Source organism: Sturnira hondurensis, unplaced genomic scaffold (assembly GCF_014824575.4).
Source record: "Sturnira hondurensis isolate 20B ecotype Veracruz unplaced genomic scaffold, ASM1482457v3 Scaffold0007865, whole genome shotgun sequence".
In the NCBI taxonomy this organism is placed as follows: domain Eukaryota; kingdom Metazoa; phylum Chordata; class Mammalia; order Chiroptera; family Phyllostomidae; genus Sturnira; species Sturnira hondurensis.
The window spans coordinates 7,804,492-7,876,580 of record NW_028080496.1 but is presented as its reverse complement, the minus strand read 5'-3'; positions in this window follow the sequence as shown (position 1 = coordinate 7,876,580).

The window sequence follows — 72,089 nt, the reverse complement described above, 5'->3', positions numbered from 1 at the left end:
GTTTACCCAGATGGGTATCATAAGAGTACAAACCACATAGAGTCATTTTGAGGATTAAATTACATAATACAAATGAAAAGCTTAAAAGGCTTCTTGGGAAATAAGCAAGGCCCTGGCAAAAATTAGCTCTTATTACAAACAGGACTATAGGGAGCATCCTCATACATATCTCATGAGATCTCTGGATTATGGTGCATGCAGTGCCCAGCGCAAATGCTGCCCAGGTGCATGTCCACCAGCCCCTCCCACATCCTCACCACACATCGTTGTGTCCAGACAGCAGCCATGTGCATAGATCCAATGGCAAAAAGTCAGTGTACGGAATGTACATTTAGTAAAACCTCCTACAAGTTAATAAAAATATTCTTATTAAAAGAAGGAAAATCGGTCTGAAAAGAAAATTCACTAAAAAAAAACACTTGATGATGAAGAGTTAAAGGGGATACTTGACTAGTCTGTGTTAGAAATCTTGTTAGTAAGTAACCCAATGTGCCTTTAACACACATCCCCCCAAACCACAACTGGCCTTTGTCCACTACCACATTTTTTCCCTGTTAATCAGGCAACGATCGAATCTTTTCTTCTCCAAGTGATGTATAACAGCAGCATCTTTCCCCTGGTTTCAGAGTGTTAAACAAAACATTTTTTTTCCTAGGAAGATTTCTTTTTCCTGAGCCAAAATTAGCTAGAGCAACTTGTAACACATGCTGTGTTATCCATGGATGCATGTATGCATTAAAAAAAAAGTCTCTGTGGTTGTTTCTACAAATGTATGAATGTAACAGGTGTCCAGGCACACATGTGTTTTTCAGAGCTACTGGTGATAAAAGCAGTTGATGTAAGTGATCTCCATTAGTGTAGCCACATGGCTAACACAGCTATTCATTTCAATTCACGTGTATTGAAATCGAACAGGAAGTTGGCAACTTGGACTAACCAGGGGTTGGTCTGCTTACAGGCTTCTGAAATATACGAGGGAAAAAAACCTTTCCTGTCCAATCTTTGACATGCTATGTTCCAAAAGATTTTTTATTTTAACCCCAGTCTTAATTGCCCTTCAGTATCAAAATTAATTGTGTTTTCCGCTAAAAGGCCAGTGCAGCTTAAGGTTGCTCTAGGGTCTCAGCGGCCGATGCATCTTCTGTAAGTGGCTTGATTGCCGTCTGCGGAGAGGAGTGCTGGGAAAGATGTGCTTGACCGAGGCTATACATTACAGTCCAATTAGTGTGAGGATCACTACATGAGTCTTTAGCTTTATCTAGTGACTGTCGGAATCTCTAATGCAGACCACAGACACAGTGGGGAGGAACGCAGAACCCACCCTCTCTGCCAGCAGAAGGGGAATGGCTTTGGCTGTGCGCCCAAGGACTGCCGAGGCGGCTTCTCTCAATTTTCCCGTCCCCTGCGTGTCTCCATGACCCCTGCCATCCAAATGAAGAATTAAAGAGAAAACTCAGGATCTTCAAGGTGCATGTCGGTATAGGCAGCACTTAGTATAGGTCTACAGTCAAGGATCTGGGCCAGAATTTCAGGCTGTCTGAGTTGGGTTATTAAAATTTCTTAAGCCTTCGATTCATCAATTCATAATGAAATGGTAGTTTCATTGCCATCCTGGAATTATTAGAATTATTAAACAGCATCTTGACTTAAAGAATCGTAACTGACAAGTAACAAGCAGTTTGTATTATTTTAGGTTAGAGAATAACAGTTCTAAATGGGTTCTTTTTTTTTTTAATTTTTAAAATTTATTTAATTATTTTTCAAGTACAGTTTTCTATTACTCCCATCCCATCGCACCCCCCGTGTTCCCCCCTCCCTCCCATTTCCACCCTTCTCAGTTGTTGTCCATGTCTCCTTTATATACGTTTCTCTAAATCCCTCCCCTCTAAATGGGTTCTGAAGTCAGGACATTCAAGTTCATGCATCGCGATTATTCATTGTGCGGTCTTCTAAAGTCAGCTACCCTGTCACTTTCTTTATGGCCTTTGTTCCTCTCCGGTCATTGAGCATTTTCTAGGTCCCCTTGAGCTCAACTCTCACTTCGTGGTAAAGATTTGAGTATAGGAATTCTCTGACCCACATCATGGAAGGACTGGCCCCACGCCTTGTGAGGCCCGCTTGTTCGCATGGCCTTCTGAAGGCAATGATTGCTTCTATTGTCCTTTCCCAAAGGGTGACCTTCCCCCTGACCCAAACCTGGCAGTGAAGCCTCCGCTCTCCTTCCTGATCTCTCCTTGGCGATCTCTCTCGACATCCTTCCATCTCCCACTGGACATGCTACTGGTGCTACTGAGACCAAGGAGAACATGGGCTACCTGATACCCACGGACTCAGTAATTTCCTTCCTTGATTTCTCCTTCTCTGAGAACAGAGCCTTCCCTCCTCTGACATCATGCTAAGCAGAGGATGTATTAATTATGTCAATCAAGGAATAAGGTTTCACAAAATGTCAAAGAAAATTCAACATAGTGAAGGTCAGGGGCATCCTGGGTATTGGCTCTCAGTAAAGCCCTTGGAAGGATTTCAGAGGCCTCCGTGGAGTCTTCACAAGATTGCCCCCCACCTTAAACACCAGCCCTATGGTACATAAAGGCTGTTCCCCATGTACTTGTGCTGCCTTTTATTTTCAGTTCTTCAGAAGTGTAACAAAATGGAGAATGATGGCGTAACAAATTTAATTTGTGTTCTCTAATACATCATGAACTTGATAATGTGCTTGTGATGTTAAAATGAAAAAAAATAACTTTATCATACTTCCTACAGCAAAAAAGTTGTCAATATAAATAATTTAGGGTCCATATGGATTGCAGGTGATGTATATCAATTGCTTGGCATATAGAAGGTGCTCAGTAATGTTAAATATCATTATTACAGGGTTCAGTTAGCTTTGTTTTACTCTCCTAGGAAACTTATACATATTTTTATATTGTTTATATGGAAAAACACTTTCCCAGTTCCAAGTGTTCAATTTATAAATGTGTTTCTGTGGATACACATTTGGATGTTGTACATTACCTGCACTAAATAGATACAGAAATTCAACCTGCCAGTGGTGGGAGAAAAAGCAATGCCAGGATCTTATCACTCACATCATCCTTTTATTTGTGCCTGTTCCCAAGGCAGTCCAACTTTAGAAGTTGGTAAAAAGGTTGCCAAGTTTAAGTTGACCAAAAGAGACAAGATTTTCCAAGCCGCTTTATCTAAAAAGGGCCTGGGGGGGTTATGAAGGCAAATGAAAAAGATCAATAGAAAATAACTGAGTAAAAAATGGTCCAATTAATTTTATACTTATAAATAGAAATGCTTAACCAGAGAAATGCCTAAAGACAAAAGCACAATAGCATTTATTGCCATTTTTTAAAATAGCAAAACGAAGCTAAGTGCACAGCTCTAGGGGACTAGACTAGTAAGCCTGCGACTGTGCATGTGTGCAATCGAATACTCAACAGCTGATCAAAGCAATGATAAAAAATTGTTATTTTTTTCCCTGGCTGGTGTGGCTCAGTGGATTGAGCCCTGGACTGCAAACCAAAGGGTCACTGGTTCGATTCCCAGTGAGGGCACATGCCTGGGTTGCAGGCCAGTTCCCAAGTGGGGGGGCGTGTGAGGGGCAACCACACATTGCTGTTTCTCTCCCTCTCTTCCTCCTTCCTTCTTTGCTCTCTATAAGTGAATAGACAAAATCGTTAAAATGTTTATTATTTCCTGCTTCTTGCCATCATGACATCTTCATGCTATGTTGCAAGCCGAGTGATCTGTGTATGTGTTTGTATTCAAAAAGCCATACACAAAATGCTCACAGCCTAGATATTCCAGATAGTTAGTTACTTGGTGACTCTCAAATGAAGATATTTTTGTTTTCAACTGATAGTTTGCTTTCTACATTGATCTTGCGCTGTATAATTATAAAAATGATTTATAATTACAAAGGGAGATAACTGGTTATGCTTTATTTCTCATTGGTGTATTTTTCCTCCTACGGTACGTAGAAACATTCGTGCAGCAAAGATTTGCTAGGAGAGAGCCAAGCCATGGCTGCCTAAGTGCCAGGCCCAGCCCCTAACAGAGTCTCCTCCCCCACTTCACTGTCAGCAAAGCGAACTCTCCACAGATGGTAATGGGTTTAATAAAAGCATTTTTCCCCCATTGCAACAGCCACCACATAAAAAAAATGTTGGGTTTCAGATGGATTTTTAATTTTCTTTCAGAGCTTTTCCAGACTTTCTTGTGAATTTCTTGCACCTAAAGGGTCTGGACCAGTTTCAAGTTTCCCTGCTCCCTGGGGGCCTGCAGGCCAAGTTCAGCATCCAGGACTGGCTTCCCAGGGAACTCGGGTTCTCGCCCGAAGACCACCTGACACCGCCCTGAGCTGCTCAGAAACGCTGGGAATGCAAATGGGAGTCTGACCCGGACAGGTGCTCGCTTCTTGGGGATCTGTGCCTTCTCTCTAGTCTCCAGAATAGTCCGTGAAAAGTCCCATTGCTCTCGGCCCCAGCCGGGATATGCCATCTGCCCTCAGCCCAGACTTGGTGGCCCCAGCTAAATTTAGATGCATTAATACCATGTGCTGGGAATGGATGGTGCAAAAGGGCTCAGCCTCATCTCTCCCCCAGCCCTGCCTTGTTACCTCTGACAACCACTCCAGGCTGCGAAGAGACCTGTGTCACTTCCACTCAGCTCCAGCCCAGCAACTAAGTACTTTCTTACAGGGAACATCAATCTTGGATGCCAAAGCCTGACGATTTGCATTGCAAATCGCCGACCAGGGTGACATTTCACCACTGGGAGCAGAACCTGAGCCATCCTCCCTGGTTAGAGCTACAGGGGGAGAAATCCACTTTGTAGTCAAATTGAGTGCAGAAGAAGGCAAGAGGGGGGTGGGTAGAAAGCGTTCGACTTGCCTTTCGCGCGGCACACAGGATGTTGATTTTTAAAACACCAGCTCACCATTCTTTTCAAACTATGAGCCAACCATTCCTTCCAGGACTGGAATGGGCCCTACCCATCCAGCTTCCAGCCCGCACCCAACACCTGGGCTGGGCATCATCTTTTCCTGACCCTCGACTTCTGTAATTTCTCACCCCATATCTTAGGTGCCGGTTCAGATCTCTTGCTACTTTGATTCTTTAGCTTTAAAATCTTAAACGAGAACTTGTCTACAAATAGTCTGTGAAAGCCAATCAGGTACTATGACACATTTCCAAAAAAAAAAAAAAGATATTTTTATCCACAAGGACTGCGTATGTGTTTGACAACAAGCATTCAGTGTTGCCTGGGGTAGCTTGAAAGTTCAGTGGATGAATAAACACCGGTTGGTTCCTGCCGAGTGCAGTGCCCTAGGCTTTATCTGCACGCCCAGAGAGTGTGGCCCAGCTACAGAGTGAAGAAGGGACCTACTGAGTTAGGGTGACTGGGTGATGAAACAGATGCTTTAAAAGGGGGAGAAGGTTGCTGGAGTCCAGGCCAGGTTAGGAAGGCTCTCGCACACCATGTGAAGAAGTCTGACGTTTTCTCTATGTAATGCTCTATAAAACAATGAGACAGGATGAGCAGGAAAGTTCATGGCTCACAAGGGAATGAATTATAGGCTCACAAACCAGTGCTCATCAGTATTTCCCCCCAACCACAGGGCTGATCCAAAGAAACTCAGCCTGTCAATGGCTCTCGGGTTTAGGGTGCCCGTGGCACCCTAGGCAAGCTGCATCTATCATCCCCACACCTCTGAACTTTCCCCAAATTAATGGCACAGTTTAACCTTGATGTTTCTCCGGAGCATATCATGACCCCTCGGGACTGCAGAGTTAAGCAGGAAGTACCCCACAGGCAGGCCTGTCTGGCACAATTTCCAGACTTTGCGAGAGAATCTTGAACGCTTTGACTTCTCAGGGAAACACAGTATTTCTCCCGCAGCTCAAAGTTAGTACTTTATCTTCAAGGAACTATAAACAAACACAGTTTTGGCAATCACCACTGGGAAAAATAATGCTGATGGAGTTATCGAAAATTCCCCTTTTACTCAGCCTCTTTCCCCGCAGGATTTCACAGCTGGTTCATGTTCCCTTGCATTCTTCAGCCGTGCTACATTCTGCTCAGCCTTAAATGGGCGAAGCAGAGACTGTGCTTTCTTTGGAACACGCCTTTCTGTCTCTAGAAACTCTGTTTTAAGCATTAAAACTTTCAGTTCCCAATCTACCAGTCCCTCTGCATTTAAAGCTGCAACAACGTCCCCAGGGCCACTGACTACACGGGGTTGCACTTTCTGCAATTAATGAAACACATTAATATCATTACACTTTGCTCCGCTTCTTTCCCCAAATTTTTAAATAAGGTTTCCAGGCAGCTCTGCTTTGTGCTGCGAAGCCAGAAGAATGATGTTGAATAAAAGGGGACATAAGTGAGCAATATTTTATACTAAGGGGGAAAGCCATTTTATAGCATTTTTTAGTTCTGTGTGCCCTTTCTTGATGAATTGTGTTGACCCAAGACTGAATTGGCTTAGTACACTTTTCTTAAAGACACAACATGCTAATTTGCTTTTATATTAAACATTTAATTTAATTTAATCTAATTTACTTGCTTGATTCTGGGCCTATTCTGGAAAATATTTTCCTTATATCTCAGGAAATATAAACTCCAATTTTGGTAGCATCAGAAAGCAGTGAAAAAGACTAGTAAGATCAATGACAATATTCTAATACTAGTACACACGCATATGTGATTCAAATTTTATAAACACATAAAAATTGGGGAATACATTAAGCCATTAATTCTACAGTGTTATCAATACATAAACAGATTAATGGTCTGATTTAATTCAGTTTTGACTTTCTTATGTGTTCAAATTTTTGTAATGGAAGCTTCTCTTACTTTTGAAGTCTGAAAAAGTAATATATATGGGTAAAAAATTTTAAATATATATACCTTGAAGTTATATAAACATCGCCTTGATCCAAAAACTGAATTCAGGCAACTATAGACACAGATAACCATAAAATGCATCTTTCAAGTATTCTGAATATTGGAGAGATTATTTTACACACCCATGGACTTTTTATTGTGAACCTACTGTGTGCTGAGTGCCACACTAGAAGAATGGGCATAATTTGAAATATCTACTTCATGCACGGGCACACACGCAAGGAAGGTATAATTTGAATGTCCTCTCAGCAGACTTACCTGTCTAATTATGCTTTCCTTAAGCCAATATTAAAATTAGTTAGCAGTCCCTAAGCACAAACCCACTAATGGTGGGGAAAGTGGCTTCGGAGTAGAAGTTAGCTCAGGGCATTAGCAGTTCAAGCTCCTCCGACTCTTTTCAACATCAAAAGGACTGAAGCCAGCCCTCTCTTGCAGAAAGTGTTGAGATGATTTACTACCCCGCTAATTCCTCATGTGTTGTGCTGTAAGCATCAGACCCTGGGCTGTGAGAAATGATGTCTTTCAGATGGGAAGTCAAGATGGTCATTAATGCTCTGTTCCACCAGGGCAGGACACTGGGTAATTCTAATGATCCTGGCGGCATTCCAAGCTACGAAGCCATGTGCTACCTCTCTTGAACACTGCCCTGAAATTTCAGCTGAGAAGCTGCTTTTCAGGCACCATCTAGATGGAGGACGTCAGACAGCTGCTAGCCAGTTGCCTTGTCCAACTACAGACATGACTGATTTCAATGATAATGCTGTCAGAACCATTACTTTGGATTTAGATTTCATTAGTTGGATTTACAGTTCAGATCAGGCTAGTTTCAAGGGGGATCAGAACTATCAAATGGCTAATAGTGCTGACTGCAATTGTGGTACTGTGGTGGCAGGTGAACGAGTTTGGAAATGGCTTTGTCGGTAGTTATCTTGATTTTGATTTAATTTGGCTTATGTGTAGCTAATATTGTTTTCCTTTGGCCCAGCACTTTAAAGTTTAAGAGAGCTATGCTCTGATGGTTGGAGTAGGTTCTGCCTTCCTTGGACAGCTACACAAATTGAGGCTCAAAGGGTTCGACATCACGTGGTGAGTGAGCGAGTCTAATTTCTCCCCCATTACTTTAACTACCATTAAAATGTGATTTCCAGAAGCCTTGGAACAAGTCTGTCCCACTCACCAAGCACCTAGAACCCCCTTAGGATGTAACAGGCCCTAAAAATATTTGACTTAATGAGCACAAAGAAGTTGAGTTTTAAACTCCTGTCTTCCACTAAACTAGGATTTTTCAACTTGGAACATATTCTAGAAACCCATTTTCTGGGCTCTTCATTCCTAACATTCTAATTTTTTTAATGATTTTATAAACAAAACAACATAAGCATATTCTACACTGTCTAGAAATTAAATTCTGCCATTCAATCTCAGTGCTGTAATTTGCTTTTTTTTTTTGTTTTGGATGTATTAAACCAAAATGAAGGCCAAATTACATCTGAGTTTATTATTTAAACAAAAGTGTGTCAAGGATGAATGCCATATTCCCCTTGGAGACAGACACACTGATTGGATCGTGGTTTCATGTTTAACAGCATGCACCAGTGTACTAGCGGCAGGAGTGAAGCTAAAAGAGACAATGAAGAAATTTCTGTCCCCAGTTTCAGCAAGGATTGAATGAGATGCCCATTTAATGCAGTTATGAGTAATGCAGTAAGACCAACACTATGTTCTCGTGAACGAGAAAGCCTTACAGACATAACAACTGATTCATTAAAGTCGGTGTTTGCAGACAGCTTACAGGCAGAGTTTGGGTGAGACCTGAATTTCAGTAACCCCAGCGTGGTAAACAGAGTCTTCAAGGAGTAATTCTCTGTATACTACATACATTGATATAGGACATAAAAATCAATGATGACAACGTGGAAGTTGAAAGACAGAGATAAATTTAGTGCAGAAACTCATCTGAGATGACATGTTTCTACTAGGAACCTCAGCCTTACAGTTTCAGCAAAATGAAATCACCCACCACATTCAAAGTAATGGTTTACTGAATGCATTTCATTTATGAATTTGCTTAGAATCTTGAGTTGTAAAGGAATTATAAGCATGGAATCGTGTACTTAGTTTTTTATTTTTATATATTTAAGTAATACATAAAAAATAATGACTACAGTCACTGCTATGTCCTGTGGATTCTTTTCCTCAATGAGTTCTACACATATATTTATAGAGAGATAATCAAAGAATTGAGCACTCTCTATATATTATACTCATATATTTTATATATAATGTATCTGTTATTTAATTTATATATTATATATTGAATATATATAATGCTCATTTCTTTAATGAATTATAGCCATATAGCTGCAAATTTTCCTGAAAGGATTTACTGCATCATTGTTTGCAAACTATAAATGCACTTGTTGTATATGTGCACATAAAAATCAGTCTCAATCAAAGGAAATAATACATTTGTAAAAGAATAAAAACAAAAACTAGGGTGTCAAATTAAATTTAAAATGTTGAAAAAAGAATCACTATATTTCTTCTTTAAGTTTCTTTTTTCTTTACGTGACAGTATTTCAAATATAAATAAAAGTATGAGAAGAATTACTTTAATGTTGTATTATTATATTCATGCCTACTATTTTTAAATAGATGGTTTCATGTGTCACTTCTGAAAGGGATAATTTTTTCAATTTTTTCCAATTTTTTTATTTAATTATTTTTCAAGTACAATTTTCCATCTATTACTCCCATCCCATCCCACCCCCATGCTCCTCCCCTCTCTCATTTCCACCCTTCTCAGTTGTTGTCCATGTATCCTTTATATATGTTCCTCTAAATCCCTCCTCTATTTCCCTTGAAATTTCCTTCCCTCTCCCCTCTAGTCACTGTCAGCCTGTTCTCTATTTCAGTGTCTTTAGTTATATTTTGCTTGCTTCGTTGTTTTGTTTTTTAGCTTCCTGTCAAAGGTGAGATCATATGGTATTTGTCCTTCAACACCTGGCTTATTTCACTCAGCATAATGCTTTCCAGTTCTATCCATGCTGTTGCAAAAGGTAGGAGCTCCTTCTTTCTTTCTGCAGCATAGAATTCCATTGTGTATATGTACCATAGTTTTTTTGATCCACTCATTTGCTCACAGGCACCTAGGTTGCTTCCAACTCTTGGCTATTGTAAATTGTGCTGCTATGAACATTGGGGTGCATATGTTCTTTGGGATTGGTATTTTAGGGTTCTTAGGATAGAATCCTAGCAGTGGAATTGCTGGGTCAAAAGGCAAGTCCAATTTTAGTTTTCTGAGAAAATTCCATACTGTTTTCCATAATAGTTGTACCAGTCTACAATCCCACCAACAGTGGACCAGAGTCCCCTTTTCCCCACACCCTCTCCAACATTTGTTGTTTATTGCTTTGTTTATAATAGCCATTCTCACCAGTGTAAAGTGGTATCTCATTGTGATTTTAATTTGCATCTCTCTGATAGCAAGCGATATTGAGCATCTCTTCATGTGTCTCTGGATCCTCTGTATGTCCTCCTTGGAGAAGTGTCTGTTCAAGTCCTTTCCCCATTTTTTAATTGGGTTAGTTGTCTTCTTAGAGTGAAGTCGTGTGAGTTCTTTGTATATTTTGGAGATTAAACCTTTGTCTGAGGTATCATTGGCAAATATGTTTTCCCATACAGTTGGTTGTCTTTTTATTTTAATGCTGTTTTCTTTAGCTGCGCAGAAGCTTTTTATTTTGATGAGATCCCATTTGTTTATTCTTTCCTTTATAGTCCTTGCTCTAGGGGACATATCAGTAAAAATGTTGCTGCGTGAAATATCTGAGATTTTCCTGCCAATGTTCTCCTCTAGGACTTTAATGGTGTCATGGCTTATATTTAAGTCTTTTATCCACCTTGAATTTATTTTGGTGTATGATGTAAGTTGGTGCTCGAGTTTCATTTTTTTGCATGTAGCTGTCCAGTTCTCCCAACACCATTTGTTGAAGAGGCTATCTTTACCCCATTTTATGATACTGCCCCCTTTGTCGAATATTAATTGACTGTAGAGAGTTGGGTTTATTTCTGGGTTCTCTATTCTGTTCCATTGGTCTATGTGCCTGTTTTTATGCCAGTACCAGGCTGTTTTGATTACAGTGGCCTTGTAATACAGTTTGATATCAGGTATTGTGATCCCTCCTACTTTGTTCTTCTTTCTTAACATTGCAGCTGCTATTCGGGGTCTTTTATGGTTCCATATAAATTTTTGAAGTGTTTGTTCTATGTCTGTGAAATATGCCATTGGTACTTTAATAGGTATTGCATTGAATCTGTAAATTGCTTTGGGTAGTATGGACATTTTGATGATGTTAATTCTTCCAATCCATGAACACGGTATACGTCTCCATTTGTTTGTGTCTTCCTTGATTTCTGTCTTCAGTGTTGTGTAATTTTCTGCATACAGGTCTTTAACCTCCTTGGTTAGATTTATTCCCAGATATTTTATTTTTCTTTTTGCTATATCGAATGGGATTTTTTTCTTGATTTCTGCTTCTGCTGATTCATTGTTAGTATACAAAAATGCCTTTGATTTCTGGATATTGACTTTGTATCCCGCTGTTTTGCCAAATTCATTTATTAGTTCGAGCAGTTTTTTGGTAGAGTCTATAGGATTTTCCATGTACACTATCATGTCATCTGCAAACAATGACAGTTTTCTTTCCTCCTTTCCAATTTGAATGTCTTTTATTTCCTTTTCTTACCTGATCACTGAGGCTAAAACTTCCAATACTATATTAAATAGAAGTGGTGAAAGTGGACAACCTTGTCTTGTTCCTGATCTTAGTGGAAAAGATTTTAGTTTTTGCCCATTGAGTATGATATTGGCTGTAGGTCTTTCATATATGGCCTTTACTATATTGAGGAATGCTCCCTCTATTCCCACTTTGCTGAGTACCTTTATCATAAATAGGCGTTTTACCTTATCAAAAGCTTTTTCCACATCTATTGATATGACCATGTGGTTTTTGTCCTTGCTTCTGTTTATGTGGCGTATTACATTTACTGATTTGCGGATCTTGAACCATCCTTGCATCCCTGGGATGAATCCCACTGGGTCGTGGTGTATGATCTTTTTGATGTATTGTTGGATGCAATTTACCAATATTTTGTTGAGGATTTTAGCACCTGTGTTCATCAGTGGTATTGGCCTGAAGTTTTCTTTCTTTGTTGTGTCTCTATCTGGTTTTGGAATTAGGATGATGCTGGCTTCATAAAAAGAGTTTGGGAGTCTCCCATCATTTTGGATTTTTTGGAAAAGTCTATGAAGAATAGGGGTTAGCTCTTCCTTAAATGCTTGGTAGAATTCTCCTGTGAAACCAGCTGGTCCAGGGCTTTTGTGTGATGGGAGTTTTTTTATTACTGCTTCACCTTCATCTGCTGTTATTGGTCTGTTCAGGCTTTCTACTTCTTCTTTATTGAGTTTTGGAAGATTATATTTTTCTAGAAATTTGTCCATTTCACCTAGGTTTTCAAATTTCTTGGCATACAGTTCTGCATAGTAATTTCTTACAATGCTTTCTATTTCTGTGGTATCAGTTGTAATATCTCCTCTTTCATTTCTGATTGTGTTTATTTGAGTCCTCTCTCTTCTTTTCTTGATGAGCCTACTTAAAGGCTTGTCTATTTTGTTTATCTTTTCAAAAAACCAACTCCTGGATTCATTGATGCTTAGAATTGTGCTTTTAGTCTCTATGTCATTTAATTCTGCTCTGATCTTGGTTATTTCCTTCCTTCTACTTGCTCTGGGCTGTCTTTGTTGTTGTTCCTCGAATTCTTGCAGGCATCAGGTTAGACTGTTTGTTAGAAATGTTTCTATTTTCTTTAGGTAAGCCTGTATTGCTATGAACTTCTGAAAGGGATTATTTTTATTGGGATATAATTGACATACAACATCCTATTAGTTTCAGGTGTACAGCACAATGATTCAGTATTTACACACATTAGCTAAGATACCCGCAATAAGCCTACTTATCATCTGTTGCCATACAAAGTTATTACAATGCCACTGACTATGTTCCCCATGCTGTACTTCACATCCTCTGGCTTATGTATAACTGAAAGTTGGTGAAGGATATTTTGAGACATTAAATCTATATTAAAACTTCATAGCACTTTTGGAACATTATTCACTTGAAATATTTCCAGAAGGACACAACAATGTTTTGAAGAACACTTGAAAACTTTGGTGAAAAATAGTAGGTCGTTATTACACATAGTTCAATCAAAAGTATAAACAAAAAGATTTTTTTAGTTTTTAATTCCACCACTAAGGTAAAGATACTGTTCAACGTTTAGAGAACATCCTTTTGCCTTATGTACATTTTTACATCTTATATACATGTAAATGTTATACATTTATAATATAGACCTTTATCTTGAAGGCTTGTTTAACCAGAGACCATACATGCACTAACAGTGACTCTAGCAAATGAATCAACCAAATGAAGCCAATAATATCTGTTTGACCACTGAAAAAAAAAATGGGTAGAACACATAGATTATGCAATTGATTATTGTAATTAGATTTAACAGTAAAGAAACAATTTTATGGGATAAAGGAATTAGCAATACATTTAAACAAATGAATTATAACATCAGTTTTTCCCACTGGATCTAACATATGTTGAGCAATTACTGTGTTCTACTTTTAAAACCCTGAATCTATAATAAAGTAAAAGGTAGAAAGGTGTTCTTATGTTATTCATTTGAGAAGCTGCAGTGAACTATATTATTTGATAGTATCTCCATACTAATTGAGAAGTCTTTTAGGGGTATTCGTAATAAAGCTGGCCAATTTTTAATTCAGACTGACACTCAGAAGATACAGGCATAATTGCTATTGGTTCAGAATCTGGAGATAATCTGATATCAATCCTTGGCATTGGTTCAAGCATAGTAATACCTCATTAATTTAGACTTCTTCATTTGAATTTCATGGCAATTTAAACAAGGTACACTGTTCTTCACTACCAAGGGAAAAAAGTTTCCAGCTGGGAGAAAAATATTCCCAATAAGATTAAGATCACAGGACTACAATACAAAGTATCCCATTAAACAAAATATTATAAAAGCATTCTTTTGTACACTTTCCTGTCTGAATTATTTACAGTAACTAGATTTTTACCAAATTTTTAAATGTTCTTCAAAACATTGTTTTGTGCTTATTGAAAGAGTTTAACTGAATGTTTCAAAAATGCTATTAATTGAAAATATATATTTAATTTCCCAGAATGTCCTCTCATGTACAGACAAGAAGGACAGTAAGTGGTCTGCACTGATAACAAGGTCATGCTCAGTGAGAGTGTTCATGGCCATTATCATTCGATACGCATCTTACGCACATGAATTATTAAGACTTACTTAGCCTGCATACCCTATTGTAGCATATGGTAGTATGCTTATCATATCTTAGTACCAAAAATGTACTAAGATTTTGGAGAAATTAAAATGTTTGCATATTAAACATATCCCAGTTTTCCCTGGATAAGTAAGGTGGTACAATCTAAGATTCTGTAATTTCTAACACTGGTATCCTCCCCAAGCTAAGCTACCAAGGATCTGTCTCTTGATTTGGGCCAATGCTAAGAATATCTAAGCACTTTGCGAGGTTTATTTGAACACTGAAACTCCTGTAAAAAAAAATGTACATCTTGAAAGGGATAGCAAACAAATAAGCTCAGGCTTTGTAAAAGTTGCAGTGGTTATGTTTTCATTCTCTGCCCTAAAAATGTCTTTGAATATCATTTCTGGGAAAAAAATGGTTCTGTCAGAGTAAGACATGGACTGACAAAATTCCCATCTGGGGGGGCAAACAATTCCATAATGACCCTCCTACAAAACCAGGGACTTTAATTAAAGCTTCAAAAATGGTCCTTTCTTTCTCTTTTGACTTCTACCAACAGCTTTAGGATTAGAAAAGAAGAGGTTATTTAGCAGAAATCCAAACATCGAAATCCTTCAGTTGACTTCATTTATATTTTTGCTTGAAGTTTGATCATGTTTTCTTAAGATTGCCCTGATCTTTGTAGGAGAGCCAGTAGTTGGAAAAAATGAACTTAGAAATAAAGGTTAATTCCAAAATGATCTCTAGAATACATAGTACAATCTCCTGAACAACATGCAAACGAAATGTTCTAAATGGTGTTTTAGTGCCATGGTCAGATGTAACAGACAGATGACAAGAGAGGATGCTATAAGCTGAGGGTATCCAGGAAGAACACACGTTTGCCATTTCAGAGAGCATCTCCATAAATCACACTGAGAAGCAAGTGCATGTGGTCCTAGGGTTATTTCCTGTCCTGCTAACTGTCTGAAATAGTGAGGTAGGTTGAGTAAGTGCCCAAAGACCAAGAGTTCTTATCTGTTGCATAGAATATTAGCAACTCCATTTGGTGTAAGTACCATACAAAGATTCATTAATTACTGTTTGCAAAGCACAGCAAGGATGAAAAGCTCTAATCATTAGCGATAACTGATTTCACATTCTCCAGCAAGGCCTGCAGTGATTTCCAGAAAGAATGATAGAAATGAGCTTCCACATTGCATCAACGCATCCCTTAAAAGATGACTCTTCAATGGATTAAATAGAATACGAAACGGGGAACTGAGAGATAAGAGAGTTTACAATGGTATTAATAAGATACACGGGGCATTTAAATGATTGACAAATAAGAGGAAAGCACACACACAGTTTACATATGTCCCTGGGCAAGTAATGTTAATTTGATCAAATAATTTAAGAAATAAGATTGCTATGCCACTTGACCCTAAGGACTTTGGATGATCGGTCAGTGTCGCCACATTAATACTGACTTAATATTTTAAAAGCTGTCTACAGAGGAAATACCGGCACTTACCTACTTAACAGACTAGTGTTTCCTTTACAAAGTAACTAGTATTGGCTTCATTTTGTTTGACATTATAAGTGTTCAGTTGGAAGGTAAGATAGGCCCTAAGTTTCACCAGAGTAGTGACTTTTTGTAAACTGTCCTGTCATTATCCATTTTGATAAGCATTTAAAACAAATAAGCAAACCTATTAACGGGATAGAGATTTATGGAATTCACCCGCTTGCTACAGAAGGAAAAGAAAAGAAACTGGAGTAGAAGAAGTTTATGTCTGAGACTCACCAGTCTACAGCTTAGGAAGCACTAAAGGAAAATATATATATATATATACACACACACACACACATATACATGTAAAAATATATATATATATATCTCACCACATGGAGTGACAAAACGGTAGCTGTCATAATGTGCCAGTTAACATGTCCAATACGAGCTGATCATTGAGTGTCCCCCAGGACCAGAAGACAGAAACATGACAAAGAACAAAGAACTTGGATCAATAATGCTTGGGGAAATAAGACAGAGAAGGTTATTTACTTGCATTGATCCGCTGCTGCCGTCGCGTAAACTTGGCCTGTTTTTCTTTTGTTAACCTTTAAGCCTGAGTATACTCAGAGGCAACGAGGGAGCCAACTAACAGGTGTAGATTAAGGATCGAAGGAGGTCACCGTACCTCTGTCACCACCAGGCACCCATGTAACAACATCCCTGAAGAAATTTAAACATCAATAGCCATAATAAGGGTAAATTTATCAAGCCCAGCCAGCTCTAGCTGGGAGCCCGCCTGTGTCCAGCCGCTTTGCCCTTGCTACAGCTCAATTGATTTGGACATTCTTTTACTAGAGTTGATTATCAATTGTGACATCGCAAATTTGTTAGCTCCCAAGTGCTGAGCACGTGGTGGCTAGTGGCCTCTCTGAAGTGAAAACACCTGGACTTAACTTGCCCCTCACGAGTGAAAGGAGAGGAGGGGACCATCCTGCTGTCAGAAGCACGGGCCCCAGGAGCTGCCCTTCGCCTGCAGTCCGGCTGCTCCGGGGGAAGGACAGATAAGGAAGCAGCAGGAAGGCTGGCCCTCTGAGTCAAAAAGACTGGTGGGGTGGAGAGGAGTAAGCTTCTAACTGAAGGACCTGTTTGGAAGCCAGATCGCTAAGCTCTCACTCATGCTATTTCCCTCTAAATGGAAAACCCTTACACATCCATCCCCATTTACCAGAACCAGACCTCCTCAAGGCACAGTTTGGAACCCACTTTCTCTGAAATCTACAAGGTAGGGGTGGGTCTTCTCTATCTCGATACCCTGGATAACACTTATTCTTTTAATTTCTCTTTTCTTCCCTATTAGATAACAAACCACCAGAAGTCGAAGGTTGGTTTACACAGTTCCCTGTCACCTAGATCACCTACCACAATAGCACAAACAGCAGGTGTATTTAATAAAGCTTGCTGGAGAAGGAGGGAGTAAATGACTGAAGAGAGTCACTCATTCAAGTGGAGATAAGAATTCCCGATTGTGTGATTACATAAGCAATACCAGGACATTTCAAAGGCAACTAACCAGCCCACGTACTATGGTCAGACTTCCCTTTGGGAGCGATTTTCCCACACCTAGTATGTCTCACTTCCTTCCCTCAGCTGTACCCCTAGGCCTCTCTTCTGGGTCATGGGGTGCCCGTGACTGCCAGTGATTGTCATAATTAGTTTACAGTTTACAGTTTACAGTTTAGTGTAACTCAGGAGTATGTCTCTCAAAGGTATGTGTATTTGTTAACAATGTGTTAAGAATGTTTGCCTTGGCATTCATGAGGGTATTGGTTTACACGTTTTGGTTTGGGGATCAGGGCAATACTGTCTTAAATGACTTTTATAAATAACACTATTAGTAATGAAGTAACTGACAATCCTTGTATGAAGGCTTATATCCATAGTTTCTTTGGGTTTATAAAGAAATTTCATATATAATAGCCTTGTCTTAGCCTGTTTGGACTGCTATAACAAAAATACTATAGACGGGGGCCCTTATAAACAACAGAACTTTTTTTCTCACAGTTCTGGAGTCTGGGAAGTCCAAGATGAAGGCTTTCCCTGTGTTATCACATGATGGAAAGGGCTAGAAAGCTCTGTAGTCTCTCTCATAACGGCACTGATCTCATACAGGAGGACTCTACCCTCGTGGCCTAATCACTTCCTAAGGGCCCATCTCCTAACCCATCACTTTAGGGGTTAGGATTTCAACACGGGAATTTGGCAGGAGACACATTCAGTCTCCAGCATCTAGCTAGTAGGTACCAGGTGAAATAAGCAAAGCAGAGGTCAGTGCCTTTGCACCAATCTAGGGAGGCTGAGGCTCACAGAGGTTAATGATTAACTCAAGGTCACCCAGTGGATCGCTGGGGCTGGAACCCACAGCCTCTGCCTCTCAACTCTGCGCTGGTGGGTATCCTCAGTTTTCCCTCTCTATCCTCTTTGTGCTATTCCAGGCAAAATAAGTATTCTACCAGAAAAAGTGGGACATATTCTGCAAAAGACTGTAGATGGAAGAAGCTGGGGAGCGGATGTGCATTAAAGAAAGTACAATTGCCCGTTGTTCTAAAACAGAGCTTCTCACCTGCTCTCCCACCAGGCCCATAAGGCAGATGGAACCCAGTTCAGGAAACTACCTCACAACACCTCATCCTCCCACGTCCAGAAGGGATAAATAGTTTACCAATTTATAACCATCCCAGCTTTACGGTGCATCATCAACCGTTTCCTACAATGGGCTACAGTGGCACCTGTGTCCCTATAAAGTGACAATGATCCAGATAAGCCACAGAGCAGAGTGGCCAAGCACAAAGGCCATTCTCGGCCCCACCCACTCACAGTCCCTTCTGCGCAGAACAGCCCTCATTAAGGCCCGTGGCGGCCTCCCTCCGAGGTGTCTGGAAAGCAGGTCTCCTCAGCTACAAGTTCTTTCCCGAACACATTGTTTTTTCAGCCCGCTCTTTTCAGGCATGGTATCCACATCAGGAAAACAAAATAAACTTTAAAAACCCAAACACCTTTCTAATGAGCACTAATTGGTGCCTCTGCTGATGAGATCTGCAGAAGGGCCAGGCTGGGAAGGGGCCTTCGTGAACAGACCCCCTTTTCCTGCTTACTGCGGTCCCCAAGGCGGCAGTAAGGGTTGGCGCCTGGGGACGGACAGCTTGCCTTCCACTTCCCTGCGCCTGCCGCCTCCCACAGACAAAAGCCGCAGTGTCCTGTGCTGTTGCAACTGGGTTTCCTGAAACGCTCCCTCATCGGAGATGACAAGGAGCAGTAGGGAGCTCTTCCTTTTTACCATTGGCTCCAACGACATCCTCCAAAGGGCTGCTAACCCCTCTCCTTCGCAGGCGCTTGTAGTCCACTTCCCTGAAAACCAGCTGCCATCTTTCTTCCGATTGCAGAGAAACGTTCATCGGGAATTACTGCAGCATTTGACAAAACCCAGTGCTGTTCATCACATATAAATCCATGAAGTGTCTGCTTTGGAGAGCTCAGCAATATGCCCCGAAAACCATGATGCTCCCCTCATCAACTCAACAATCCAGTTATTAGCAGTTTTTCCTAACATAATAATTACATAAGCCCAAAAAGACATTCCCCACAGCACTGCTATAATAGTAGAAAATTAGAAACAACCTAAATGTCCTCCCTAGGGGACTGCTTACCTAAACATTTGTACACATACGCAATGGGCCCTCATACCACACTGAAATGATCATATTCATGATATAGTATCAAATGAAGCAAGCAGGTTAGGAGTGAGCATGCGTGGAATGAGCTCATTCATAAAATACTGTATACGTGAATGGGGAGATTTCTGCAAGACTCTTTCTCAAAGCATTGCCTACCATTATCGTTTCACTTCTCTGCATTGACCATATGTTATATGAAACTAGGTACTTGTCGGAAGAGTCAAAATGACCGTGTGACTGCTGGCCAGTGTGGACAGTACAATGCTCTGATACACTGGACAGCAGGCAGTTTGATTGCTGGGCTCCACCTCTCTGAGACGGCTAGGTCCATTCGGTCCATCAGAGAGCCAGCTCATGGGGCTCTCCCTGAAGAGCGAAGGCAGTGCTGTGTGCCTGTGGACTCGGGACTGCCATTCTCACTGATCACTCCACAGCTGCATTAGCAAAACAAGGGATAATATTCAGCGCGGCAGCCGCATTCAGGACTTGTCAGAGTATGTTTTCCTAGTGCACGGCTGCCGTGCGCTTGAGGAACAAGCAGGCCTGCCTCCGCCAGGGGCCTGGTGCAGTCTGACCCGCTCACTCGCATTGGCCGGTTGGCTGCTGGCACCTTTCCCAGCAGTCATTGCTCTCCAAGCACGACATCTATCATTGCTCCAGTCGAAAGATGGCACTTACCTGATGGGTGGGCAGAAGCGTCTTCTCTTACCATATGCTGGAAATTGTCAGGGGCTGTTCACGCCAAGACTGGTTACTTTTAGTGCCAGGAAACAGGCCTTTCCCAAAGCCTGCCAAAAAAAATACAAATAAAAATTTTAAAAGAACCAATTTTCACATATCAAATTTCGTGTTGAGGAGTTGTATAACAAGCTCTGCAGAGCAGAGGATTATGGACATTTTTCTGGCATAGACACTCTAAACACAAAAAGAAGAGCAGTTCTCATTTGTGAAATGAGAAAGGGAATAAAAAAAAAGTCTGACCTACATAAATATTCGGTTTAGACCTAGCACCACTCAGGGTTGGAGGGGGCGGCTCAGCTATCCAGTGTAACTTAATGAATGTGGAAAGGCCCACCTGCGTAGGGCAGCAGCTTTGAGTCTCATCATTGGAGTCATTTGGGGGTTAAGGCATTAGCTGATGGAAGGTCCCACAGAATCCCTATCTGTTTCTCTGGACAGGGCAGCCCTTGTCCATTATCTCCAATGATCCTATTTGTGCCAACGAGGTGATTAAATACAGCAGCTACGTATGTTTTAATGACATCGCACAGAACTGGGAAATGTTTGGGGCCGCCACTGCAAAAAGAAAGCCGATGTTTGCTGATGAACAGAAACCTCTGTGCAGTGAAGAAGCCAGACAAGGACCCAGGCTCTGCGATTCTGAGGGGAGGTCTCCAAAGAGGGACTCGGAACAGAGGAAGGAGCCAGGGTCCTGAGAAAAACGAGATAGTGACACCAGCCAGGGCGCAGTTTGGGGTCTCAGGCTGGCAGAACCCACTGAGGTACACTTGGGGACACTGTCCAAATAGAGAGGAGGGACTGGGAGCATGACAGGGGGAAATAGAAAGAATCTTGAATTCAAGGGGCCAAGATGTCAGCATGGAAGAGGCTGCCCCCTGAGCAGAAAGATCACGGGCCCTTGGCGATCTGAGGGAGATGCCAGGAGTGGATGGGGGTGGGCAGCTCAAGGATTAACCAGGGTTCAAGTTGGGGAGTTCACTGTGGCGCCCATGGGCAGGTGCTCTAGGGCAGATCAAGCTGCTTCAACACACCTGTTACCCCTGCAGGCTGCGGCACGACAGCCAAATCCCTTCTAACTTAGAGCCGCTTCCTCCGATCTCCTTCAGTCGCCGGAGGTTTCTGCTCAGGAGTTTTCTGTTTGCTTTGTTTCCACCTGGCCATGTCCTCCCTTGCCAACTTTGTGTAGGAGAGCATGCAACCGTGTGGGAGGCTGGGTAGGCGTATGTGCATCTTTTAAACGTATTGCTAATTTCAAGTTTATGCTCTCCAGATGTCGTTTTTTTTTCAATGACGGCTGACATTCAATATAACTTTAGATTAGTTTCAGGCAGACAGCATAGTGGTTAGATAATTATATAATTTACAAAGTGATCCCCCCCAAATTCTAGTACCCACCTGGCATCATGCATAGTGATTATAATATTACCGACTATATTTCCTATGCTGTACTTCACATCCCTGTGACTACTTTGTAACTATCAATTTGTACTTCTTAGGACATATCTGGACTCATTCGTTCATGCTTGCTTTGTTTATTTCATCGTTGTTGTCATAGGAAGGTCAAACTGGAGCCAGCATCAAAGGCAAAACACTCTACAATAATAGCTCTAATCTTTTGGTGGAAGTGAGAAGCATCCCATGGCCTCTGCTCTTATTCTGGGAAGCTTCAGATTTAATCATTCTTCTAACGTATTTTTCAAATACGTTTCCGCTCAGAAGTCATTAAGGGGGAGAAAGTCAGCGGCGAGGGCTGTATGCTCTGAGAGATCTGGAGTCAGGCAACTTGAGTTCCTATCCTGACAACTCCCTGCCTGGGTGTCTGTGGCTTTAGTTTTCTCATTCATACAAAGTGGGAAATAATAGAAAGCACCTCATCAATCAAGTGCATAGAAGAGAATCACTTATAATTTTACTACACATTTTTCAGTCTAATTCACACCAAAAGGCATTTAAGCAAAATGTAAAGACAAAGACATTAACAAAACACTAGCATCAATATTATACCATTAGTCCTTACAAATCAATAAGAAAATAAATAAAAAATGTGGACAATTCACAAAAATGTGTAAGCAATCCAAGAATCTACACAATAGCACAAAACATATTAAAGAATCAAAAACACCATGAAAATATAATCATAAATTTTCCCTGTAATGTTGATTAAAAAAAGTCAGTGATTGAAGGCCAGTGAACTAGTAAACAGGCTGTGCTCAACAGGTCGGTGGAAATAAAAGTCATTGTGACTTTCTGAAGCCATGTCTTTGCAATGTTAAGCTGCATCGATTCGCATGCCCAGAATTCTCAATGCTCGGCATCAGAAATATTTGTGCAAATCCACAGAAAATAAACATTTGTATTTGTGGCAAATTGTTCGCAATAGCAAAAGAAATGGAAAAGAATCTAAATTTTACAAGAAGAAAAATATTTTATCAATTAGGATACAGTGCCATAATAAATAGCCATTGAAACACAGATTTATGGTAAACAGCGAGACAGACACAAGCCAAGCAAGGACTGTGGGCCAGGTACAGAAGGTCACCAGGACGGAAAGCTCCAGGTGTCTAGTGAGGACCTGCTCCCCGCCCAGAGTGACCTTCCCTCCCCTGGCATGCCTCTAGTCACACGGTAGATCCCCCTTGGAGGTGGAAGTAGAAGCTGAAGAGTGGACCCATGTGACTCCTATTCAGGCCCTCTAGCTTTAACCCCTAGAGATAATATCTAGGCCTCAGTTGTGTTTCAGCTCCAGACAAGCAGCAAAAACAGACAAGGGGCACCATAGCTGACATCAGGACCAGATGCATTGGCTAATGACCCCCTACCCTGGTGCCGACCAATCAGGAGAGACCACGACCGTGAAAGGACATGTTTGGAAAACTGCTGAATATTCTATTGAGATCCTCCTCTAGGACCTCCTGATGAGTACCCGCAAGACGGAGGACCCAGTGCGGCTCTCTATATGAGCACGCCAGCGCCTTCCCTCACATTCTTCCACCAGGCACATTTTCCTGGTTTCTCTGTCTCCTAAGATCCAACGGAGCTTTGTCTCTATAATTTGTTTCCCGAGTCTATTTCTTCTATAGCTCACTTCTTCTACCTCTGTGATTTCCTAAATAAATGTCCTCTTATAGTTTGAATTTTGGCTCTGAATTCTTTCTTAGTCAGAACTCAGGCACCAAGGTTGTTGAACCAAGATCTAGTCTGACTCCATCATTCTAACACCCAGTGCTGTTTACGACCAAGAGATCTATATATATTAACAAAAAATGCAAATTGCAAAGTGGCTTTATTAAAATTTTACTGTTGAGCACTGCAAGTTTATTTGTGCCTACTGCAAGTAGGAGTGGAATGTGTGCACCTGTGTTTTCTCAGACTTCAGAAGGATCAGAGAAGTAGATATGTCCAAGCTGAAGTTCTGGAAGTTCTGTGTGGTCCAGAAACGGGGCAACCTAGCTGTTTGTTCAAAAGGCACCAGTAAGTGGTGCAAAAACTTGGGTGTTAGAATTCTGAGAATCAGTGTTCCAAATTCAGCTTTGCACCTGCCTGGCTACGTAAGATTTTGACAATTTCAACAACTTCAATCTTCTGTTCTAATTCTGCTAGTTCCTTGCAGATTGATCATGAGAATTATATGAAATGTTTGTAAATCATCTGTTGTACAATATACTTTCAACCAATGCCATTGTTATCTTTCATGTATCAAGGTATACGTTTACCTTAGTAACATTTCAGAGAGCAAAAATAAAAGATGATTTTTTTTTGCTTTTGTTGGAAATAACAACTCACCGTAGGTCATGTCAGCATATAATATCCTAATAAGAACTTCTGATTATCAACATAATTGAATAATTTAAGAAAATGAAGAAACTATTACTTAGTAGAAGTCATTGAGAGAACAAACTTTTCAAAATTTTGAATGTTATGGGGAAATGTTTAGCTTTGTGGTGACAGTCACCAAAAGTGTCACTTGACAGGATGTATTAGAGGCTCTCTCAGTCTCCAGAGGACCCCTTGTTAGAGACTTGCTTGCATAGGGAGGGAAAAAGCCTTCCCAAAACTGAGGGCCAACTCACCTTTGTTAGTTTTGAATCTGAAAATACACTGCTAAATGCATATTTCCTTTTGGGAAAGGTGGTGTTAGAACGTTTAAAATCCAGGCCAAAGGATCACTTCAATACTCTCTGAGGCAGAAATGTAATAATGAGAAAAATCTATTTTGTATTATTCAGCAAGTTTATTTCCACGTCGAAAATCCTTCCCACTTGCCCCATCCTCCTCCCCTGCCCCACCTAACGGTCAGTTCTTTATATTCCTATTTACTCATACATGCCCACATACACATATTCCATAAACATGCTCTTTGATTTATAAATAAGTGGGCAGTTTTGCAAAAATCCAGAGAATATCTTTTGGTAAAATGAGTTTAAGGTCAGTTTTCGGGGTCCTTGGGTTTTTACATGCAATCTAGCCACATTTCCTCTCTCTGCTTTGCTTGTTTAACTTACTAGAAACTTGGGCATGGTTTTGCTGGTGTTGGCAGTTTTAAGGTATGGATTCGTGTAGGCTATTTACAAGATGCCAAGGGATGTCAAATCTGGAACATGCGATTTGTATCCCACGGTCTTTCTTTGACACCAGAAATACTCCGTAGATTATCAGATCCATTTGCTGATATTTAACATCTTTTTTTTTTTTAATCCACTCTGGGTTTTGACTGTGATGAATTATAACGTTTCGTCATGGTGAAATTGACAAACCCCCCTTTAAACATTTAAAGAGAGGAAATTAAAGCTTTATAGTTTATTGCAAAAAAAAAAAAGACCTTTTCATTTACTTAAAAACTTCGCAATGACTTTGCAGCCAAAGAAATTCAGCATTTTATTTATTTGCTTATTTAAAAAGAGCACTTGTGGATACTCTGGACATGACACAGAGCTAATGAAGGCATGGTCGTGGTCATTCTGAATTTATCGGCACTGGCGGTGCCAAGTTATCAGGGTGCTGCTATGACAGTTCAGAGTTCTCTGGTCCCATAAGCCGTTAATATTATTTTCCTAACCAAAACACTCAGGAACACTGCCTGCATTTTTAGTGAATATACAGAGTCATTGCATGTGAGTAAAGATTAAAAATGGGTCTGTCATTTTCATAGTTGTTTGCATGCTGTTCAGATTTTCGTTTTCTCTATCTAGCTTGTTTGTGGAGAGGTATCACGCTATTCATATTTCTTCTCCCAATCCATTCTACTTTTTCTGCTGGGGAGCAAGCATTTTATTCTATGCTTCGAGGTTCTTTTGGTTGGTCTAATAATTAAATGGATACAAGACTGGCTATCAAAAGAACCAAATTTAACTACACAACCATGTATGGGGACCCCACATTCGTAAGAAAGTCAGAGACTCCATATATGAGAGAGGTTCTGAGACAGAAAGATAAAATGAGGTACAACCAACATCCTGAGCTAAGGAATAAGCTAGGGGGCCCGAGGCTTGAGAGGAATAGATGTTCAGTAATAAGATGTTTGCTTGGCCAGACAGATAGGTCATAAAAAGTCATTTCTAATAGTAACCCTTATTATGAACAAGGTCCCAAATTAAAAATTTTTTTAGAGAGAGAGAGAAACAGAAATATCAATTTGTTGTTTCACTTATTCATACATCCGGTTGATTTTTGTATGTGCCCTGACCAGGGAGTAAACCTGCAACCTTGGCATATCAGGACACTCTAATCAAGCCTGCTACCCAGCCAGGGCCCAAATTTCAATTCTTTAAGGGAGATGTAAAAGTCTATCTTAGGCCTACAGGGTCTTGATTGCGCCTTCAGCTGAAAACACTCCGCCTGCAAAGTGGCACAGCCTGGGGAGGCCCATTAGGAACTCCTTCAGTCCAAAGCTCTGAACTCAGCACCAAGAGTCCTTTTTGATTACTCAACCAGGGCTGCCGCCCGGGGCCTTCCCAACTGGGAAGACAGTTAAAGTGTGTCACCGTGACAGTGATGAGACCACACTGGACTCCCAATTCCCACATGACAGAGTCATGCATAGCTCAAGCCCACAGCTCTGGGAGGCTGACACCTTCTCTGCCTGCTACTGTACCCCGTTTCTAGTCTCTGACTCCATTATCTCGGTCTGTAGCCCCCCCCCCCCGCTCTTGCTTGTCATACCTTCTGAAGGTTATGGCCTAGACATCACCAACCCCATCCGGCAGGTTGAAAACAAATCTTTGAATGAATGAATAAGGTACTTCCAATGATCTGCCAATGTCACTGCTACCTGTATGCCCACCAGAGTAGTGGAAGGCAGGCTCCCCACTATGCTGTCCCAAACCAAGATTGTCCTACAGTGACCTCGCTCATTCTCTTGAGTGTCCTGAACATGACCATGCTTTAAGGTTGGGCCCCGTCTCTCTGAGTTGCTAGCCGAGCCCCTGAGAGTTAGCTGTTGGCAGCCACCATCGAGACGGGTGTCTCCAAGGAAGACAAACAGTCACACAGAACAGTAGCAATCGGATGTGTCCACTTCTTGATCATAGTGGAATAGTACGAACATCACCATTCAGCAATCACGTGGCAACGTAGACACAAAAAGGCCACTGTGGCCTCATAAAATGTCCAGATATCTTCCTCTCTACCTCTCCTTTAGCAAGAACAACACCTCACTTTACATCTGCTAGACTAAAATCAGAACGTCCAGTGGCTGAATTGTCCCTGCATCCTGCTAATGTTCAGAACAGACCCCTGCCTTTTAAAATCTTCCTTAAAATCCCTAATATAAATCCAATTCCTATCACAAGTATTTCCTTCCAGAGAATATGAGGCAGCTTATATGAAAACATACACTAAATAAAATAATATAAATAAGCCAAGACAAAAAAAAGTAGAAAGAAGGGAAAACATGTTTCCACCCTATGGATTAATATTTTGGCCATAAATAAACATCAAATAAGAGTTTGCTTGTCTGGGAGGGAGGGAAGAACATGTGACACAGAAACTTACATCACTATCACTACCTGAAAAAGAAAAGAAAAGGATTTCTCTGGAATCCTCAGAGAAATAAATATTTTCCTGGCAAAAAATTCTCAAAGCCATTTCCCACTTCAGACCTGCTCTAAACAAAGAGGAGCATTTTCGCTCCACAACTGGAAATCACCCCACCACAAAATCAGGGCCTTTTAATCACATGTTACACTTTCAGTGGGGGCAAAAAGAGTGAACCATAAATTTTACGTACAGTGAATTGGTCCTTCAAAGGTCAAGGCTGTAAAAATAATTTTTCTGGAGCTAATTTGGAAAACTTCAATTAATTTTTGCCATATACCAATTGAATCTTTTCAGTAATTTTCAAGTCTTTTTGTTTCCTGGAAAGTTTTTTTTTTGGATTATAGTTTTAAATATTAGTGTTGTGATGTTGTTCTTTTTTCTTCAGAGACTTCAGTTTAGTAAATAATATTCCTTTCCTGGTCCACACCCATTTTCACTATTTTTCTCTGACCCTTTTACTTTCATTTTCTTGCTTGTTTTCCTATCTTTCTTCAATGGCCCTTACTAAATGATCATTTGAATGTATCCTTCTTTGCGACGCATTATTCAACTGTGGGAAAATTCTCTTTTTTCCATATCTTTCCTGAATAAAATAAACTTTTGAAAAAATTTCTTCCTGTTTTTTTGTCCATTTTTGTTTTCACTTTTAAAATTTCTGGCTCAAGTTGGCTTTCCATACATTTGCTGCTTATTTGAGTGTATTTAATGCTGCTTGAAGTATTAATTTATAGGTGTCTCTGTTTCATGGTTATTTTCAAATGAAATGCTCCTCTTTTAATCTGTATATTTTGTGTTGTGATTTTCTCCGATATCTCTGCATAAATCTGACTTTCCACTTGTTTAATTTTATCGTGTTGAGGTATTTTGCATGATTACTAGTTTGATAGAATGCTCATCTATTAAGATAACAGTCCAGATGTTCTGGCCAGTTCTTTATTTGTTTCTTTTGCTAATTTGTTTTGCAGCAGTTGAGATGGGAATTCTAAACTTCTTAACTAAAGTTCTCTTTTGACAGCCAGTGCTCAAAAATTCCTCCCCTTTTCTCCTAGTGTCGTTCACTACACAAGCACTGTTTCTCTCTCTTTTTGGGTCTTTTTTCTCATAACTGCGTCTTTAAATTTCACTTGTCCTGTTAAATTCAGCCTACCGATTTAATGGTACATCCATTAACAACACTTGTACAATCCGTGCTTTGATCCATGTGGATACATTTTGGACTTAGAGTAGACTTGCTTTTTCAGGGTAGTTAGTCCTCTTCTGTGTTCCTCCACAGAGTTTCTTGATGCCCTGAAAAACTGTGAGGCCTCATTTCGGGGAGCTTCATTTGAGAAGAGGTGATGGTAGGGGTGTGAGAGGCCTTAAGCTGGGATTTCTTGATTTTTCTCTTTTGTAATCACAGTGATTTTGGAGGTTAGGCAGCATCTTTCTCCGAGCTATGCTGAGCATGTAATTTCCATGTAGGTCTTATCTTCCATCATTTCATGTTGTTTTCTTCTGGAACGAGGGGGCATGAAGCGGGACTGCCGGCACTGTGTTCAGCTGCCCAATGGCTCTGACTTTATTTGATTTAAGTTGAATTTTCATCATTTCACCACTTAGCTCCTGTCCTTATATCATGGTTCTTAGGATATTTTTGTCACACTTATGCCTTCCGTGACCTTTTGGATGGTAGAAATTAATAATTAAACAGAAAGAAGACTGGCTAGAGAAATAAAATTTTCCCCTCAGTCTATTTCCTTCTTAGTGGGATCATTTTCTTTCACACAATAAACATATTCTTCCATGACATTTTACCAAAAGCTTTTTAAAAAGAGTAAATACATTTTAGTTCTCTTAATCACCACATAACCACTGTGAAGTGTTTACTATCTCTAGTCTACAGATTAAAAACCCTGATACCTAGAAAGGCTAACTATTTTGCCCCAAGTCACACAGTTAGTGTCAAAGCCAGAAATTTAATGTCACTTCTACGGCAAGTTATGAGAAAAAAATACAAGAAACACCTAAAAATAAACATGCCATATGTGTAGAAATATTTCTAAGGCATTATGGTCTTTTAGCATATTTACAGGGTTTAGTTAATTAGTGAATAATATTATTAAGCCTTGACTCAATAGCAATTTTGGCTGTAGACTCAACTCTCTCCAGTCTAGTCCAATTCTTTTTGGTAAAAAAAAAAATGAAGCAGTTCATCTTGAGACTAATTTTTTAGAGTAGGTAATATGAAATAAAATGCTTAATCCAGTAAAGATAATCCAGGACTGCCAATTGGTTTAGTATCTGCCATAACTACTCTGAGATCATTTCCTTTCCAGGGGTGGGGGTGGGTGCACCTCTTTGCCTACCTTTACCCCTGAACGCCATTAGACTTTACAGAGGAGTTTTGACAAATGTTCAGTACAGAATCACGTGATGTGAAAGTTTTTTGGTCAACTTGAAGCAGTTGAGTTTCTTTTTGAGACAAAGAAAAATGAGCAAGTCACTTCTCACCTGCCAAGTGCTCACTCGTGTTAAACACAATCACTTAGTAAAACTCTCCAGGAAATAATTGGGTGGTCATCTCCCCTCTTCATCTAAGTAGTTCCGTTCCTTCCTAGGCTTTCCTACATTAAAGACTCACCATCTGAAATAACACCTACATAACTCTTCTTCATAGTAAGTGGCTATTTGGTTCGCACTGGAAGGGAGAAAACTGCAACAGAACTCAGATAATCCCATCAACATTATCCATGAATAGTGAGTAGAATACTTTCTTAGCAAAATGATGCCAAATTCTTCATAGGCTGTGTCTGAACACTGACCTCTGGCAGAGACCTAACCAGTTAGTGGCTCTTATTAAAACATCTTTCTTTTTCTTTAAGTGTCCCAAAGAAGAGTTTGTTAATAATCCAACTGCTGGACAACAGCTCAAGGTAATACATGTATGTTGGGTTTTTGTAGCAACTCTGAATTTCCTCCCTTGGAACCAAATGTCAGCTTAAGATCTATTAGGGCAAAAGCTGTAAAGGAATTACAGTTGCAGTGTTCGCCTTCTCCTCCCATGTTTAAACATGCTATCAAGTGACATGAAATAAATTAAGATGTTAATACAGCTATGGGTATCAGTGAAAGCAGGCTTAGGCACTCTCACGGGCACACCCATTGTCTTCTTTCTTAAAAAGTGTTTTATTGGAAGAAAATTTTTTTCAAAGATTTTATTTATTTATTTATTTATTTTAAAAAATATTTATTTATTTATCTTTAGAGGGGAAGGGAAGGAGAGAGGAAGAGAAACATCAATGTATGGTTGCTTCTCGTGCATCCCCTGCTGGGAACTGGCCCCTGGGGGGAACTGGCCTGCAACCCAGGCACGTGCCCTGACTGGGAATCGAACCGCGATCATCTGGTTCGCAGGCCCGTGCTCAATCCACTGAGCTACACCAGCCAGGGCAGAAGAAAATATTTTTAATGAAAAAAATCCTCATATATGCCATTTAAATTTTAAAAACCCAGGATGCTTCACTGCATGCATGTGCATTGCATATGCACACACATGTACCTGTGTGTGTACAGGAACCAAGACCAGCATTTGGAATATGCTCCCTCAGGCAAAGCAAGGGCCTGTAAGCAGAACTATTTTTCCTATCAGCCCTGGAGAGTATAGGAGCAGCCCTGTGTGTTATTAATGGATAAAATCTGAACAGCAGCCAACCCCAAGGTGAACCCTATGCATTTAAAACATTTCATCAGACAGCTAAGTATATTTTTTTTTCGAGCAGTGGATATCTCTCTAGCCGCCACTCAATAGATCCAGATAGACGGGAGCAATAGCTGGGCTCACTAATGTGCAAATTGATAGTATGAGCTCTCCACCAAAATATAAACAGCCCTGTGTTTCTTAAGTGTCAATATCACAGGCAGGGTTGGTATGAGGGGGGGTGGCAGATTAACCCTAGAATTATCCGGCAAAGGAAGATGGGAAATGTAAAGTCGTTGCCCAGTCAGTGGGCAGCTTGGGCTCATTTCTAGGGTGTTGGGATGCTCTGCTGAATTCTCTCAAGTAGGATATCAATATTTATAGACAGTTGTGACATTTATAGTTTGTAGGGGTCCAGGAGGAAGTGGGTGGTTTGTAAAGTGATGAGGAGAATACAAAAGTTATTTACTTTATTATTTTCTATGTATTCTCTACTTAATTCCTAAAATAATTTGAGGTGTGTGCTGGTTATTTGCCATTACCATCCATCTTGGATTCTTTTCTTGAAAATTTTCTTTTCTTGCCCAATTTTCTGCACAGGGAAGCTGACTCCTACAGATTTGGCCTAACCTTGGCTACCTGGCCAACTGGCTTTTTGTAGGAGGCCCTGGGGGTAGTGATTCATCAGTTCATCAGGTGAAACAGCAAAAAGCCTGGCAAAGAACACACTTCCTGCTATCCCACATCATCATGAGGTCCTTCTTTTAACATGAGGCCAATGTTTCTCATGTTAAACTTTACCTTGACCTTAACCTTAACCTTGACCTTGGTCAAGCTGACAATGGCTCGTCTGCCCATCCACAAGAAAATCGCCAATGCTCTCAAGCAATGTTGCTAGGAGCAAACACTTCTTACATGCCCCACATGAACTGTACACCAAAACTCAAACAACTACACTATGATCAAGTTCTATTACAAATGCATCCTTAAACACATGGATCTATCAGGAATTCTGGGGTGCAAACCTCTCTTTGCCCTTCATGCAACTGCAACTATGCAGGAACTTGCACCCTCCCCCCCCAAGATCTGCTATGTTTTTCCCACCTAAACAAGTGTCTTAACCTAGAACACTTGCCTCAGAGGCAGCAACAGGCTGTGTCAGAACTCAGGGTATAAAGAGAAGTGAAGGGTGCTGGGAGGTGGATTTTTGGTTCTACAAAAGAGACTAGAATTAGTGATTAGAATTACACCCTGTCCTCTCAGAAGTGTTCTTGCTCGGGTCAGGGGCAAACATATTTCTTTAGTGGTCCAATTTCTAGTCGGTAAGAGTTGGCTTTTGTAGACACATACACAATTCATTGTCCTTCTCATTCTCTCTCTCCCTCCCTCCCTGATCCCATACATCTCTGCCAAGTCAAGCACTACTTCTACTTCAAACTCATACGGAAAAAAAATATTTTCCTAAGTAAAAGGAAAGAAATCACTTGTAAGGCAGACTCAACTTAAACCTTTAATTGAGTTTAAGTTGAGCTCCTTTTGAATCCAATGCAAATAAGAATAAGACAAATTGCTAAGACATATGCTATATATTTTTTGAGGGAGGGAGGGATATTTTAATGAGTAGTTTCAAACTATGAAATAAAATATGGTCATGATTTTAAACACAAAGATACAGGATTAATGAGGAACAATAATAATACTTAGCCCATCTCATTTCCTACCATAGATACAGCTACTACTTATAGTTTATTTGTATATTTTTAAGACTAGGCATCTAAAATATTTTTATTTGTAATACTCATACAGTTAAAATTATTTTTTTCTTGTGCTATGTGGCTCTATGATGTTTTTTCTTCATTTAGTACTATAAAATACATTTAACAAAATTTAGTACTTCAACTCCATTTAAGTGTCCAGCTCTGTGGCATTAAGTACACACACAATGTTTTATAGCCAGCACTTAATGACTGTGTCACTGGTCATGTGGGTTTGTAATTTTATTAGCTATTTCCAAGATATTGTCCAAATTTCACACAATGTATACTCTTGTATGAGAAAAGTGCTTTTCCTTCCATACATCCATTAACAGTAAGTATAATAAATACTTTGAAAATGTTGACAATCTTATGGGAGAAAAATGCAATATAATTTTCTTTTATTTTACATTTGTTCAAAAGGAATTAGGTTGGCATTTTTCCCTTTGTTTATCCATTTGTTTTTATTTTCCTGAGGATTGCCTTCTTGAATCTTTTGCTCAAGTTTATATTTGATTTTTTTCTGCCTTCTACACTGGTGTGTAGGAAGCTCTTTATAAATTGATGAAATTAATCTTCCATCTGTCAAAACTTCTTCAGTTTGCTATTTGTATTTTTACCTTATTTGTGGTATTTTGCCATCAAAATTTTCTAAATTTTATGTGCTTGTATTTATTTATCTTTTCCTTTTTGGCTCATGTGTCATGCTTTAGAAAGGGCTTGATTTTAAGGATAAATACATTTCCTCCCACTAATTTGAAATGGTAGTTTATGAAATACTAAATTCCCATATGCAAAGATCTATTTCTGGAGTCCCTATTCCCTGTACTTTTGAACTGTCTATTCTTTAACCCCCACGAACAGAACGTTTTCATTATTGTACCTACGTAATTGTATTGTACCATTGTACCTATACATCTGTATCACACCAGTATAATCATTGTACCTGTATAAAATGTTTTATTACATGCCTAATTTAGTCAAGCCTCATACTATTCCTTTTTTAGAATCATCTCAATAATTCTCGGATGCACTTTTAAAATCTTCACAACAATAACCAGATAGAAAATATAATAGAATATTTAAAGTGGCAATAAGAACATATATTCCCAATTAGTCACACGGGTAAATATATAAACACATACACAGAGCAAGCTGTACACCTCTGAAGGACCATAAAAGAAGGCAGGAATCAATGAGAAGAAACAGCTTATCCTGGACTAGGAAAAAAACATTGTCTGTTTGTCGACTCTCCTTACACTACTAAATAGTTGCAATTTAATACCAATCCAAATATCAACAGGAGTTTTATTTTCCATTTAACTAAATGCCACTAAAATTCATTTTTAAAAACTGTATGCCTCTTATTAATCGTTCCCTCAGCAACACAAATAAGTGGCTGGAGCTGTTAAATTAGAGACCTAATTAACTTCTTAAATAAGGTCCTTTATGTGTCCTAGTTTTTGGTGGTGTGGCTTTTTTTTTCTTTTGCTTATGGAGAAACATAGACATTATATCTTCATACATATACTTCAGGTTGACTGGCTGCTAAAAAATAGAACCCTCTCCTTAATAGCTATATAATTTTTTCTGATCTACAGTCCCAGAACATTTGTTAAAAGGTCTAAAGGCCATATATCACCAACACAATGGAATACCACTCTGTCTTTTCTTATTTAAAGTGTAAGCGTCTCAAAAGCAGAGCCTTAGCTTCCATGCTCAACCACATTCCCATATGAAGCAACTCAAAAAAAAATGTTTAGATAGTGACTTGAGTGCTGAGCTTCACATGTTCCTGATAAATTCTTTCTCTCTCTCTTCCTCTGTTTTTTTTTCCTGCTTCTTCAACTGCTTTTTGTTTGGTTTTTAATCAGACAGCATAAGATCATAAGTCTAAAATGTGTCCTTCACAGAGAAATGAATTTGGGGAAACATCAAGATTTCAGGGAAAATCACCCTCGGTGTTGATAAACTGACTTCGGTAGAGACCACTAGTTCGCTCTGTGCTGAACACAGGGCTGCCTAGCTAAAGTTCCCGGATCTGCTACTTGTTTATTGAGGTTTCTGTCTGCTTGCTCGGGCTTAGGGACCCTTTCACTTGTGACTCCTCGGGGGGCGGGGGGATCCAAATACCCCATTTGGATATTTAGGCTTGCTCTTCCACCATTTGATGGGGGATTGAGCCTAAATTGAGAGTCCTTTATCCCTGGGAGGCTGACAAAACATCCAATAAGCAAATCTCAGAGGATTTCAATGAGAAAGGCATGCCCCGGAGAAGGAGAAGCTGTTTAAAGTGAAGCAGGAAAGAAGTTGTAGATAGCATTCAAGTGTGCTATTTTTGAACCTTTTTTCTAGAGATTACATGGATGATGGTCAATATATAAAAGATATAAATGCCTGTACCCAGCTTTTTATAGTGCGGTCTCTCTCTCCCTCTCTCTCTCTCTCACACATACACACACACACAGAGGCATATCCATCATTTTACTAAGTTAATTATTTTTACTAAAATTTCTTTCCTTTCCCAAAGTCTAAGGCTTTAACTATGGAAATAATCAAAGAAAACAATGTTCACATTTTAACTGTTTTAATTAGTTTGTAATCATCGCTCTTCCTTTGGAAAGATCTGGTTAAAATTGACCCTGATCAAGAAGTTGCAAATAATTATTAACATTTTCCTCAAAATATCAGGCATATGAAAAAATAGTTGTTTCATCAACCATGTATTAGAGATCCTCTACATGCAAACCAGAAACACCCACCAGCAGCAAGACTTAATTAGGGAAGGGTCAACTGTGGCCAGGCCACAGCCGAGAAATGACTTGAGAAGCTGTAAAGTAGGTCTCGGTATTCTAATGAGTTAGAACTTTAATGAAACATGTAATAATACACATTAAAAACTCAGTTATAAACTGTAACAGAAAAAAAGGGCCAAATTTGTCTACATTAAAAGTAAGAACTTTAGTTCACTAAACCAAAGATTCTGAAGATATCTGTCAACACTGCAACACCGAGAAGTGGCTTAACATATGGGCAAAGTTAGGGCAAGCAAGTGAAAGGAAAAACAAAGCTGAATGTTTTAATCATGATTTAAAAGTTTTCAGAGATGGTTATTATTCTTGGTGTGGATAAAATTTTTTAATACTTGATTTTTTTGAGTTACTATTATTTTTTATTGTTTTTAAAGTAGTTATAAAATATCTCCATCACTTCCTTTTTACTCTTACACTATAGCCCTCCCTTCTGTAGTGCAGTGTTTGGCACAGGTGGGCCACAAAATAAAAAAATGGGGGGACAGAAAAAGAGAAAGAAATTACTCTATCTTTCAGGGCTCATTGTTAAAAATATATTAAAAGACACTTTATGTTTCCATGGAAGGGCAGTGATCTACAGCAAGTTCACCTTTTACTTTCTGTGAAGGAGTCCATCAAAATGCAAGCATTAGTTACTTAATGGGCATGTATCCGTGGTGCTCTATGAAGTACATATTCTCAGTACCCGATACTGACACATCTCATCCTAATCAAAGTGCTTTCCTGCTTTTACATATTTGGCTTCTCCCGGAAGCAGATCTTATTGATGACTATTTCTTAATTTGGACCCCTGAGAGGTTATTGGGCACACAGATTCAGGCTGAAGAAGTTTCCACTGGAGATCGGTGGCCATCGCACGCAATGCCAAATGGTGTTTCCAGTCTACACACTTCTGAGGACTACCGGGCTCATGTAAATATCTTTAATGTCATGTGACTTTGCTGCCCTCCTGTGGCTGCTTCTTGGGGTGTCCAGACCTTGTTTATGCCTGTAGGTTCCACTGGCGTTTTCACTAGGTCACCCCCACATGTCTACCTGCTGCTCTTGGCCTCACAGGTGGGAGCTACCTCCCAAAGCACACCGACCACTGGCCTGAGTGAATCTGTGTCCTACCGAGGAGTCCTGAACGTTTCTCCTCTTTCATCCAAGAGCCCAGAAAGAATGGGACAACAGCACACCCGTTTCCCAAATAAGTGAGGCATTTTTCCCTTTGATTTTCTGTTTTCAGCTCTCTCCAAGGTAAGAACATTCCGAAACTCTCTTTCAGGAATTGAGAAATGGTCACCATAGAGGGCCAGGATTTGGGGGCCATACCATTTCTGTGATGGCTGCTCAACTCTGCCATTGCAGTGTGAAAGCAGTCACAGATAGTATGTGAATGAGCTTAGCTGTGTTCCAATAAAACTTTATTCAGTAAATGTTATTTCAGAAGCAGGTGTACACGGCGGGTCAGTCATCAACTTCTACAGTTATTTCCTATTATATCGACGCCGAACTAATTTCTTTGTAAAGTGATCAATACACTGGCCTAAGTTAATCATTCTTTGAATTTAAGTAGAGTATTTCTAAATATTCCATCTATAATTGAATTGATACAAATATTCACATTGGCTAGTCTAAACACTTACTCCATTCTTATGTTTTTCTAAGTTGCTGTATGGCTTTTCCAGGTGACTTCTTCAGATAGCCATCAAGCAACTATCACAGCTGAGCTGTATATATTACTGCGTAGGAACATGGCTCTTCACAGAGACTTATACCTGGACTTATGGAGGAGTACAGTGTAGATGATTTTTTCCTTAAACATTGCTAATGTCCCACATGCAATTAGTTTCTAGGTCCTACTGGTTTGTTCTCTAAATAGCTTTCCAATCTGTCACAATCTTTATAGTTCAGACTTACAGTTAAGTTTCATACCATGGAAAATGTTTTCCAGAGTATTTTTCTGTTCTGCCTCTAGTCTTACATTCCTACACCATCATGCAAAAGCAACGCCCAAATGACCTTTCTTTAACACGGATCCGGCTTAATCACTCCCCTGGTCCAGTGGCTTCTTGATGGTCAAGTCTAAGCTCCTTAGCATGGCACAAAAAGCCTTTTATGAACCATTTCCTTTTTTCTCTTGTGAACCTTACCTCTTGGGCGCCATGCCAGCCTCTTCCACGGTACACTAACCATATTGCCCTTTTCTTAACCCTCTTTTCCCCACCACTTTTCATAGACCACCTGCTCTTTTCCATCTCACTTTCCAATCAGTTTTCATTCACTCATTCATTCACTCATACTTTCTATTTTCAATGTGTGTGCAATAAACATCTAGGGAGCACATTTCTGATACCCTGAACACAAAAGCTCACCTGAGCACCTTTCCTCCATGCCCATCACACTTATTCTTGCCCCATGTTCCAGATGCACTTTGTAAACACCTCCATTTATCACTCTACAGTAATTATTTATTCCGCTTCTGTGTTTTATCCATTAGACTATAAACTCCTAAAAGGCAGAAGCAGTGCCTCAGGAATCCCTATATCTCTAACACCTTGCATTCTTACATAGTAGGCAATCGATAAGGATGGGATAAGTAAGTGAACAAGTGAGTGTAGAGACTAATGAATACCTTCCATGCTGACTGATGGACAGAATGTGTTATATACTCCATTTGACGTTGCCCAAATAACAAGTTATGTTGCTGTCATCAATTGAACACCAGAAAAGAGCTAAAAAATGTTATTCCTCAGACCCTACTTCACTTAATTGATTTTCAGAGAGCTCTATTCTCAGCTAGCAAAGTATTTGAAAAAATTAAGCGGATGCTGACTTCAATTACGTAATAGCTCCCCCTACCGATAGTGGGATAAGTAGGGACCTCAAAATTAACCGTGATGCGGCATCTCCGTAAGCCAAGTTGGCAAGTCTACAACCAGGGTGAGCTAAAGATCAGGCAGCCTGCTACACTGGACATGTCCAAGTGAAGAGGTCAGGGGCAAGGCGCTGGCTACACCAGCAAAGCAGCCCCGTCCTCACCCAAGGACGAAGGCAGCTGTGATTTTACAGCAGAGAAGCATTTGTTGTTACCTTTCCAACAAGTCTTTAAAAATGCTGATCTGAAAGACTGAAGCAACCCACTTGAGACTCATTTTCAGTATGGCAAAAGTTCTGAAACCCAGACTGCTAAATCTCCGGAAGCAGCTGGGTTCCTAATTAAAACAAATCGTTAATAGATTTAGCAGTCCAAATTTATGCTTTTCAATTAAAAATGCTATTGCAGTTGGTGTATGTGTGCAAGAGTAAATGTGTGAGTGTGTGTGTGTGAATGTGTGTGTGTACGTGCATGTATAAACAAACACGCCTACATTCTGGGCTTGGGTATTCCAGAGTTTAAAAGGCAGTTAAAAGGCCAGGTCAAAACCAAAATACAAAGGTTAATTGCATCAATTCTTAATTGTTTTGGTAACTTCCTGGAGTTTCTATGCATGTTTCAGAAAGAGTGGTGTGAGGACAAAAAGAACTTTCCTATCACAATTCTTCTAAGAAGACATTTTTAAGAGCTATTTTGTAAGTGTTAGCTATCTTTTGAGGAGACATTATTTTCAGTTTAAGTGAAAAAGACATTTTGAGGTGCACAGTTTTTCCTCAAGTCCACCCAGCAAGTCAGCAGAAAGGACCAGAACCCCAGTATCCAGTTATATATGTACTTGTATCTCAGCAGGGTGCCATGTTTTTCAGTGAAGAAGCCAAATTTTGTCGATGAGATGGACATGGGTCATCTGAAATCGTACTAGGCAGTGATTTACGGTGCTCACAAGCAGGGCAAGGAGTCCCACCTCGATTGGAGGAGGCATCAATCTGCCAGCAACTGCTCCACTAACTGTACCCAGGTGCGCTCAGGGGCCCCCGTGCTCAGAGCAGGAGAGGAGCCCGGGGGCCCAACTTCCGGGAACACACACCTCCCAGTTCTGCTGACAGAGAGACCACTTTGCCACTTTGAACCACACCAAAGGTGCTCTGAATTACATTTGCACCATAGTGCTCTAAATATGACTGTAATGAACTTGTTGCCTAAAAGGCGTGTTTTTAGGCAGGAAGACAATCGGAAATGCATCCGACCATCTGGAGTATAGAAAAGACCGGAAGTTTGGGATCAGGATCTGTGCCTGTAATTGTGGGCAAATCAGTTCGACTCTCTGGAAGCCAGTTTGTTCAACATCTAAATTCTATCTTATATCTTATACAAGCTTATATCTTAAAAGTTATAAAAGTTTATACATTCAAAATTTCATGGACTCTTTGAAGAATTCAAGATAACTTTCTACGGCACTTGGTGAAAACATTGGCACTCTGCATGACTCATGACAGAAACATGAGAATCGGGTGCTATAAAAACATCAATAAGTCAATTTTGGAATAGTTCTTAATTTATATTGTTTCTTCTCTTTCCTCCCGACCCCAATCCTCTGCTAAGATCCATCCTTCTTCTTCTTTCTGATTTGTTTTTCAAGTACAGTCAACAAGCTTCCACTAAAGACTCCAGATTAATGCTGGTTAAAAAGTAAACTTCATCCTACACAAGCAGCCCGTGAACTGGACTTCCACGAAGGTGTAAACTTCCTGGAGTTGCATGAAAACTGTATGTGATTGTCTGTGTGCTATATGTGTTAGGGGATCCAGAACTTTTCTCTGCTTCTCTAGAAGTCCCATGACCCACAATAAAGGTTGTGAACTACTGGTCTATAGAATTTGTATTTAAAGTCCTGGGAAAACATTTTTTTGAAGCCAGGACACATGACACTATGGTAAGAAACTGTGCATACGGTAGCATAATGTGATTTGAATGTAGACCATACTGACTTAGAGCTTATTATTTTAATCTCTATAGCAAACACTAAAAAGAGAGGAATAGCTTAAAAAGTCAACATACGAGATAAATAGAATATTAAAAGATATGGGATCCCCCCACGACGATCCTCCGAGCAGGAAAGAACAAACCAAAGAACTAACACCAAATGAGATAAAAGAAAAGAAATAGAAAGATGACTTTAAAAAATCAATTATTATATTAAATGCAAATGGACTAATTATTCCAATTAAAGGGCAGAGATTAGCAGATTGGATTTTAAAAGAAAGCAAGACCTATTTCTATGCTCTTTACAAAAAAACACACTTTAAATATAAAAACTCAGGAGTTTGAAAATAAAAGAGTACAAGATACCCCATTTAATCAGTAAGTGTAAGAAAGCCAATGCAGCTGCATCAGTATCAGACGAAGCAGACCCTAGGACAGAGTGTTAGTGGAAACAGAGAGGTATTTCATAGTAGTAAGAGAATCAATTCATCAAGAAAAAAACTAACAATCCTAAATGCACATTTACCTTCAAAACACATGAAATAAACAAACAAAAAAACACATTTAAAAGGAAACAAAAAATATTTGTAGATTTTGACATGATAGTTAAATTCTCACTACAAAATTGATAGAATGGGGTGAAGGGTGGGTAGGGGGCAGTGGAAACCAGCAGGTCATCATCTCCTTGCCTAGTTGTATAATTTTTATTTTACTTTTGTATTTCGGGGGGAATGTTACCTTTCAGAAATGGGCTATATTAAATAATTGATCTTTCTCGTATATGTTGTAAGAAAATGCTTTGAGAAAGGAGGCAAGATACTTGTGGTGAAAATGAGAAGTCTATACGTATATGTGGTATGTTGAGGGGAGGGATGTCTTTGTTTGAATTTGTTTTAAATACCAAATTCTATTTTGCTCTATTTCATTTCCTTCCCTCCTTCCACTTTTGGCTCCTCTGTCACCATCCTTTGCCTCTCAAATTTGTGGTGTTTGCTTTCCTCTTCTTACCAGAGGGTGAACAATTCTCAGTCGGAAAGATAGCAGATGAGCAAGGAAAGCAGCTAGATCCAGCAGAACTTGTCTGTGGTAGCCCCAGAAAGACCTATGGCCTATATTCTGCAGGTAGTTGGTTCCAAAATGATGCCTGTGGTCCCCTCCATCAAGACGGCTAATTCACTCAGTTACTTCTGATGCAAAACTTTTTAAAAATTGCTTTTGATTGATGTGTGTGTGTGTGTGTGTGTGTGAGAGAGAGAGAGGTTGATTTGTTTTTTCACCTCTTCATGCATTCATTGGTTGACTTCTGCATGTGTCCCAACCCAGGGATTGAACCTGCAACCTTTGTGTAAAGAGATGATGCTCCAGCTAACTGAGCTACCCAGCCAGGGCTCTGGCCACAGTCTTGAGACTGCATGCAGGAGAGCCAGCCAGAGTGTCCTCTACCCTGGAGTCTCCTCATGACAAGAGGAGGGTGCAAGTAAAGCCAGGCTATGGCTGGATGGAAGCCATCACACCCCGGGAGGAACTAACATAAATAGTGTGAGAATAGCCCTATAACAAATGGGACTTTCCAACACGCTTCATTACTCATGCCCACTTTTGTCTCAGAATCTCAAAGCGCTGACCCATTTCCCTGGAAATAATAATTAACAAAAGAAAAAACAGCAGTGATAACAGAACTTTGGAGGAGAGTGAATTCATTTGTCACATGGCTTTTAATTTTAATATCACTTGAAATTTCCACTAAGGACACTGTACAACATGTTCACAGGAATTTCTGCGTACAATGTATTTCTGGGTTGGTTAAAAAATGAACTCCCACACTGTCAGTAAGAAGTATGTCAGGATTATGCATTTTCATAAAAAGAGAGAAAGCTAAGCCATGGTGGCTTTGACTCGGGGTAGAATTCAGACTTCCTGGCTGCCCGCCTTGTGCTCAGGATGAAGATGTCAGAATTCACAAACTTTTGTCCAAAAGCATTTGGGGTTATCTTATTAAGGGCAGAGTCTGGGTGCTTGTGATGGGTTCACTCAGAATTGGGGCTGAGGTCTCCACCCATCTCTTTAAACACCCTCTGATGCCTGGATAGGGTAGCAATGACCGTCTTTTGTTTCTGTAAGGAAAAGACTGTTTCTGGTGCTGCTATAAATATTTGGGGAGGGCGCATGGCACAGAAGCAGATATCCCAATGCACGATACATTTTTGCCTTTGTCTCATTAAAGTGGAAGGAAACCTGATCCAGGGGAACTGAGCTCTGCAGTGAGGCTTGGGTTCAAAGTCCAGATCAATTATTTAAGAACTGTGTGACCTCCTTGGGCCATCTACAAAAACTCTTTGAACATCGATTTCTTCAGCAGTACAATGGAGACTTTAAAAGATAGCCCTACCTTGGCCAGCATGTTCTGTGGATTAGATTTAATAAATGTGAAGTGCCTGGTACTTCACGGTTTGTGTGCTCAACAAATACAATCACTCAGCATTATTCATAGCTCAAATTATGGTGGAGCTGTTGCTGACCCTTGTTGCAAAGCCAGGAGGCATAAGGTGTGTTTAACTCCTTGTTCCCATGGAATGTTGGAATCATCTGCTTGAATTAAATAAACTCAATTATTCTGTAATATAATAGTCTGGAGCCATTCCCTAACTTCCCAGAGGTGTGTGTAGGACACAGTAGAACAGTTTACATACTTGGGGAAAGGGGGTGAGAGAGAAAGAATGCATAGCAAATTCCGTCAGGTCTGAGAGCGCTTTCAGTCTGAGAACAAATCACAGAAGTGGCCTGAAACCCAGGTCGGGGGTGGGGAGGGAGAGCTCTGAGATTCTACTGCTGACTCCAGAGGTCGCGTGGCCCTGACACATAACTTTTACCGAGTTGACTATATCTCACTTCCTGTAAGTGCCTGTCCCTCATGCTCACTTTCAAGGACTTGGCCAATCTCCTTGTGTAAATAGAACAATGCTTTATATTCCTCTATTACTCTGGAGCGACTATATCAATAATGCAGGAAACGCATCTGTCCAGCACAATGAGATTATTTTTCTGATTTCGGTTGACAGTTATGGTAATAGTTTGGCAAACAATCGGCTCCACCGTCAATGACCGCAGATTACAGCTGTTTTTAAAAATCTCGGCTGCTTCTGGAAAGTTGGAAGATAGATTGCACAGTGAGAGGGAGATGGAGAGACATGCCATAAGCTTTTACGGCAGGACAATGATTAACTCTTTCTGTACATAAAAAGCTAAGGAAATATTGAGGGAAGCTCAGAGCGTTGTCTCTGGGTGCCCTGTAATGAGGGCCAGGTGAGAAATGATAATGCCAAGACGAGGTGCGGTTAGGAGAGCCCAACAATGCCAGAGGGGCCACAGGCCGTCCGGAGCGCCTGAGATATTTCAGAGCACTGCTTTTTATATTGATAACCCCCCCAGTCACCCAGGAGTTATTGAAGATATGTACAGGGGAGAAAACTGAGAAAGAATGTATCATCTCTTCAATGCTGGTATTGATGAATAGAGACAACAGCTAGTCAATAATGACCCATGTCTGGGATTTCATGTTTGTTTTAAAAAAATAATGGTTTAACTTCTGCAGAGGTGATGAACAGAAGTTGTTTTTTTTTTAAAAAGGAACTTCTTAAAACATGTGTTTTTCCTAAAAGTTCGTAACAGCTTTGGAAGAGGCCTTGTTTTCTATATGGATTTCTCCCTTTGGCGTATTTTTTTTTCTTACTTCCGTTTTGGAAAAGGCAGAATGCTGATCTTGCCAGTGGCCTGTGACCCTGGCATTTGGCCACCATTGTTACCCAGGGGCCAGGAGACAGCGTGCTGCCTGCTGCCTGTGCAAGTTGCCCGAGGAGCGTGGTGCCTTCGCCTCTGAGTGCCAAGGTGAAGGCCTTCAGGGATGTCGTTGGAAAGGGGAGGTCACCGGACTGTGTGAAGTCCTCATCTCCAGGTGAGTTCATTTTCCTTGTGAACTTTTCACCTAGGCCCCAATTAGTATCCTATTAACCTCCTTAAATATGGAATTGCTAAGATCTTAGAATACTCCAAAATGGACTATTAGCTAGGCCATTTCCTGGCTCCATCAGTGGAAATGCCAACATAGGTCATACAACAGAATTACCTTGATTAATTTCAGCTCTCTCCCACCGGGCGTGATGTCATGCAAGTTAAAAGAGAGTCAAATTGATGCATCATTTCAATGACGGATTAAACAAGGGATTTAAAAAAAAAACCAAAAACATGTACAATTCCAAGTTTATAAGGACTTCCTTTTATAAAGTGACACATTTCAAACAGGCTAAATTGATCAGTTATACAAATGGTGACTTTCCCTGAATGTATTTTTTAATTGCGTGTTCTCTGAGGCCTCACGTTGGGAAAGGTTTCTCTTCCCCAGCAATCACTCTGTCAGAGCCCAGGCCCTCAGCATTACGCCCCGCGCCCAACCGTGGAGGCAGGCCGGGGTTTAAACGCACTGCGAAGATGCCATTTCCACTCCAGAGGCCGCTCAGAATGGCATTTGCGAATACAAATGGCTTTGCTAAGGCTAAAAAAAGCAGCAAACTTCACATCGTTTCTCAAATATTCCTAAAGGCCTGCCTTAAGAAAGTACTTAAAGAGAAACATTGTACATCTTAATACCTGGTAGGTTGGTGTGATTTCTTTACAATAGGCAGATTTAATTTCTTTTCATGTAGAAAGCAGCTTGAGAGGCTTATTAGCAATTTCAAATATCGCAGCACAGAATGTCAAACAAATCTGCATTTTGTTACTGCAGGTAGGCTGGTTTAGGTGAGAGTATTTGTTTCTTGGGATGTGGGATCTAACCAGTTCTTTAAAAGTCTGCTCGACTCACTCTGCTTTGAAATAAGAATACCTTGGTACACAGAAGTTAGGCTACATAATAAAAAGGGCTGCGTGTCTTCTGTGTCTAAGGGACATGGCTCAGGCTGCCTCCAGGAACACTTGATGCTGACTCCACACTCCCCAGCCCTTGGTGGACAAAAATGCAACCTGCTTTCCTCATTCCAAGCGTTAAACTTTGAAATTGTGTTGTCTTTCAGTGCTGAGGCACTCCTCCCCATAACAATAGCTATCCTATGTGTCCTTAGTTTTGCACTTTCTGTAGCAAGTGGTGGAACATCCAATCGCTTGACGAAGCATCTCTAAACCTCGTAAGGTCCACCTTTCTGACCCCGGGCTTCATGGGCACCCACTGAGCGCAGACTGGGCCATGGCACTGTCTATGGCAGCGATTTTCCGCTGGTGCGCTTCAGACCGGTGCGCCCCAGGAATGCCCAACACACACAACGCCTGACTATTCCCATTCAGGGGCACTGCCTTCTCTGTCCTTAGATTGTCAAATTAAAAAAAAAATGACAACAGCCAGCACAACAATGACCACCCAGTGTGAATAAATCAAAATTATACCCATGTTTGGTCACGGGGCCAAAAATAGATTTTGGGGATGCTACCGAGTTTTAGTAATTAGTTTATGCGTGCCATACATGAAAGTTTGAAAATCCTTGTTCGGAGGGAATCGCTCCTCTCCTTTGCGGTCAGTCCACTGGTCACTAAGAATGCAGGTGCACTGCTACCTTTTAGAAACTGCATACGCTGCCACCACCAGAGACTGAAAGGTTTATTTAGGTTACTAAAATGCACACAATGTGCAGAAGGGTAATGAGGTTTCACAGCCTCGCTTGGCTCCTCTTTGAGATGCCACTTCTCTCTGGGATTCGCAACCAAGGCATTCAGAGCTCTAGGACCGGGATGCCCAGGTGGCCCTGTCTGTCACCAGAGAAATTCCGCCCTCGTGTGCTAACATCGGGTCTCTCTGAGGCTGGCTCCGTCCCTCCGTTGAACTACTCAGCCAGGCAGGTAGAAGTGCAGGACTGGAGGCTGTGGCATCCTAAGAGAAACGTGGCACCTGGTAGCAGTTAGGAGGACATCCCAGTCCAGCACTTTGGGGCTTGTTTCTTTTCTCTCTCCCTATGGACGTTTCTGTAAGTCCCCTCTAACTCGTGTGTATATATATTCTCATCACCTTAATCTACTTATGCCGTATCCAAGCAATAGGACCTGTTTCCTATGAGGAAGGCAAAAGGAATTTGAACTCAGAGATTTATTTACACAGGGAGTCTTTCTGCCCCACCCACTTACTCTTTATCATTGCTGTGGTTGTTTATGATTACAAAAGAAAGACATGTTTGCCTTTAAATTAACTAAAATTAAAATTCAGTGCCTTGGTTGCACTGACCGCATTCCGTGTGCTCATCACTGTGGATGACCAGACACGCTGGTTTATAGTGATGGTGCCCTTTCCCCCGCCAGCCTGGGAATCCCAACCCCTTCCCAGCAGGATACACCCAATGAAGGTTTTCCTGTGCATTTCCAAAAACACCCTATGGAATACATTCTAATCAGGAATTTGCCCTTTCTCTGAATGCTGTGTCTCAGACATTGTTCCATTTTGGATCCTGTAGATTTACAACAGATACCAACATCTGCATGGGGTTTCACCATACAGAGACCTCATGCTTTATTCACACAGTCCTCTCTCAATGAAGATTTAGCTTGTTTTCCATTTTTCACTGTTTTATCAATGATGAAATGGACATCCTTACTCAGATATCCATGAATGTGTGTGTGTGTTTTCTGTCACTAAGATTCCAATAAGCCGGTCTCTTTGTACCCCTAAACTGATCCCGCCCTTTCTGCCACGTGTTCTGTGATGTTCTGATGATAGAATCAGGCCCTTCTGTTATTTACCATCCTTCTCTGGGTAAGTGCCAACAGCCTATCTCTTGACAGTCAGTGGGAACTGAAAGTATATGCATGTCATAGAGCCACAATTTTTACCTGCAATTATTCAGCAGCCCTGAGCTATGCACGTTCGCTTGGCATTAGCTGTGGCTGTTAAACACGAGCACCGCTTGTGTGCACGGCCCAGTCCCTGCACCTCCAACCAGTCCAGGGCAAAGGACTTTTCCATGTGTTGGTTTAACTTTGTCACTTCTATGTGTACTCATTCCCCCATGTCTTCAGCACAAGCCCTGCTCTTCGGTCGGTCCTTCACGAGGTCTCTCCTGAAATTACCATCACAGCCACCTCACCAACATCCCTGTCCTCCAGCTCTTGTCCCCCTCCCATTTGCCACCACACTGCTGCCCCAGGATGTGCCTAAGATGCCATCTGCCTGTCCCAGCGTGGCCCTCACAACATTCTTCATGAGCTTGGGCATCAGCTCCCACCACCCACTTCCCCCGCGCTATCCCGAATCCCTTACGGGTTCTAGACACGTCCCAGCTACTAGCCTGTCCTCTTGGTCTGGGTGGATACCAATCCTTCGCAACTCCATGAAGGCATCCTGCCTTCACAGAAGGGTTGACCTCACACCCCTCCCTGCCCTAGGAGGTTATACCTGTCTTTCCCCTTTCTTCTCCCCAGTCCCTTAGCATGTACAAACTGGAACACAACACTGCACTCAAATACAATGTTTGAGCATTGCTTACGTTTTCTTTCCTACCGGTCAATGAACCCAAGCACGGAGTCTATGATGCATTTCTTGATTTAGTATGGTGATTGCTACATAGTAAAATGAATGGCTGCTAAATGAAACAGTTCTAAAAAAAATTCCCCCTTGGCCAGACCCAGAGGTGGGCAGGTGTGAATGTCGGCATCCCCCGTCATACCACACACTGTGAACAAAGCCTCTCACCCCATCACAGAGCTGAAAATATCTGACTCTTCTGGGTCTAGTGGCGAATCTTAGATTGTTTTACTCAGTTGCTTCTCCAGGCTTGTTCCTGCCTCCCTTCTGGGGCTATGCCAAGCCCCTCCCTTGCAGAGCCTCAGAACTCTCTTCTCACAGGTTAGAGCTGCCTCACCTTACTAGAACAACACTAAGGAAGATGAATTTTCCGGAATGAGGCTAGCCAGTGAACTGTGGTGCCAGAGTAATCCCATTATTTTCACAGGTGTCGAGTCTCTTAGATTCACTCAAGTGCAGCGACGTTGTACTTTAAAGGGGAAAGGATATGGTAGTCACTGGTGGGAGGTTGTTCTTTAACGTTTTTCAAAACAGAACTTCCAGTCTTGGAAACCTTGTGTATCCACAGAGGCAATGCCTTTACGACGCTCATTAAGATCATTACAGTCCTAAAGCACATATTAAAATGGGTCAAAGAAGGTGATGCTAGTGATATCCAGTTGCCTCCTGCCTGGAATTAAGTTAAAATCAACATGAGCCTCTGTTTCTGGGGACATGAAGTCCCAAATTTTGATCATTTCTATGTTAGCTCTGAACTAATGATGTTCATTCTTTTTATAGTCAGGATTCATGGGAAAGAGCACAAGAAAAGATTAGCAACAGTGAGGAATCATCAACCAAAATAATCTTTTGGAAAAGAGAAGTGAGAACCATTGAATGGTATACATGCATCACACAAATCCATGGAACTATACTTTAGTACTTTAAAAGTTGACCTTAGTGTGAATTAAAACTGATGTACAGGACACCATATTTTATCACAACGTTTGGGCCCTAAAGCAGCACTTCTCAAAGTGATGGCTTTGATCCAGTTGTGGACAGTAACAGTCCTCTGTGAGGTCCTAGCACTTACCTCAAAATTTGGCATCCACTCTGCCCCAGTTGTGTGTAAATGACATGGATTTCCACTGGACATTGGTAGCTATTAAATGAGTTATGAAAAAGTACTAACGTGATGTCGATAAAACTAAAAGTAGCACGCCAAGAGCGTTTACTTTGGATCTTCATCTAGTACGGAGCCAGGAAGTCTGGCTGCTCCCAAAAGCTGAGCAATGCTGCAAAGCTCCTGCCAGTCTGGTGTGTGAGCAAATGGTTGAAACTCCCCCCGTTTCCAGGAAGTAAACTTTGTTTTCAGTGCATCATTAGTGTCTTAGCATGTTGTCCTTAGGTTTTAGTTGCTTCTGAGTGTGTATTAATATTTTACTTTTGTTGATGGTTAGGTTCTTGCATTTCATCTTCTTCATTTTAGTCTCTTTTAAGCCAGAGGAATTCAATCCTACCTTTTATTTAAAATAATATTGACTTTTGAAAGACTGTAGGCCGATTGATTGTAGAGTATGCCTCATTTTAGATGTGTCTTATTGCTTTCTCAGGTGTTATCTTTTCCTCCTATCCCCTGCATTACTTTTAAACTAGAAATGAGACAATCCCAATATTTTAAGGACAGATGATTAGCAACTTTAATTCTCCCTGCAACTTGAATTGCCTCTTGCCACATTGCCTAACATATACACAAGACTGGGGATTAAGAATGGATATCTTTTGGTAGGCCATCATTCTGCCTTTAGCAGTGATGTTTTGGTATTGTGCAAATAAACTGTTCCCCAACAACCTCCCACGTCACAGTTCTACCCTCCACTGACAATCCTTGGTTATGTCAGTAACTCACACTGAAGGATACAAATTGATGATCTTCTAATTATATTATCCCTTTTGTAGTTATTAGCCAGCCTTGTTCTCCAAAGAAGAGGTATACCTTTTGTCTACTTTGCATAGTTTTTCATTCCTTTCCAATGTCACTGTGATTTTAAGGTATTCTAATAAATTATGATCACTTTTCTTTTGGGGGTACCAACTTTGGGCAGCATGATTTCCTTTACATCTGGATCCTGTGAGCTTTTGACATATGTCTTTATTTTCTGTCACAGCCACATGCCACAGGCTAACCTTTTCTTTCTCCAAATGAAATGTGATATTAGCTATTTCTCAAAAAAGACTCCCCTTGCTTCTTTATTTGAAAACATCAGTGGTACTTAGGAACCAAAATCTATGTGGTTAGGTATGCTTACTGCTGTTGGAGTATCACTGTTTCTGAGTTAAGGATAGATGGATAGATGGATAGATGGATGGATGGATGGATGGATGGATAGATAGCTGAATAGGTGGATGCATGGATGGAGAGATAGAGAAATAGAGAGACAGATAAAATAAAAACATAGTCAAATATAAACTGAGTTCATATTAATGTTTCTAATACAGATTTAACATGAAAGACTTTAACTTAATGAAAAATTATTAATATTTTCCTTATAATGAAATCCTTGCCTCCTAATCCTATATATAGAAAAAACAATTCAAAGTAATAACACATCTCAGTACCAACTATAACCCTTCTATATAATTTAAGATTAACTTGGCATTTCATTTGATCTTGGTCACTAAAAATGTATAGTCAGAATACTGTCCAAAAGTTACTTAATATGATAATTTTCTCTCTGTCATCATCAACTTCATTGAAAAGTTAGGTTTATTTATTTTTGTTTCATTCCATTTTGGGGGGAGTATATATTTTTTGACTAAAGTCATTCTTTAATATGTAAAATTCTGACATCATTCAGAAGTCAAACCCACAGAAATGATGCTCTCAGTCAAGTTTCCTCCTCATCCTTATTGCCTCCACCCACAATTCTCTATTGAGGACCTTCCTAATTCATTTCTGACTAACCTATAAATGTTTCTCTTTGGAAAAATAAATACATGCATGTATCTTTTTTCATGACTTGCATTCATGATATAAATTGATTTTTTTCACCTAAAAATGTGTCCTGAAATCACAGACCAGATTCTTTGTTCTTGATGAGACACAGATGACATAGCCCATCTCGGGTAGCTCCTACTACCATCACCATTTTGTAGATGATGGAATTGAAACACATAGAAAAATGAGCACTTTGAGGAAACTCACTCAGTTTGCGAGTAGCTGAGGTAGAACATGGAGCTGAGCATTCCACTTTTCAAGCCCATTCTTCCAACTCCATTCTCCCAGCATCCAGACACACGTGTGCATCCTCTCACCCGCCCCTGAAGTAATGCCAGGGATGCTGCCAAGGTCCTTCCTTCCTTCCTTCCTTCCTTCCTTCCTTCCTTCCTTCCTTCCTTCTTCTTCTTCATCCTCCCCCAACCCAAGTTGTTACAGCAGGAAACTTTAAGATTATACCTAACTAGTTCTACAATTCATAAACATAGTTCAAAAACATAGAGACCTTCAAAACAATCTATGCCAACACTTCCACTTCACAGCTTAAGAGTGGGTAACATACAGGTGAAAAAGACTGACCCACTATGAAATACTTAGTGGCAGAATGACACCTTAGTTCTGGTCCCATAAGTACTCACTGAAAGTTATTTTCACTACAGTGCACATTTTGATGGGCAGGCATGGATAGCTAAAGTCCACACTAACACACACCTCAAGAAAAAAAGACACCGTCGCTTTTTGTTTCAAGCCTTGAGTAATGAATCCAAAACCTTGTCATCATCTTCCTCCCCTGTTTAGTTCAGCAGCAAGCCTTTGACAGCTTTCCACTGAGCACAGTGAGATCTCCTGGTGGAATATCTCCACATCACACGTGAGGAACTTAAGTACGCTGAGTTGTTCAAAAACACAGCACATGCCTGAAATGTAGACTCAGCCCCCACATTTCAAAAACAGAGTTGAGCTAGGGATGCACTCCCAAGAGCAAGCCTCTGAAGTGCTAGCCTGCAGTGATTTGGAAAGAAACACATTTCTGCACTACTGTGGAGTGTGCACATTATGTCCTCTGTAGGTGCATTAGTAGGCCTCCACACTAAGTACTTCAGGGAAGTTGCCAACCACTCAGCCTCCCTCGCCAGTGTCCCAAGAGCAAGTGTTAACAGCACAGTCACAGCATGTGGCTCGCTGAGACGGAGTCTTACATCTCCAGAATGGCACCAAAACAGTTAGTGGAGAGTGGGATCAAAATTTTGACCGCTGTCATGAGACTGCACTTAACTCTTACCACTGTGACTTGAAAATGAATATCAAGTCAAATATTAGAGTGAGATGAAACCACGGACGTGGTTCTGGATTATTCTACCCAGCAGGTGATTGTCCTTTGGGAGGCCTTTTTGTCCTTGTGGAAAGTGTGGATTTTGATAGGGCTTCCTGTAACCAGTTACCTGCTTCCCCCCTGCCCCGCCATTTTTCATCTTTAAAAGAAAAGGAGAAAACAAAAACCCCTGAGGTGAGCAGGCTCACAGTGGTTGCTATTTAAAAGTGCTGTTGGGTTCTTTTTATGCTAAAAATCCATGAGTGCACTTTTTAAATATTTAAAACATCATGACAGAGATCTGGGCACAGGGTCTCGTGACAAAACATCTTAGATTGGCAAGGTACGATGGTGAGCCACTGAAAGTCTCAAAGCTTGTCGTACTGAGCGTGATCCCTCCTCGTGTTTCTCCTTTCCCTCTCTTCCGGCTCTAGTATTATCCCTAATTTAGACACGAGGAAGGCTGAGTCACAAGGAGGTGAGATAACCTGCCCAAGTTCACAGAGCTTGTAATAACAGTTTCTATGCCAAAGGAGGTTTGTCAAACTTTGATAGAGAGAAAAATTTCTCAACTACTTCTTTTTATCTAATAGTACCTACCACCATACTTTCTTTTGCCCCCTCCCTCTCTCCAGGACTGAGGAAGAGGGTAGCATTTCCTTTTAAGCTACCTTCTCCCTGCTAGACGGATAGTTTTTAAATGTTTATGCTGAATGTATAGACTTGATTTTTCATTCTAAATATTCTATGGCCTTTCCAGGTTTTCTTATAAGCCAACCAATAAGCGAACGAGATGCGAGACACACAATTGCAGAATAACTGAAAACAAAAACTTGGTTGTGGCATGAAGAAAAAAATAAAACAGCGGAGTTCATTTTAAGCAGTTATCTCAGGGAGTCCATCTTCAAAGGACGGCTCATTCCCTTTTCTTTCTGACCCATACGTTTTATGGAATCACTGAGCGCAATAATCCCTTGGCTTTTTATTCTGGAGGCCTCAACTCTCTGTCATGAAGTTAACCGAACCATGGACAGTCTGAACTCTGGTCTTGGATATGGTGCACACACACACCCACCTTTAAGTGTAGCATTAATCCACTTGGTTATTTCTAGGCACGCGCACGCGCACACACACACACACACACACACACACACAAAACCCTTGGCCGTTCACATGGAAGAGTTATCGAAGAACCCAAGCTTTATTTCATGATAATGATAATGATCAGAATGGCAATAACATTGCCAATTCATCAACTGGTTACTGGGTTCCAGGCACCGTGCCTTGCAGTTACATGGGTGGCCTTATTTAATTACTACCATAATTTGTGTATCAAGAAGGATTATGATTGCATTTAACTAACAAAGAAATCAAAGCTCAGCAAGTTAAATGAACTTTCCCAAGCCACACAACTTCTAAACTGTGCTCACTTCTGTTCTTCCCCAGGCTTTCATGTGCTATATCAAGGCCTTCAGACATCTGTTGTGTTTGATATAGTGGGGACCTCAAAGGGAGTTTAACTGTGTTATCTGAGGGCCCCCTTCTATGAATCACTGGATCATCACTCGCTTGTGGTATGTTAGCTATTGTCTGATTCTTACCTTCATCTCTAAAAAGTACTGCTCGCCAGCATCTGCAAATCTACAGAGGAAAGAAGCCACACTCTCGTGCTCTCCCAGGTCCTGCCTGGTTCGTTGTGCATATTCAGCTCACGCTGGTCGGGAGCCGGGTTTTTAAGCTCGTGAATTTTGAGTTGGGAAAGCACGTGAACTCTCTTCTCTCTGAAAGAGTTTGTGTTTCACACCCTGGTTTGCCCAAGTCATTTGTCATTAGGAACTACTAGTAGGATAATACAAAGGAAGAGTGTGGGTTTTTTATGAAATAACTCCTCCTTCCCTGGTGATGAGAGACCCTTGGTGATCTATTGCCCCTTCTGCCCTTCTGGGGGGATGGTTACATGTCTCTGATGGTGTTGGAATCACACTGAGAGAGCTCACACATCCCTTTCCGAACGGGAAGCATGTGCTAATGGAGGAGAGGTTAATCTATACAGCTTTCTAGCTAACCACTCTGGCATCTTGCTTGCACCGTGCCCAGGGCTTTTGTAGGAATAAGTGAAACCATGGAAATACACCAGCTCACTCAGAGGTAGAAAGTTCTGCAAAGCAGAGAGAACTGCCACCAAGAGCTCTTAGAAAGATCAAAATGTACCCTTTGTCTTATTCATCTTGGTGCTGATTTCAAAGGGCAACAGGAAAACAACACAGAATGGTATCCAGTGTACTTGGCAGGGTCTTTTGCCAATTTAAACTAATGAAACGTGTTGATATCCTGTTATTCACATCAAGTCCAGAATCAGTAACACTTACCCAGCACGAATCTCACCTGGCACTTGGTTGGCGTTACTGCGCACAAATGAACCTTGAGTAGTTACGTTTTTACACTTAGCCGCCTTTTCCCCACCTTCCTAAATCAGTATAGAGATTCTGTCTCTGGAGCCACAGCTCTGTGTAAAGGTGGGCATTAAACATCATCCCATTCTGGGAGGACACCTCTCCTGTTGCCCTGCCCCCCTGCCTTGAGCTTAAGCAGAAATGTGTTGGGACTTCTGGGCTGATGGAGCTGAAATGAACAGATCTGGGCCTGATCATTCTCTCTGGCTCAGATTTTGGAGAGACACCACCTTACCACTTACTTGGGCACAGTGCTTTCATCAAAACATACACTCTATCACTGACGTTTACAATCCCCAAAGAGCAACAAAGTATCAGTACCTCCCCCCATACAATATCCAAATCCACGTGACTTTCACTGGAGGCCAAACCCTAAGATTGTCCAGAACAACTCCTAGCCATCACTAATTGTTCCTATTTTTCATCTGCAGGGCTTGGCAGGTCCCTGACATTAGAGCAAAAGTCTTCCTACTAGGACCTTGCCAATTTCAGCTTCAATTCCATCAGTAAACAACTTTGACTGTGTTGGGAAAATTCCATTAATCATTCATGTTCTGGGAAGAATGATCCACAAAGGGGCTGTCAGCACCAGGCAGCAACTTTCCATTTGTTTGGTAATTAAGAACTCTAGGCCATCTAATGGTGCCAGGATGCAAATTCACGGTCAAGTCGGAGCCACCAGAATGAGCTTAAAAGAATTCACTTGCACTTAAACCCCTCCTGCTCCATGATTTGACAGATCTTCCTTGTTTCTGTTAGGCCAACGGCAGGCATATTGCTTCAAGCTGAAATGATGCTCTTGGTAAAAGCCGTTGCTTCTATCAAGAAGATACCAACTCTTTAGGATGCATATTTTTAAACCTGTTTCTGAAATATGTTTTGTTTATACAACGATACAAAGGCACGTTTCCCCTAATCAAACTTTTACATCACCCAATGATAATAAATTGCACTTTGACTTGAAATTTGAATAGAGTTTTATTCCCCTCTGCTGGGACCCTATCATGTTGCAGAACAGAAATCCAGAAAACTTCAGAATCTTCCGGGCAACAGGTTTTTCCTCCTTTTTTAAAATCTGAGTTGTGCATTTCTACATCTATTTTGAAACACCAAGGACAATGTGATACTTGAAATTTATGAGGAATTCAGCCAGGGCATGAGGAGAGGCTGTGAGACCAATCCTCTGGGAGACACGGGATCCCTAATGGGTCCCTATTCGATCTTTACATCATCAGAAAAGTGTAACCACAATGCCACACTTAGGAATCCAGGTGGCATTCAAATGGCCCAGGGATCCTGTCATCGTTTGCTCCTCTCCTTTCTGCTTTTTGTCACTTGGATGCCCATCTGAAATGTCTGTGCGTCATAGCAGGCTGATGGGTGAGTTCAGCCAAGTGCAACTCCCATACTGACGGCAGCAAAGAAGAGATGGTCCCACTCCTCCCTAAGGGTAACTTTGAATGGGATGCTCCCAGCCCACGCTCGCTGAGAAAGATGCGCTGCAGCGGATTCCCAGGACTTCTTTTAACACGTTTGTTTCAACTTTAACTTTTTCTACATTTATAGAATTTCAGGTGGGGCTCTTGTCCTTTCTTTAATGAAAATGTTTTTATCTACAGTTGAGGATGTAATTTAAAATGTTAAACCAAATTGAGGCTTGATAGTGGGCACCATTTCTAAACATGCAAAAGTATAAGAGAATTATTAGTTGCAGAATATTCATTTCTTTTTCATGGCTCTGTAACTGTCTTGCTTCTAATACTTTCCCAGGCACTTCTTCCTAGCATTTTGATAATTTGATGAGCCTTGGCAATAAAAAAAAAACATCCTCAGAGAGTCATTAGGAGTAATTTTTTTCACGGTGGCCTCTGCTCCAGTTAAAGACATTTGTTGTATGTGATATTAATCTCTTACACCTACAACAAATGGAATGCAAAAGGCAATGGGAGAAGAAAATATCGCCCTATGCTCCCATCTTCCTTTCCACACAAAAGGTGTTTACATGAATGTATGCTATTGTCTAAGGCAGTTTAAATATTTTGAAGTATTTTCCTGTTTCCTTCAATACACAGGCTACATTGACTATGTATGTTTGAATTTCCATTTTGCCTTCAGAAATACAAAAAAGGGGGGTCAGCCAAATAACAAATTGTCGCATTTATGTGTCTCCAATATCACATTTGTGATTTCTTTGTGGAATAAAGTAAAGCAGTTCTGTGATATTTTACCTCTAGGGGAAGTTAGTGTGTGTTCAACACACACGAACTGATGATTTGTGTACATGTATTTGGGGAGCTGTAGGAGATGGTTAGAAACAGTCATGCTATTAAGTTAAAATGTTGGGACTCATTTTCCCCCGTCTTTCTACAGAGATCACAGTTCAGGAGAAGAGGATGGAGACGAACAAGGAAGGGGCGGGGACAACGGGCCTCCACGGACACCCTGCCCACAGCTCCTGCACGGCCACACACAGTTCTCTGCTTTGTATTCCATTCCTGCCCCCCGACCAAGGCCACCAGCGGTCTCTCCCTTGGCCTCAGATCCTAACTCAGGAAGAATGTCAAGGCCATGAGCAGTGAGTTATTGCAATTACCAGACGTTCCCCAGGGCGCAGTGATTTCTATACCCATCTTTTTCTGAATCCTTTTGATCTAAAAATTACCAGCATCCTACCTTGATCCTAGACATGGATTCCTCTAAGTGTCCCACTCACTCCCCTTGTCTGCCATGCCTGCGTGGCCCAACCCCCAACAACCACTGCAGTCTGGCTTCTGGTCCCATTCCTTAAGGAGAGCTCACCTGTGAGTTAACCTGGGGAAAGGAGAGGCCACCTTTCAATTTTTATCTGTCTTGTACTCTCTACTCTTCTTAGTCACTATTATCATCATTGCTTAAACTATGCCCCCCCTCAAACATAAGTTCAAGTTCTCATCTGAGAACCTGCAAATGTGACCTTATTTACAAATGAGGTGTTTGCAGTTGTCACCAAGCCAAGATGAGGTCAGACTGGATTACAGTGGGCCCTGATCCAGTGATTGGTGTCTTGTTTTTTTTAGATTTTTTTTTAAGATTTTATTTATTTATTTTTAGAGAGGAAGGGAAGGAGAGAAGGAGAGAAATATCAATGTATGGTCACTTCTTGTGAGTCCCCTGCTGGGAACTGGCCTGCAACCCAGGCATGTGCCCTGACTGGCAATCAAACTGTGATCGTGTGGTTCTCAGGCCTGCGCTCAATCCACTGAGCTACACCAGCCAGGGCTTTTTTTTTTTTNTGTTTTTTTTAGATTTTTTTTTTATTTTAAAGATTTTATTTATTTATTTTTAGAGAGGAAGGGAAGGAGAGAAGGAGAGAAATATCAATGTATGGTCACTTCTTGTGAGTCCCCTGCTGGGAACTGGCCTGCAACCCAGGCATGTGCCCTGACTGGGAATCAAACTGTGATCGTGTGGTTCTCAGGCCTGCACTCAATCCACTGAGCTACACCAGCCAGGGCTTTTTTTTTTTTAGATTTTATTTATTTGTTTTTAGAGAGAGGGGAAAGGAGGGAGAAAGAGAGAGAGAGAAACATCGATGTGTAAGAGAAACAGCAGTCAGTTGCCTCTCACACACCCCCTACTTGGGACCTGGCCCGCAACCCAGACATGTGCCCTGCCTGGGAACCAAACCGGCGACCTTTCGGTTTGCAGGCTGGTGCTCAATCCCCTGAGCCACACCAAGCAGAGCTGGTGTCTTTATCTGAAGAGGTGAATCTGGGCACCAACACGTAGGGAGAAACCTCAGGAAGACAGGAGCAGAAAATGACAGGACGCATCTACAAGCCAGTGAAAGCCAAGGATTACAGGCCACCAACCACCAGATGCCAAGATGAGGCCAGGAAAGATCCTGCCTCCAGAATCCTCAGAGACAGCATGCCACGCCAACACCTCGACTTCAGATTCCTGGTCTCCAGACTATCAGAGAATAAATTTCCATTGCTTCCAGTCCCCTCGTTTGTGATGCTTTGTTACAGTGACCATAGGAAACCAATGAAATTTCTCTCCTTACCACTTTTACCGACTTGGCCTCTGTGTTACTTTTTATTCTCTTTATGGCTTTTTGATTATTCTTCTTAATCTCTTTCTCTGCTCGCCCCTTTGAAGCCGCGTTTCCCTAGGATACTTGCCTTGGCTTACTGTTGTGCTCTCTCTCTCCAATCTCTTCTCTCTATGTTCTTTTCTGGGCTCACCCATGCCCGTCTCAACCATTTCTGTCCATCTTAGTCATGCATAGCTTTCATGACTCACGTGGCCTTATATTAGCTAAGATTTCTCACATCCTCGGGCTGAGCCCAGAACCCCTTCTCTGAGCTTCATGGAAGCAGGAGTGGACAGCGCCAAGCATTTACCACTTCAGTTCCCAGCACTAACCTATTTATGCACATCTCTCTCTGAGTTCTAAGGTGGCAGGGTAGGCAGAATTCTAAGATGAGCCCCCAGGTTCTTGCCCCATCGTGTACCTCCTTGTATCTTTGCTTCCCCTCTAGTGCCAGGGAGATGCAGCCAGGGCTCCCAGCCCTGGATGGGGGTCGATGCCCCGTGAGACCCCGGTCAGCAGACCCAGTTTACCTGTGCCTGACCTTCTGACTGACAGGACTGTGAGATAATAAGCCTGAAGCTTTTTAGCGTCGGGATCTAAGTTGTGTTGTTGTTATTGTTGATTTTTTTATTTCTGCACCCCGGTTTCCTTCACAATGCACAATACCAATGCACAATGCTTACTCGGTCCATTCTTGGACTCAGTCATTTATTCAGGGAAGGTGGTCTGATTTATCATTTTTAAATGCCATTATAAATAGCATTATTATTATATTATGTTTATGAACTTTACCTCACAAGGTCAAAGGAGACATTCTTCTCTTCCTGTTCTGTCACGCCTCATGCTCTCCACCGGCCCTGCCCATGGGTAAGGTTTCTCTTCCGCATCCCCCCACACCTTTCTGGATGAAGCTTATGCTCTCTTATCAGCAAAACTGATTGTGGCTTCCAGAAGCTAATCTCTCAGGAAATTGTTATTCATAAAGTGCTTTGGAATCTTCAGCACGACAGGATACGAGGAGCAAAGTGTCTGCTGATGCGCATGTATTGAAAACACATGGCAGTGGTAGAAACGCAAATGTCTCGGGCCCACAAATAATGCACGAGGCAGCGTTTAATTTCCTGGTGCAAAGGCTTTCCATTATTTTCTTCCTCGAACTCCCAGTTCCGTCAAAGAAGAGAACAAACACAATTTTCTTAGACAAGTGAAATAACGAGGGCCAAAGCCATTATTCTACACCATTTAGCCTCTCAGTGTAGATAAATGTATAAACTTACAGGCTTTTGGAATAATGGTTGAGTGTGGCCAACAATTGATGTCTCTGACTGTGTATAGTAAAGGACCAAGTTCATGGCAGATTCCCTTAGTAAATCTGGTCAAAACTTGTTTAAAGACGTCTTTAAATTTTAGTAAAATATACATAACATAAAGTTTCCATTTGAAGCATTTAAGTGTAAAGTTCAATAGTGTTAAGTATGTTTGTATTGCTGTGTAGTCCATCTCTAGAACATTTTCACCCTGTAAAACTGAAACTTTACACCCATTAAATAATCCCTCCTTCCCTTCTCCCCCAACCCCTTAACCTCCATACCACTTTCTTTTTTTTTAAAGGTTTTATTTATTCATTCTTAGACAGAGGGGAAGCACAGGAGAAAGAGAGAGAGAGAAACATCAATGTGTGGTTGCCTCTCAAGTGCCCCCTACGGGGGACCTGGCCCACAAGCCAGGCATGGGCCCTGACTGGGAATCGAACTGGCTACCCTTTGGTTCTTAGTACATGTTCAATCCACTGAACTACACCAGTCAGGGCCCCCATACCACTTTCTACTGCTATGAGTTTGACTCCTCTAGATACTGCATCAGAGCAGAATCATAGTGTTTGTCTTTTTGTGACTAGCTTATTTTACTAAGCATACTGTCCTAAATTTCATCTGTGCTGTAGCCAATGTTTAATAACCTCTTATCAGGTAACTCTGGGTGTTTAGATGTAAAACGTGCCTCAAGTTATGAAGACCTCCTCACCGAAAGTTCCCCTTATCACATCATCAGGTGCTGTGTCCGACCTCTCCTGGCATTCAAAAGCCGACCCGGGAAGGGACTGGGTCCTTAGCCTACCCTTGGTTGCACCAAGCTCTGGAAAGTGTTTCTCCACATGTGGTGCAAAACCTGAAAATTGTTTCTTTTAATATCCCTGGTAATATGTCTTCAGCTAACCTTTCTCCCAAGTGAAGACTATAAATTCCCCTTTAAATTCTCGTAGTTTGTTTTTGTTTCAAAATAAAAATTATGATATTAATACTCTACGAGGGGACTCAGGCCCATTCCAAAGAATGAGTAACTAAGATGCGTCACATAAACAAATTACTTAAAACCACTCCTTGAGGTGGGTTTTTTTTTTCTGGCTCTATTAGCACAACAGAAAAGTATTTTCTCGCCCCAATAAATTTAACCCAAAAAATAAATAAAAATAAAGTGAAAAAAGTCTTTTCTACATAATTTCTCAATTAATAAAATCAACTCAAGAGTTTCAATTTACAAAGATTGAATTTTTTTCTTTGGAAAATTAGGCTCTTGACCTTACTGAAAATTTCCTCCCACGGGACACTGAAGAGGCCTCCAGCAGCCTCCACACATAATGGTCACACTCTCCTGTGGCACCTTTAACATGGACTCCAGGTCACCGGTTGAAAGAGATGGTGCTGTGACATGTGGGAGGAGAGCCGTGATCGGGAATGGTCACACCACGGGGTTCTGGTGTGACCGGCGGAACTCTATGTCTTGACCAGGGTGATGACGGCAAGGCTGTTGACTTTATAATGATGGGTTGAGCTACACCTACGTTTTTGTGTTGTCTTTGTTATTACGCAATGAGGAGGAGGTGATATCATCATCCCAGAGGTCGCGTAGGAGAGCGGAGCTCTTCATGGATGTGTGCCACGTGGTCATGGGAACACTCCAGGCTGCTTGGGGACCTTGGGCACGTGTGCTCCTCTAAGGCCTCCGTTTCCTTATCCCCACAATGAAGATAACTTGCAGCACCGCCATGATGATTAAAGGGGATAAATCACATCACATACGCGGCATGGTGTTTTGCACTGGAAAAGTATTAGTAGAGCAATAACTATCACTATCAACTCAATGGTACAAAACTCCAGGGCAGGGTGAAGACTCTGGATTTATAGGGAAGAAATGAATGCGAGAAAAAAATGAGAATTGAGGGAAATAGGAAAATTGAACAGGAGAGTGAGGGGCCCATGATAAAAAGAAACAGAAAATAAATCTTTAGAGCAGAATGAGGAAGAGCCCGCAGATGCCGGAGTGTTAGAATTCGGTGTCGCGCGTGATGACGCATTACATGGGGTTTTCTTTAGGGTACTCACGGGAGTCTTGCAAAAGGATGGATCTTGACTGCGCCCCAGAGAGACTTTGTCTCCATAACCACGTCACTTGCAGCCGACCCTCGTCCGTATTCCTTCAGTCCCCAAGGCTGCACAGGTGGCAGTGACAAAGTAAAGCCACAAGATCTGACATTTGCCACGGGAAGAGAGGTTGTATGCCACAAGCCCTTGGCCAAATTCATCTCTGCCCTTCCCTGGGCACGTGCAGGGGCTCCCATTAGTGATCTCGTTTTCTGTTTGGGATGACTACCTTTCCATTAGTGGAATGAATTATGCATTTCAGCTTTAAAAGCATGCCTTTCAAAGAAGGTGGACAGATTTCCCCACTTTCCTCACCTTTATGAGTGCTAGTCATCCTATCCTAAGCTAACAATCCATTTTTCTGGGACATTTTTCATGCCTCTTCTAAAACACTGAGTTTTGTGATTATCAGAATCATATCCATATGAACACTTCCTGGAAGTAACAACTAGGTAGAATGTAGCCTTTTAAACAATGCTTTTTTAGCTCATGGATTCTTCCAGAAAAATCACTGAAGTGTGTGCCTCCAACACCTCTTCTCAGAAGCACAGTGCTCAAGGTCAAATAAGCCATTTGCTCTGGTTTAACATGGGTGACTGTAGAGAGGAACAGATTTGATATATTTAAATAAAACATTCTAATAGCATGTTCTGGTCTTGGAGGCCTCGGGCAGCATACGTTGTATTTGTTAGACACCATGGCTTAATTACTCTCATAAATGAATTATACCAATTTCAATTTAAAACCATAAGTGTTACAGTTGAACTAGGGTCAAATTAAACTTTCTGTCAATTATGCAGATTACTTAAGCAATTATGTAAATTGTTAATACATTCTTAAGGGATGTGGAATTTTTCTTGAAAAAATATCTGTTTTATGCTAACGGGCTCAAATACTTGGAGAGTGTGGGGCCTCGGGAATAGTGAAAACATAACTCTAAATATCTGTCTTCAGAATTCTCTCCGGCACGAGGAGTAAACTGAAGCCTCTGATCAGTTGAGGCTGGAAGGTAGAATCTGTTTTCCACTCGGAACTGTTTGGTTTGGATTGCGAAAATGTACATTCTTTAGAGTACAAGACAGCATTGGAGTTCCAAGGGGTGGGAGTGGGGAGGGAAAGGTGGTGATAATGAAAAATCAGAGCTACTTTTTGTTTTAAAATCTTTACAGACAGTGCGCCCCTTTTTGTCTTTTCCTGGGACAGAGTTTGCTCGCTGCCCACTAGCCCTTTATGTGAGATTAAATCATGGGGACATGATGAGCCGGGAGGACCGAGAAACTTCCCGGAGTCTCCGAGCTACCTTAAACCCACCTACCCTTTATACAAATAGGCAAAGCCATTTTATTTTTACTGGAAGAAAAACAAACAAACAACAACAAAATCTTAGGTAGAAAAGCCAAGTTCATTCAATGATTTTTGGTTTCCAGGTTATCAAGTTAAATAACCAATTGAAGCCTCAGGGGGAGCAAATATCCACGTACTCTAAATGCTTTGAGGACCAGCACTTGAATTTTTTTTTCCTCAGTGGCTTGCTATGTAAAGTTTAAACACACTCTCTAGTAAGATAAGCCCTCATTTTGAAATAGAAACATGTGCTGCTGTGCTGGGTTGCCCCACTCAGGCTGCAGAAGGGAAGGAGCTCGGGCCTCGACAAGAGCTGGGCTTTTACGATGCCCAGAGAAGTCAGGAGAGGTGGTCAGTAGGTCGGGACATGGGGCATCCTGACCATACTGATAGCACAGCTTTTGTGGTGCATGGCAACAATCTCAGTGACTCTGTTCCCCTGGGACTCAGTAGCTTGCCCTTTCTCCTTTTTCTGTCTGCTCCGATTGACTGCTGACTCTTCCTATGTGTTTTGACTCAGGTTCCTTCAAGAACATAGACCGAATTTGGTGCTTCAGGGGCTCTACAAAACAGCCTGCACACTGTGGAGAATCCTTAGGTCAAGACATTCAAGGGCTTTTGCTTAGTTGTGGCCAGGATGGGAAAAGGACATGGTAGGAGACAGTGACCACTACACAGTGAACTGACCATGGCCAACTTTCCTCAGAGTGGGTCTGGGACGCTACCTTAGTGTGTATAGACATTTTATTGAGAAAAGGGCAAGGAATGCAAAACCAGTGTTCTATGGAGAAGAACTAAGTTCCCTCCTCAGAACCGTCCCTGAGCCTGGCGTTTTCTGTGGCTGAAACATTGAGCTCACAGTTTTTCATGTCATTTGTTCCCCGTTCCAGGTGGGTTGATGGAAGAGATTGACAAGTCCCAGAGGAAAAAAAATGGACCCCTAGGTTTGGAAGGGGGTACTTCACTGTTGTACCACTTGCCCATGCCAAAGCCAGCGTCTGAATCCGGTTGAGACATTCCAAAGTTCACCCGTGACTAACTGAAGCCTAATAAAGGCAAAACCTCTGACCCTGGTCCTCTGGGTTTCCTTCCTTGTGTAAGTGAACGCTTGAACACAAGTATGAAATGTGTGACATATCCAAAAGGAAAGCACCTGATGCTATGAAATGTACATATTGATGAGGGCAATGCGAAAACGCCCTGAATGCTAAAGTATGGTCTACGGGGGATGGCCTTTGTTAAAGTCTCCATGTCACTCCCTGTATACTCCTGAGTATTCACCAGAAAGCAGAGAGGCACGTGTACCTGGAAAAACCTTCTTTTTTCTCTCTTTCTTTTTTGAACTCTTTATGACACAGAGGAAAAACTTTATAAAATATTAGATGAAAAGACCCCTTTCAAAATGCACTTGCTTTGTAGAGACCTCCTTTCTGGCTCTTCTGCATACTTAAAAGTCATCACCACCTTGAGTGCAGGGCTGGCTTTTAAAAAGACTCCACACCTTCCCCAGTTCTGACACAGAGCTACCGGGCCTGCATTCGGAAACGTCTCATTGTCCTCACGGTGAGCATTTCTGTGAAGGCGAGCAAAGCCAAACAAAGCCAAATTTTTTTTTCTGATCTGCCCAACAACAATGCTTCGCAGGCACTCTGTGCTGCCCCACTTTCAAGGCTACGTCTGACTGTAGACAGAAAGCTATTTCGAGCATTGAAAACAGCCTTATTACCCTGCCATTTTTGCACAGGTTTTTTTTTTTTCCCCTTCCCCGTGACATTAGAGAGTCCGAAGTGACATACATTTTTTATAGCTTCATAAAGTCGTCTCCTGACCGGGTCACCCTTCTCATAACTAGGGAGCAGAACGCTTGAAAAAACCCATTCATCAACGTGAAAGGAGGCTCTGTCTGCAGCTTCCAATATGCAGAGTCTGGCAAGATCCAGCTCAGTGCAAATGCTAACTTACTCCTTTGCTAATGCCAAGTGACCCGCCCGTTCTCTCGACACACCGAGGAGGACAAGGAGGGCACGGCGGCCCTCCGCATCTGCAGAGCGCTTCTCGAGTCAGAGCCCAGCACCAGCCCTTCCCGCTCCATGTACCGCATGCATTAAAAAATTAGTTGTATATGTATACTAATTAAATATTCAATTAAACAAAGATAAAATTATGGGGGGAAATTTGTTCTTGCCTAATGGACTATAGCCCTTTCATTACTTTTGCGCAGATATACATTAAAATTCCATGGAAAAGTGCAGAAACTGTTAGCCTGATTTTTATTCTGCCAATGCCCCTCCTCTGTGCTTTGTTCAGATATTCAGACTTAGGATGGTCTAACCTAGGATCACGGGTGGATGAAAGAAGGTAGGGAAAGTGGGAAACAAGGGGAAAATTGTTACTGAAACTTCTAGTGCTAGGCAGACGTCCCTCCAGGAGAGCGGAATCTTTCCCCTGAAAGTGCATGGTGAGATGTAGGAACGCGCAGGCTTGAGGGTTTGAAAGCCACATGCTCGTGATAGATTTCAGCTCTGTTAAAATCAAGGTCTCTGATGGATGCAGACCCCTGCAGGCCAAAGGTGGGAACATCCCCCGTCCCCACCCTGCTTATGCCGCATGGATTTGTGTCCTGCCCTTTAGACCGCTGAAACTGGGCTTTAAACTTGAGTTAAGGTCATGGGTGAATAAAAAATGACCCATCACATCCCAGGACTGTGTTTTTATATTTGGGATTCTTGCTCTCGTGGTATTGAATAGACTGTATCTGTGCACAATCGTATGTATATGTATGCATGTGATGCAAATATATATGTATTTGTATATACAGGGGTAGGGAAAGTAGGTTTGCAGTTGTGAGTACAGGAAAGACTTTATTCTCATATTATTTATTTACTGTTATATTACTTGTAACATTTGTATGATTGTTACTATTATTATTATTTTGTATCTTAACTTACAATTGATCTCTTAGGTAATGATGGCTGATAATTTAACCCATTTTTCCCACCCCTCTATGTATACATGTAGATATATATATATATATATATATATATATATATATATATACACACATACATACATATTATATATATGCATAAGTTTTATAAGCCATAACCACAAACATATCTACATGCACACATGTATGAACAATTTGATCTATAACTCAGAAATAATTGGAATACTACTGAGAGAACAACAGAATGATTGCTATAAAATTATTTGCTTTACATTGAAAAAAACCGCAGCAAGGCTGAAAATGCCCTTGTCTCTAACTTCTCCTGTTTCCACAGGCTGTTGGACTGGCAGATCTGGAAAAGGAGACTGTACAAATTTTACTCAATGTCCACCAATCACACGCTGCGTATCAGATGCGACACTCTCACCCCAGTGCCCGGCCAGATCTGTCACTGCTACCACCTAAAGGGTCCCCAGCAGAAAAGAAATGGTCACCCTTCTAGGCTGGGCTTGACCGTAGGATACAGTAGTCCTTCCTCCTAAAAACAAAATCCACAGGGTCATCGTGATGGGGGCGTTGAGGAGGTGAGAAGAGAACTGGGAAATAAAGGACAAATTCTCACTGACTTATCCTAAGAAGTAAATACAAGGCTGTGGGGGACTTTACCACCTATATTCCTAATTTTTCTTTCTATTAAAATGAAAAGCGATCCAAAAATGCTGCAAAAAGAGCTTCCGAACATGAAAAGTATTCATCTTTTTAAAGTAACCATCGACAGCATCCAAGTGCCCCTCTTATTTCTGAAACCACAGAGGAGGCTGTAATGACATCTCATTTGATTTTAAGATCCAATTATAAATTCAAATGTAAAAATATTGGGATTAATAAGGATCACACCTGCAACTTCCTCAGCACCTTTCCCAATAAATTTTAAGTATGTTGTCCCTGGGGCCCCACCCCTTCTCCTCGTCCCTGTCCCAGAACTGATTATGATTATGTGCACATTGTCATTTGCTCATCCAGAAAACTTGACTTGACCAGTCGAGTTGCCTAAGGGTTTACTGTCCACAGTCCTAACCATATTAATTTGTTTTCAAGGTTTAGTGTCTTTCTTGTTCGTTTGTTTTTTTTTAATTATACAAAGAGCATAAAGGATGGCATCAGCTTCAGGGGGAAAAAAAAGAAGATTCAGAATCATTTTTATCCATCCTAACATGATGAAACACAAGTCAGTAATACCCTGATTATATAAGATAGTTTTTAATAATTAAAAATTAGCACATCATCACCCCTACTTTCAGGAGTCATGCTGTAATTGTCATGAAAAATTAGGTAAAAACAAAATCTTTCAGAACACACATGAATACAGCCATGTTCAAAAAAGAAAAGGTAGATATTTGTCTTTCACCGGCTGGCTTATTTCGCTCAGCATAATGCTCTCCAGTTCCATCCATGATCTCACCGTTAACAGGAATCTAAACAAACCAAACAAGCAAGCAAAATATGACCAATGACACTCAAATATGGAACAGGCTGACAGGGTCCAGAGAGGAGAGAATCATAGGGGAAAAGGGAATGGACTCACATGAACAAGTATAAAGGACACATGGACAATAACTAAGGGTGGGGGGCAGAAAGGGGAGGGAGGCGGGGAGCATGGGGCGGGGGGGCGGCAGGGTTGGGAATATAAGACAGAAACCTGTACTTGAACAAGAATTAAATTAAAAAATTATATTTAAAGAAAAAAAAAGACAAAAAAGAAAAGGTAGATAAAATAAAAATTTGAAATTTATTAATATTTAGTATTAATAAATACTAAATTTATTTCCGAATTTGCCCAAAAGATGTGGAATAGAAGATCAGTTTTAGATCATAACCTTGCTCTTAATAAATTCTTTATAAAATTAAAATTCATAAATTCTATATCTAGAAATATTATACCACTCCCCCTGTTTTCTCTAGTTGATTTCTAATCTCACTTCTTTATTTTGTTTGCTATTCGAAGCACTTTAACAAAGTCAATGTCATGACAGTGAATTCACACCTATGTTATACCCTTAAACTAACATTCTCTCCTAACTCTCATCCCAAATATGAGCTAAGATATGTTTGATTTCTCTAAAATTCCCCTGAAGTTTTTGGAACAGACGGTACAGGTAGCTTTTCTTCCCTTTTTATTGATCAGGCAGCTACACCAACTGCAAACTGAACCCCACTTCGGACTGTTAAGGAGGGCCAGACCGTAAGGGTCATGGGGTCAGAGGAAGGGGCCATGCTGCTCTCTATCATCATTACATCCTCAGCCCTAGCACAGTTGTTGGCACTCAGTCGGTACTCAAAAACTGTATTGAACAAGTGAGTTAAAAGGGAACAGAGAGAGATGGGAACTCTACTGCTAGCATAAACCTAACAAAACACCAGAGAAATTAAACAATGTTAGGCATCAGTTGCCCCAAAATATTTTTGAATGAGTCATAGGACCCCCATCTCCTGTAACATGGTAAAGTGGGCGTGATTATCAATCCCCCAACCCTGCACAACGCCAGGGTGGTGACGAATTTTAATGGATGTCCTTTTGAATGCATTTCTGGAATGACAAGACAAGCGGAAGAGCTACGGAGTGAGCGGACAACACAGAAGTTGGGAAGTGCAGCTGGAGACGGAGATGGCCTAGGGAAAGGGCAGTGCCTGGGAAACAAAGTTTTCTACTGAATGGCTGCCCAGCAAGAGGAAAGCTGTGCCTGGGCCTCCATGAATTGAAGGGTTTGGATTAGAGGTTTACACATAAGGAAAGGACACCTAATGGGGTGAAGCCGTCTGCAGAAAGTGAGGGAGAGAAAACTCCTGCGATCTTGCTTGGGTAAGGAAAGAAAGTTGCCTCTCCTGAGAATGTCTAACTGCAGGCCTGATTTCACAAGCCTGAAAAAAAATACAAGCACTAAGTTTTACTGTCACCAAATTTCAGAGAATCCCAGGTCAAAAAAAATGAAAGTGTCTCCCATTTAGTGTCAACATTGCACCTAACACGGTAAAGAGGACACAAGATTAGAGGAAAAGATGTTAATCCTTGACAGAGAAAAGAGAAAACCATCTTGACACTGGTACCCTAAAAGTACCCTGTAAAGTAGGAAAAAACAATAAAAACAATAAAATTGCCAAATATGCGAGGAAAAAAACCAGTTGTATGTGACAAGTGGCAAAACTGTTTTTAAATGAGAGAAAAACAACAGAGTTGGGGGCTCTAAAAAACTTCAGGTTTCTAAATTGTCAAACACAAATTTTAGAAATGTGTGAGATGATTTTAAAACATCATTTTATTTAAAAATAAACATATAAAAATTGCCAAAATTATCAGGAAGACTTGAAGTCAAAACAAAACTTCTGGAAATTAAAATATAAGGTTGAAGATAAAGGTATAGATGAAATAAATAGGATATTTGGCACAGATTAATAAAAACTAGTAAACTGGGAGACAGAGATGATAAACAAACTGAAAATATAGGTAATAAAACAGAGAGATGGAAAATAAGAAAGGTAGGCTAAAATATAAAGAAAAAAGAGAACATGTGTCATGTTTAATTTCAGTTTCTAAAGGAAAGAACTGGGGAGAGAAAAATTTGGAAAATATAATGGCTAAAAATTTCTAGAATATTAAAACTAAAAAATGTGGTGAGGGGAGAAAAACACAAACTAATTTGCAGTACATACAAATGACATAAGCGAATGCTCCCAAAGTATATAAAATAGCATAAAACTCGAGAAGAGGAAGAGGAGGAAGAGGGAAAGGCAACTTATTTTTTTTTGGTGGACAAAAAAAATAATGCTTGGAAATTAAAAGTAATTTTTTACAGATTCAAACAAGAGTAAAATCTTTCAAGTCCTGAAAAAAAAATCCCATCAACTCAGAGTTCTATACTCAATGACAACATCTCTTAAAGTGAAGGTAAAACAAAGACTAGCATGACGAATTTATTGTCAATTTGTTTCCTTCAAGAAATGTTAAAGGTCCTTCCTAAAGCAGAAGGAATAAGATACTAAGAAAAACTTGCACTCACATAAAGAAATAAACAGCTCTGAAAAAAGTAAAATAAACAAATGAATAAATAAATAAAGACTTCTCACATTTTAACTTAATTTAAAAATAATTCACTGTTAAAGCAAAAATAGTAACAATGTGGGTTTTTTTTTAGGTTATTGAAAACTGCAGGGTAACCACTAAAACAAAAAAAAAAAAATCCAATGGGTACAACTAGTAGGCCAACAGTGGAGCAAAATGGAATGATGATTCATACCAGGATGAAGGAAGATTTAGTCCGACATCATGTGAGTCCCCAACTAAGCTTAATGTGAATAAAAAATCTTAAAGGTTCATTAGAATATAGTTAACACACTGAATTCTCCATGCCTGGTTCACATGGATTGGACATATTAGAACTATAACTGTGATATTTTTCTCAGAATAAGAAAATAGAGAAAGTTATACAAGGTTCCCCAAACAGATACTTAACTAAGCAATTCAGATAACAATGTGACCTTGGGAGGAGTTATCTAAACCAAACCTATGAACTCCCGAGGCTCACCTGCTACTCCACTGTTTCTATTTCCTGCTATTAAGAAAGATTTTTCTACTCAGCAATTTCATTTACCAGATCATTGCTGACTCAGGACTATACTTCCTCCTATCCAGAAAAGTATATTAGATGCTTATACACTTTGATATTTAATCAAACAAATGCATCTTACTCGGGATATCTTCTTTTGCCCCAAGAAATCAAGGAGATCCTAAATACCAATAGACAACCAACACAGCAAAATTTCCATGTCACGGCATATGATTTTTCAGAAGCTAAAGGTTTTCTCTGACTTATTCCAGTTTTTCCTGGAAGCTTTATCTGGGAGGTGAAGAGTCAGGTATACTAAAATTGGAGGAAAAACAATCTGCAACAATAATAAAAAAAATCTGCTATACCCAAGAAGAAAAATTACTGTCATAGAGGAGAAATGTAACTTGTCCTGTATTCATCTGGGATACTACTTTGAAAAACACTGGTCTGCAAACAGTTTCCTTCAGTTCCTTGCAGGAGCCAGAAGATCAGGCCATCAAGATGGATTCTCAGGTTATTTGATTCATTGCCATGAATCTCTCTACCCCCAACTCCCCGTGCTCACAAAAGTAATAATGATGATATAACTATCAAGGCCCAAGTTTATCCTTTATACACTAACTGGAATTAATAACCAATAAACATTGCTGTTAGATACTGTCTATTTGTATACTAGAAAACAACTGTATCAAAGATTTCACTTCATTTGTTCAGAGACAGAGGTTGCATTGCAATCAATTCCAGTATTTGAATATGACTACCAAGTTCAAAGTCTAGTTATCAGCTCTACACATGACAGTTCAATTTTCTTAGCATGCTCAGGGGTGACTAGACTCCAGGACTAAATTTGGTATATAAATGCATTTAAAAAATGGATAGATAACATCAAAAGCTAGTTTGTTAATTCCCAGAAAGACTCATTACTTTCAGAATTATAATATTCTCTCTTAGCGGACAGATTTCTGCAGAAAACTATAATCAGGAGGTTATTGTTTGGAGGCCCTGGG